Consider the following 72,089-nt stretch of genomic DNA (forward strand, 5'->3'; position numbering starts at 1 on the left):
AGGGCATGCATGGAGACAAGGCGTAGGGGTCATAAGTACTTTATCAGACAAGTGCCCAACTAGCTATGTTATATTACATGGTTAGTAAGAAACATCTTCTAGGGAGAATAGTTCCGTTAGGGGTTCCTTTCCCTGGGAGGCATGCCCTAAAGAGCATGTCCGGGCTGCGAAAAGAGCAGAAGAAGCATCTGGGGGCAGATAAATAAATAAGTAATAAATTTTCTTTCAGGTCACCGACCAAATATTCCCTTAAGAACGCTAGCTTTCGGCTTCACCCAGTCTGAGGTACACATCCGGCTGATCCGGCAGTAACAATCGCAGAGGTGCTCCCTTTACCTCCTAGCCGAACAATCGGGAACGTAGGGGTAAGCACAGGAGCCAGGCAACCCAGCTTGGCCAAAACTTAAGTCATATCGATGCATATAATGGTGAGTAAAAGGTACATGCGGAAGTATGACACATGTGTTGGGCATGAAGCCCATATAGATAAGCTTCTGTTAAAGAAGCCCCCAGGTATAACGAGTGCGAGTAGCACATCAAGTGAGTGCGAACAAAGCGCAGATCAGCCCTCAAGAGGCTTGCACTGAAAGAGGGAGGAAAAAGGAGGGAAAACAAAGACAGCGAAAAAATATGAAAGGTGGACGGAGGAAGGAGACGAACTCTGAGTCCGGTGCTAGGCGTAGAATCTTCGGAGATGGGCTGCGTTCCATGGGTTTGGCTCGAGTCGGTTGTTAGATGCGTTGCATAGACGGTATGCACCGCCTGTAAGGACTTGGTCGATGATGAAGGGACCTTCCCATTTGGGCTTAAGTTTGTCCTTTTTCTTGTCCGGCAGGCGTAGAACTAGTTCGCCAACATTGTAAGTTTTAGCCCATACTTCTCTGCTTTGATATCTTCGAGCCTGTTGCTGATAGAATGCGGAACGGGATTTTGCCACGTCGCGCTCCTCCTCTAAGGCGTCCAAACTATCCTGCCGATCCAACTCGGCTTCTCTTTCTTCGTACATGCGCACGCGAGGTGAGTCATGAAGTTTGTCACAGGGCAAAACTGCCTCAGCGCCGTATACCATAAAAAATGGTGTGAATCCGGTAGTGCGGTTTGGCGTGGTCCGCAGCCCCCAGAGTACGGAGTCGAGCTCCTCTACCCAGTGCGTGTTAGATTCCGTGAGGGACCGCACTAATCTAGGTTTAATGCCGCTCATGATTAGACCATTTGCCGGTTCCACTTGACCGTTAGTTTGAGGGTGATAGACTGAAGCGTAGTCGAGCTTGATGCCTATGTTTTTGCACCAGAGTTGAACCTCGTCGGTCGTGAAATTCGTGCCGTTATCAGTGATAATGCTGTGGGGGACGCCAAAACGGTGTACTACCCCGGATACGAAGTCTATCACAGGTCCGGATTCTGCCGTTTTAACCGGCTTGGCCTCTATCCATTTGGTGAATTTGTCCACCATGACCAATACGTATTTTTTCTTGTGGGTTCCCCCTTTAAGGGGTCCAACCATGTCAAGCCCCCAGACCACGAACGGCCAGGTGATGGGTATAGTTTTGAGGGCGGTGGGTGGCATGTGGCTTTGATTAGCAAAGAGCTGGCAACCGATGCATCATTGGACTAAGTCCTGAGCATCTGCCCGGGCTGTCGGCCAATAAAATCCTGTACGGAAGGCCTTGCCTACAAGGGCCCGGGCTGCGGCGTGGTGCCCGCCGAGTCCGGCATGAATTTCAGCCAGGAGATTTCGCCCTTCCTCTTCGGAGATACACCTTTGAAGGACTCCGGTTGTGATTTTCTTATAAAGTTCTCCCTCATGGACCTTGTAGGCTTTAGATCGCCGAACTATGCAGCGGGCCTCATTTTGGTCTTCGGGGAGTTCCTGCCTGATTAAGTAGGCTAGGAATGGTTCCGTCCACGGGGCAATTACTGCCATTATTTCATGGGCTGAAGGTGTTATTTTCATTGGTTGAGCCATCGATTGTGTCAGAATGTTCCGTGTTGGGTGGTGCAGTTGGTTCCGGGTTGTTATTTCTGGACTCCTCTTCCCATAATACGGATGGCTTAAAGAGCCGCTCCAGGAAGATGTTTGGAGGGACGACGTCGCGTTTTGCGCCGATGCGTGCCAACACGTCTGCTGCCTGGTTATTATCCCGGGCTAAATGGTGGAATTCGAGTCCTTCGAACCGAGCTAACATTTTTATGACGGCGTTACGGTAGGCTGCCATTTTTGGATCCTTGGCGTCAAAGTCTCCATTTACTTGGGATATTGTGAGGTTTGAATCCCCGCGCACCTCTAGGCGTTGAATACCCATGGAGGTTGCCATCCGGAGACCATGTAGAAGGGCCTCGTATTCGGCTGCGTTGTTGGAGTCCATGTACATTATTTGAAGTACGTATTGGACTGTGTCTCTGGTTGGGGACGTCAAGACGATGCCAGCCCCCAAGCCAGCCAACATTTTGGAGCAGTTGAAATGCATGATCCAATTGGATTATGCGCCGTACTCTTTAGGGAGTTCGGCTTCGGTCCATTCGGCGATGAAGTCGGCCAAAACTTGGGACTTTATGGCTTGCCGTGGTTTGTAGGTTATGTCAAATGATAAGAGCTCAATGGCCCATTTTTCAATCCTACCCATCGCGTCGCGATTGTTTATAATATCGTTGAGAGGTACTTCAGAGGCCACCATTATGGAACACTCTTGAAAGTAGTGTCGCAGCTTCCGGGATGCCATGAACACTGCATACGCTATCTTTTGATAATGTGGGTACCGGGACTTGCATGGAGTTAAGACAGTGGATACGTAGTACACTAGTTTTTGAAGAGGGAATTTGTGCCCTTCTGTTTCTCGTTCGACGACGAGTACGGCGCTGACAACTTGATGTGTTGCCGCGATATATAATAACATAGGTTCGCCCAGGTTGGGCGTGGCCAGGACCGGATTTGTCGCCAATATGGCCTTAATTTCTTCGAGTCCGGCCGTGGCAGCATCCGTCCATTCAAAGTGTTCGGTTCGCCGAAGGAGGCGATAGAGGGGCAGTGCCTTTTCTCCCAAACGGGAGATGATGCGGCTTAGAGCCGCCATGCATCCAGTTAGTTTTTGTATTTGTTTGAGGTCTTTTGGGATATCCAATTGTGACAGAGCTCGGATCTTGGCTGGGTTTGCTTCAATTCCTCTACCGGATACAATGAAGCCCAAGAGCTTTCCAGCTGGTACGCCGAAAACACATTTTTCCGGGTTGAGCTTAATGTCGCATGCTCGGAGGTTGTTGAATGTAAGCCTCAAATCGTCTACTAGAGTTTCGACGTGTTTGGTTTTAACGACCACATCGTCTATGTACGCCTCCACTGTTTTGCCTATCTGGGTGGCCAGACATGTCTGAATCATGCGCTGATATGTTGCGCCGGCATTTTTGAGTCCGAAGGGCATTGTGTTGAAGCAGAATGGTCCGTACGGAGTAATGAATGCCGTTGCGGCCTGGTCTTTTTCTGCCATCTTGATTTGATGGTATCCGGAGTATGTGTCGAGGAAGCACAATGAATTGTGCCCTGCGGTAGCATCAATGATTTGGTCGATGCCAGGGAGAGGGAAAGGATCCTTTGGACATGCCTTGTTAAGGTCTTTGAAATCGACACAAAGGCGCCAGGATTTGTCCTTTTTTGGTACCATTACCAGGTTGGCTAGCCAGTCCGGATGTTTTATATCTCTGATGAATCCGGCTTCTAAGAGTTTGGCTAGCTCCTCTCCCATTGCCTGTCTTTTGGGTTCGGAAAATCGCCGAAGAGCCTGTTTGACTGGCTTGAATCCTTTTAGGATATTTAGGATGTGTTCTGCCAGCCTGCGTGGGATTCCTGGCATATCTGAAGGGTGCCAGGCAAAAATGTCCCAATTTTCCCGAAGGAATTCTCGTAGTGCGGCTTCTACATCAGGATTTAATTGTGCCCCAATGGAGGCCGTCTTTGTGGGGTCCGTTGGATGGACCTGGAATTTGACTATTTCGTCTGCTGGTTTAAAAGAGGTGGACTTAGACCTCTTATCGAGTATCACATCGTCCCTATCCACCATGGAGCGCAGCGCAGTGAGTTCCTCTGCCGCTAGGGCTTCGGATAATGCCTCTAGGGCTAGTGCGGCTGTCTTATTTTCAGCGCGGAGTGCTATATCTGGATCACTGACAAGAGTGATTATTCCATTGGGCCCGGGCATTTTGAGCTTCATGTACCCGTAATGGGGTATAGCTTGGAAGATTGTGAATGCCTCTCGCCCTAACAAGGCGTGATATCCGCTGCCGAACGGGGCCACTTGGAACGTGACCTCCTCGGACCTGTAATTGTCCGGCGAGCCGAACACTACATCTAGTGTGATTTTTCCTGTGCAGCGTACTTCCCGACTAGGGATTATTCCTCTGAAGGTTGTGCTGCTTCGCTCAATGCGGCTCCAGTCAATTTCCATTTTTTGGAGGGTTTCCTCGTAGATGAGGTTTAATCTGCTGCCGCATCCATGAGTACCTTGGTAAGACGAAAGTCGTCCACTATCGGACTGAGGACCAATGCGGCTAGTGCTCGGGCTGTTCGGAATTTAGGTTCGTCGCTGGCATTGAAGGTGATAGCCGTGTCGCTCCATGGATTTGTTGTTGCTACTTGGTAGACTTCGGCGAGGCTGTGGATTGTTCATTTCCGCATGTTATTTGATGCGAAAGTCTCGAAGACTGTTAATACCGTACTGGTACTGTTGGGCTGGTTACCCAGGGCTAGAAAGCCTTCACCACTTTTGGCCACCTGCCGTAGTATCCAACATGCTCGAAGGCTATGTGTTGGAGTGGCGCCTTCTGTACTATGGATTTTACAAGGTCCGTTGAGCCATCCCTCCAGTATGGTTCCGTGCCCTTTAGGGGTTTTTTGCTTTTTGGTTTTTAACCCAGGTGCTTGAGTATGACGCACCCTTTTATTTCGAACTAGGGTTGTGTTCAGGGCCGGATTGTCCCAAAACTTGGTTTTGGTTTTCCAGGCGCTCTCCATCACACAATATTTTTGTACTATGGTTGCTAGGTCGGCGAAGCGTGTAACTTCGCGACGACTTTTGGCGTTCATGATTCCCTTGTCTGTGCAATTGTTGCAGAAAATTGAGTTTGCGCTTTCCTCACGGCAGTCCTTTATCCTGTCCATAACCAGGAGGAATCTGGCCCAGTAATGATGTACTGTTTCATCGGGCTCTTGCCATATTTGAGATAGATCACATATGTTTGGGTGGGCGGGCAGAATTAAATTTGGAACCTCGCCCCATCTGAGGCTCAAAGGCCGAGAAGTTTCCGGATTTGGAAGCTTGGATTGCTGGATGTTGTCCAACAAATCTGGTCCGATGCCTGACTTTAGGTTCAGTACTTGATCGACGTCCGTCCCTCTGCAGGAATCCGGCGTGGAGGGATCGGGAATCTGGACATAACTGGTCTTTAACATAGAAGAAGAGTCGTCGCGTTGTTCTTCCACCACAACAACGTGGTGGGTAGCCTGGGGAGAGTTAATTTCTCTCTGATCGGTTTTAAGCCCAATCTGATCGTAGTCTGTGGCGACTCCTAGGGCGGCGATGCGATCCAAGAGCTCATTTACGGAGGAGAGCTCCATCGGGTCTAGCTGCTCGGCGAATTCCGAGTTGACGTGAAGATCGCTTTTGATGACCTGAGAGGTCATTGTCGGAGCAGTGGCCGAACAGGTGGTCATAAGAAAACCGCCTAGCCGGATTGTTTGTCCGGTGGCCAAAGCTCCCTTGACGACGGCTCCGTCTTTAAAGACGGGAAAAGGCATCCCTCCTGATTGCGACGGCACAGAGGAACTCTCAATGAAAGCACCAATGTCGGTGTCAAAACCGGCGGATCTCGGGTAGGGGGTCCCGAACTGTGCGTCTAGGCGGATGGTAACAGGAGACAAGGGACACGATGTTTTTCCCAGGTTCGGGCCCTCTTGATGGAGCTAAAACCCTACGTCCTACTTGATTGATATTGATGATGTGGGTATTACAAGAGTAGATCTACCACGAGATCAAGGAGGCTAAACCCTAGAAGCTAGCCTATGGTATGATTGTTGTTCGTCCTATGGACTAAAGCCATCCGGTTTATATAGACACCGGGGAGGGCTAGGGTTACACAGAGTCGGTTACAATGGTAGGAGATCTACATATCCGTATCGCCAAGCTTGCCTTCCACGCCAAGGAAAGTCCCATCCGGACACGGGACAGAGTCTTCAATCTTGTATCTTCATAGTCTTGGAGTCCGGCCGATGATGATAGTTTGGCTATCCGGACACCCCCTAGTCCAGGACTCCCTCACTTGGCAATATTTTTTGCATATCCAAGGTTTAGAAGGATAGAAGGGTCTCTAGGAATAGATGGGGTGATCAACAGATCAAGGAAAATGATAGCCCCTTTGAAATCACAAAGGGCTTAATCAATCTCCAAAAATTAGTAATTAGGGTTTGAGAAGGTTTAGGATGATGCAACTGAGGTCTTGCCCACTGAAAAAGACATGAGCAAGTTTTTAAAGGTTGGAAATGACAAGAATTCTAAGAGTCATCAGCAAAACTCAAGAGAAAGATTTTAAAAATGAGTGCCAGGAAGGAATAACAACACAAAAATTGATAACGCAATTTTGGGGTTGTTACAGTACCTGAGCTTGAACATGAATAGATCCTATGCAAGTGTCACTCCAAACCATATGGAGGACATCATGCTGGAGATAGAACTGCACATAAGGTATTGCAATCCGGTTTTTATTAGCCTACTATCTTCAAAGATGCTCGTAAGTTTGTCTTGTCTTGTGACGAATGTCAAAGAATTGGTAATATTAGTAGGCGTCAAGAAACGCCTATGAACTATTATCTTGTTATTGAACCATTTGATGTTTGGGGCTTTGAATATATGGGACCTTTTCCTGCCTCTAATGGATACACACGTATTCTAGTTGCTGTTGATTACGTTACTAAGTGGGTAGAAGCTATTCCAACTAGTAGTGCTGATCATAACACCTCTATTAAGATGCTTAAAGAAGTTATTTTTCCGAGGTTTGGAGTCCCTAGATATCTCATGACTGATGGTGGTTCACATTTTATTCATGGTGCTTTTCGTAAAATGCTTGCTAAGTATGATGTTAATCGTAGAATTGCATCTCCTTATCACCCACAGTCTAGCAGTCAAGTAGAATTGAGCAATAGAGAGATCAAATTAATTTTGCAAAAGACTGTAATAGATCTAGAAAGAATTGGTCCAAGAAACTTGATGATGCATTATGGGCCTATAGAACTGCATATAAAAATCCTATGGGTATGTCTCCATATAAGATGGTTTATGGAAAAGCTTGTCACTTACCTCTTGAACTTGAACATAAAGCATATTGGGCTATTAAAGAGCTCAACTATGACTTCAAACTTGCCGGTGAGAAGAGGTTATTTGACATTTGCTCACTTGATGAATGGAGAACCCAAGCCTATGAGAATGCCAAGCTGTTCAAAGAGAAAGTCAAAAGATGGCATGACAAAAGAATACAAAAGCGTGAGTTTAACGTAGGTGATTATGTGTTGCTATTCAACTCTCGTTTAAGATTTTTTGCAGGAAAACTTCTCTCTGAGTGGGAAGGTCCTGACGTTATAGAGGAGGTCTATTGTTCCGGTGCCATAAAAATCAACAACTTCGAAGGCACAAGTCCGAGGGTGGTGAACGGTCAAAGAATCAAACATTATATCTCAGGTAATCCTATCAATGTTGAAACTAATATTATTGAAACCGTAACCCCGGAGGAATACATAAGGGACACTTTCCAGAACATTTCAGACTCCGAAAAGGAATAGGTATGTGGTACGGTAAGTAAACCGAATCCAAAACAATTCTAATCGCAATTTTTCTCCGTTTTGGAATATTTGAGAATTTTGGAAAGCAACAAGTAATCCGGGAAGGACACGAGGCCTCCACGAGGGTGGAGGGCGCGCCCACCCCCACTGGGTGCGCCCCCTATCTCGTGGGCACCTCGTGTGCCTCCCGGACTCCGTTTTCTTGCATAATACTTCTCTTGGTCGGTAAAAATTCATTATATAATCTCCCGAAGGTTTTGACCACCGTATCACGCAAAAATCCTCTGTTTTCGTTTCGAGCTGTTTTTCTGACAGATCGAGGGCATCATGACGTCACCCTCCTTCAACAATCAAGACAAGGATGCTTGGCTATTGAAGATAGAGCTGAAAAGAGAAGAACCCGAGGAGATCAAAAAGGATGAAGGGATCAAGAAGGCCGTGGAGGATCAAGCTCCGGCGGTGGAAGAAGAAAACATCCCTCAACCTTTACCTAACCTCTTTACTCCAACTGAGATTGAAGCTATCAAGATGATTGAGTTAGCTCGCATACAAAACAAGTATCTCACACAGGAAAATATTTTGTTGAAGGATCATATCACCGGACTCAAGGACATTATGCGCAAGTTGGAGGAGCTTTTACGCTCGATGTTCGATTATCCACCATCATCATCACCTCCGCCCCTCTGAAAATCTTGAACACCTCACGGCCCCATTTACAAAAGATGAGATTGATGGGATTGTAATAGAAATGCCTGTGGACCGTGCGCCCGACCCCGATGGGTTCAGTGGGTTATTCTTAAAGCATGCTGGCCCATTATCAAAGAGGATTTCTACATGCTTTGCACTCAATTCCATGCTGGGGAGCTCAATCTTCAAAGCATTAATGATGGCCTCATTACTCTGATACCCAAGTCTGGTTCTCCTACCACAGTTAATGATTGCCGACCGATCACTCTACTCAACTGCTGCCTCAAGATCATCACTAAGCTTCTTTCCAACCGACTGCAAAAAGTGATCCTACGCATCATTCATCGAAACCAATATGGCTTCATCAAAGGGAGGTCTATCCAAGATTGTTTGGCTTGGACATTTCAGTATATTCATCAATTCCAGGCCTCCAAAAGGCCAATCGTGCTACTCAAGCTAGATTTCGCCAAAGCTTTTGACACCATTGAGCACAAAGCTATGATCAAGATTATGAAACACATGGGTTTTAATGATAAATGGCTCTCTTGGATCCGTTTGTTATTCTCCTCCGGACGATTGTCCATTCTTCTTAACGGAGTGCCGGGATGCCAGTTTCACTGCAAGCGGGGCGTTAGGCAGGGTGACCCCCTCTCCCCCCTCATCTTCGTTCTCGCGGCTGACCTTCTGCAATCAGCAATCAATGATGCTTTCCGGAGAGGCCTAATTCATTTGCCTTTCCCCTCAAATGGTATACCCGATTATTCAATACGCTGATTATACGATTTTGCTCATGCCGGCCTGCCCTAGACAAGCGGTTATTATCAAGAATATTCTATCTGATTATGTCGAGTCCATTGGTATGAAAATCAACTTTCATAAATCTACTTTGATCCCCATCAATTTGGACCAGCAGATGACTGTAGACATGGCCTCAATCTTTGGCTGCTTGTTTGGTTCCATGCCCTTCACCTATCTTGGCCTGCCCCTCGGAACCTCCAGGCCCTCACTCAATGACTTCATGCCTTTGGTTAGAAAGGTGGAACGAAATCTTTCTTCCACCCTCTCACTCATGTCATACGCTGGGAAGCTCACGCTGCTCAACACCGCCGTTATGTTGCTTCTTATCTATGCCATGTGTACGCTGAAGTTCTCTCCGAAACTTATTGAGATACTGGACAAGATAAGGAGAAGATGCCTCTGGGTCAAAAAGACTGATCAAGGTGAGAAATCAAACTCACTTGCTGCCTGGGACATGGTCTGTAAGCCGAAGAACAAAGGAGGTCTGGGGGTGATAAACCTCAAAATCCAGAATGAGGCTTTGCTATTAAAGTTTCAACACAAATTCTACAACAAGCTGGATATTCCATGTGTGCACCTCACTTGGGACACTTACTATGATCAGCAAACTCCGCACGCTGTGGAGCCGGTTGGCTCCTGTTGGTGGCGTGACATTCTTAAACTCACACCAATTTTTCGCGGGATCTCCAAGGTTCAAGTTGTCTGTGGCTCCATGACCAGATACTTCAAGTCTCTCATCCTCGGGCGTTCTCATACGCTATCAATGAAGATGTCTCACTGCGAGATTTCTTGGGGATCACGTTGCTGGGAATGGCCTTTCACGTACCGCTCTCCCCACAAGCGTTCGATGAGGTCAGGCAAATCCAGGCCATTGCTGCATCCATCCAACTAACGACCTCGACATCCGATGTCTGGACCTATATTTGGGGCAAATCTACCTACAAATCAACGGACTTCTATCAGTTCTACTTCAGAGAGATCCAGGTTCACCAAGTTTTTGGCTGGCTTTGGAAGTCTAAATGCACCATGAAATGGAAGTTTTTGCCTGGCTGCTGCTCCACGATCGATTAAACACCAGGAATATGCTGAAGAGACGCCATTACAATATTGGAGACGATCACAATTGTTTGCTCTGTGGACATAACATAGAAGAAACGGTCGCGCACATGATCTTTACTTGCACGTTTAGTAGACGCTGCTGGCGAGCTTTGAATATCAACTGGGAACCTTTTGGGGGTAGGTTGCAAGCCATTGAAGACCAAAAAAGAGACCACCCCACACCTATGCTGTTTGAAAAATTTACTGTGGCAGCGTGGAGCCTTTGGAAGGAAAGGAACAATAAGCATTTCAGGGCTGTCGACCCATCCTTTCGATCGTGGCTGGATAGATTCAAAAAGGACTTCGAACTCCTACAACATAGGGTCAAGGAGGCAAATAGGCCTCTGGTGCTGGATTTTGTAAACTCTCGAAACTAGGGCCTTTTATCTTTTTCTTCTTGGTGGGTCACAAAGTGCACCCACACCTCTCCCACCCCCTCCATGATGTAAATATCCACATTGTACAGCTGCTTCGTTTTATTTAATATATTTTCACAGTAGGAGCCTTTCCTACTGTTTCTGGTAAAAAAAACCATCATCATCACCACCTTCATCACCTCCGAGGACATAATCACATGGGTATGGGCACTCCCCTTGGTAACTGCCAAGCTTGGGGGAGGTGCCCCGGTATCATATCACCATCACACTCCTATCTTTACCATTTTATTTAGTTCGATCCCTTTAGTAATATCTTGATCTAGTAGATTGAAGTTTTGCTATGAAGTAGTTTTGAGTTTTGCTTTGTGATATCTTTATGTAATCGAGTCCGTGAGCTATATAATAAAGATTAGTGTTGAGTCAAGGGCTTTGCTATCTTGCTATGATGTTGAGAAAATAGAAAGAACAAAAAGAATAAAAGATTTCATATTGATCTTATGGATAGTAATGACTTCACATATAAAAAGTATGAGGCATAAAAGTTGTTGAGAGTTGACAAACATAGTTTTGGTCATCGTTGCAATTAATAGGAAGTAATAAAGAAAGAGAGGTTCTCACATATAAATATACTATCTTGGACATCTTTTATGATTGAGAGCACTCATTAAGTATGACATGCTAAAGAGTTGATGTTGGACAATGAAGACAATGTAATGGTTTATGTTTTCTCACATCTCAGTTAAAGTATATTGTCATGGATATTCCCAACATGTTGAGCTTGCCTTTCCCCCTCATGCTAGCCAAAAATTCCTAGCACCAAGTAGAGATACTACTTGTGCTTCCAAATATCCTTAAACCCAGTTTTTCCATGAGAGTCCACCATACCTACCTATGGATTGAGGAAGATCCTTCAAGTAAGTTGTCATGTTGCAAGCAATAAAAATTGCTCTCTAAATATGTATGACTTACTAGTTCGGAGAAAATAAGCTTTATACGATCATGTGATATGGAAGTAATAAAAGTAATGGACTACATAATAAAGGTTCATATCACAAGTGGAAATCTAAAGTGACATTCTTTTGCATTAAGATTTTGTGCATCCAACCCTAAAAGCACATGACAACCTCTGCTTCCCTCTGCGAAGGGCCTATCTTTTACTTTATGTCTTTTACTTTATGCAAGAGTCAAGGTGATCTTCACCTTTCCCTTCTTCATTTTATCCTTTGGCAAGCACCTCATGTTAGAAAGATCCTGATATATATATATCCAATTGGATGTAAGTTAGCATGAACTATTATTGTTGACATCACCCAAAGGTGAATACGTTGGGAGGAAACACTATAAGCCCCTATCTTTCTTAGTGTCCGATTAAAAATCCATAACCATAAGTATTGCGTGAGTGTTAGCAATTGTAGAAGACTATATGATAGTTGAGTATGTGGACTTGCTGAAAAGCTCTATTCTTGACTCTTTCTGATGTTATGATAAATTGCAATTGCTTCAATGACTGAGATTATAGTTTGCTAATTCTCAATGAAGTTTCTGAATCATACTTGACATTGTGAATAGATTGTTACTTGCCATAAGTATTGTTATCAGAATGATCATGTTGCCCCCATGTCCGTATTTTATTTTTATCGACACCTTTATCTCTAAACATGTGGACATATTTATCAATTTCGGCTTCCGCTTGAGGACAAGCGAGATCTAAGCTTGGGGGAGTTGATACGTCCATTTTGCATCATGCTTTTATATCGATATTTATTGCATTATGGGATGTTATTACACATCATGTCACAATACTTATGGCTATTCTATCTTATTTTACAAGGTTTATCTTAAAGAGGGAGAATGCCGGCAGCTGGAATTCTGGCTGGAAAAGGAGCAAATATTGGAAACCTATTCTGCACAGCTCCAAAAATCCTGAAACTCCACGGAAGTCACTTTTAGAATTAATAAGAATTATTGAGCCAAGAAAATACCAGAGGGGGGCCACACCCTGGCCAGGAGGGTGGGGGGCGCGAGCCCCCTCCTACTGGGTGCGCCGCTGTCTCCTGGGCCCCCTGGTGGCCCTCCGGTGCCCATCTTCTGCCATATGAAGGCTTTTACCCTGAAAAAATCATAAGCAAGCTTATGGGACGAAACTCCACCGCCACGAGGCAGAATCTTGGCGGAACCAATCTAGGGCTCTGGCGGAGCTGTTCTGCCGGGGAAACTTCCCTCCGAGAGGGGGAAATCATCACCATCGTCATCACCAACGACCCTCTCATCGGGAAGGGGTCAATCTCCATCAACATCTTCACCAGAACCATCTCCTCTCAAAACCCTAGTCCATCTCTTGTATCCAATCTTGTATCAAAATCACAAATTGGTACCTATGGGTTGCTAGTAGTGTTGATTACTCCTTGTAGTTGACACTAATTGGTTGTACTTGGTGGAAGATCATATGTTCAGATCCTTAATGCATATTAATACTCCTCTGATCATGAAGATGAATATGCTTTGTGAGTAGTTACCTTTGTTCCTGAGGACATGGGTAAAGTCTTGCTATTAGTAGTCATGTGAATTTGGTATTGTTCGATATTTTGATGAGATGTATGTTGTCTCTCCTCTAGTGGTGTTATGTGAACGTCGACTACATGACACTTCACCATTATTTGGGCCTAGAGGAAGGCATTGGGAAGTAATAAGTAGATGATGGGTTGCTAGAGTGGCAGAATCTTAAACCCTAGTTTATGCGTTGCTTCGTAAGGGGTTGATTTGGATCCACTAGTTTCATGCTATGGTTAGGTTCACCTTAATACTTCTTTTGTAGTTGTGGATGCTTGCAATAGGGGTTAATCATAAGTGGCATGCTTGTCCAAGAAAGGGCAGTACCCAAGCACTGGTCCACCCACATATCAAATTATCAAAGTACCGAACGCGAATCATATGAGCGTGATGAAAACTAGCTTAACGATAATTCCCATGTGTCCTCGGGAGCGTTTTTCTCATAATAAGAAATTGTCCAGGATTGTCCTTTGCTACAGAAAGTATTAGGCCACCTTGATGCACCTTATTTACTTTCTTTTCTTATTACCCATTACAAATTATCTTATCACAAAACTATCTATTACATACAATTTCAGTGCTTGCAGAGAATACCTTACTGAAAACCGCTTGTCATTTCCTTCTGCTCCTCGTTGGGTTCGACACTCTTACTTATGAAAGGACTAAGATAGATCCCCTATACTTGTGGGTCATCACGGCCCATGGAGACCGAAGACATTGGCCTCAACGCCACGTATCCGGCCTCTCCAGTAAGTATTCGATATTTCTGAAGATATGCCTAGTTCATATATATATGTTCGATCTGTGCCGAACTCATCAACCTACCCTTTGCTACAGGGCTAGATAAAAAAGGCAGAGCAGATCAAGAGTCCGGCTCCACTGCCCGAAAACCAGTCACTCCTCAGCTGGAGGAGATGCAGGTCCCGACGCCTTATAAGCCGCCGGAGAACAAGGCCAAGAAGAAGAGCAAGGGATCCAATGATGGGCCCCGCTGCAAAGGTCCTCCGGGAGCTGTGTCCGGAGAGACCGAGCCCGTCTCCTCCCATGAGGAAGAGGAAGATGAATAAGAGGAGGAGGAGGAGGAGGAAGAGGAGGTGGAGAGCGACTCTCCCCTCAGGACAAGGAGGGGAAAGAGGACAACCTCCGAGAACTTGGAGGGGGCGACGCTGAAGAAGGGGAGGGTGGTCCTCTCAGATAGTTCGGACTCAGAGTCTGAACATAGCCCGGAGAGGGTCCGAAGGGAGAAGCCCCTGTCGGAAATGTAAGTTTGAGAAACTCCCTCATTTAATTATTGCTTTAATCTACCTCTATCATGCCTAATCCTTTTATGCTTTTCAGCCCTCCATGCGAGATCCTGATTCCCTCCAGTTCGGAAGGGAACTCTCTAGCCCTTGGAGAAGCAGAGTGTGACAGGCCCTCTCGCGCCTTCTCCCCCCTGCCACGCAGGACACCGAGGTGTGATCCCAAAGGCCATCTCCTAGTCGGGGAGTGGCAGACGAGGCCGTCTAGAAGGCGCCTGAGGACAACACCTCGGACGCTGTAGAGCGGGGCATGGCGACCCCTATGACCATCGAGCGTGGGGGGCTTCAACACTCCGGGCCTCCGTTGAACACCGTCCCGGAGTCCAGCACGGCTCCAGGTTCGGACCAATGCCCCCCTTTGAAAGAGGGGGGAGGAGCAAGAGGTCCGTCGGTGGCCTCTGTCAATCCGGAGGCCGTTGACACTCTGGAGGAGGCACTGCAATGTGCTTCCATCATGGAGGAACACTGCACCCTAATGGGTGCGGTTATGGAAAAGGTTTAGTCCGTGAAGAGCGGACTGACCGAAGCCTTCAACAACATATTGACAGGCTTCGAGGTAAGCGATGTAATATTCTTCGCAAGTGTTTTGTATATATATACCAAAGACATGTTTTGATCCTCTGTCCGGATTGTCCTAATCCGGACATAGTCTCGGGGCTACTGTCTATATATGTGAGGCGAAGCCCATGTGTAGACAGTAGCCCCGAGACTATGTCCGGATTAGGACAATCCGGACAGAGGATCAAAACATATTGATAACATGTCATATATATTGTTGGACAGGCTCCGATGTTGGCGGCTACTGCCCAGGCTGCAGAGATAGCCGAGCTTAATCGGAAGCTTCAGCCATCCGACGAGGAACTCGGTCGCATCAACAAGCGGTTTAATGAAACCCAAGGTATGTGAAAGTACTCCATACCCGAAAGTGATGTTTTTATGTAGTCGTATAATGAACTCATGATGTATAATGGTTATGCTTATGCTTTATGATTAGTTTATCATCCTATTTTGCTGTTTGTATGTCTGAAAGTGTACCAGTCTTCGGGCTCAGCCCCGACGTAAATATTACAGGGGTGTTCGGGAACGCATGACCGAACTTTATCCAACGTCTTGGTCCGATGTAGGAGGCGTCTTGCGAGGTGAACTAGGCAATCAGACTATGCGGGTTTAGTACTTTCACTTAGACATAAGAGTCCATTGGTGGCGCTAAGTACTAGCCCCTCGTTGCACGAAAGGCAATCCGGAGTGTGGCGCCTTTGCAACGCGGCTGGTCGAAAACCCAGCCCCTCGTATAACACGGCATAAATCGCGATCGATTCGTAGTATAACACTAAGTCACTGGATTGCTAACCCGCTCTCTCCCATCATGACAGTCAGTTTTCGGCTTTCTCTACTAAGGTACTTGACCGGACGAACCGGAAATACAATCGCAGTAGTTCTCCCTTTACTATCTTAGCCGAACTTTCGGAACGTAAGGTGGTAAACACAGGAGCCAGGCAACCCAACTATATACCAAAGACATGATTCGGAGTCAATGCATATAATGCCATATCTGAGACACCGAAGAGTTCCCTATAGGTGTTCAGACATTAAGAATGTTGCGGGGCCGAATACAGCCCCTGGTATGAAGGTCGTGTCGAACCACATATGTCAGTCAAATGTAAGTGGGAAACACAGATGAATAGGTAATAGCAGGACCCAACCATTAGGGTGACAATCATCTGCTTCCTTTATATCTTTATTTATACACCGATGATAGACAGTGGTGTTCATTATTGCGGTCACATTACATGGCCATAGAAAAAAGAAAAGGTTTTACATAATGGAAAGTCTAACATAGGGCTAAAGATCATAATTCGAAAAAGAAACTTCTGTGATGCCCTGCCGCACGTCAGCATCATTTCTCCTTAGTAATAAATCATTTGTGGAAGTGCTAGTATTCGACTAGAGAGGGGGTGAATAGGCGATTTTTATGGAAGTCTTCAAAACATGGGTGCTTTGAAGACAAACAATAGAAATGAACCTATTGATATCCAGCGGAAGGTAGACTACACTAGACAAGCCATAGTCAAGTAAGCAATGTAGTGAAGGCACGAAGACTATCAGCAGCTAGGCAGTATGGATCAGGATGGAAGATAGTACTCCCTCCATTTGTTTTTAGTCTGCATATAAGATTTGGTCAAAGTCAAACTTAGTAAAGTTTGACCAACTTTATAGAAAAAATATCAACATCTACGATACTAAAGCTATATGGTATGAAAATTAATTTCATGATGCATCTAACATTATTGATTTCATATTATGAACCTTGATGTTATTTTCTATAAACTTAGTCAAAGTTAACAAAGTTTGACTTTGACCAAATCTTAGATGCAGACTAAAAAGAAACAGAGGGAGTATGAAGCCAAACAGTAAACAGTCTTCACATAGTGAAGTCAATCAGATCAGGCAAATGGGCAAAGACTTCACGAAGACAAATTGTAAGTAAAGAGAGAGAGGAAGGATAGAACCAGTTGCTCGGAGAGGACAAGGGATTTCTTGGACCAGTTCCAGTTGCTGTGACAATTGTACGTCTGGTTAGGGAGGCTGAGATTCAACTCAGAAGACCGCGTCTTCACCTTATTGCCCTTGAGATAAGAACACTTATTCCTTGCCCAATCACTCTGGTAAGTCTTCAAGGGAGACTTCCAAACCTTCACAGACTTCGTTCACCGGCAATCCACAATGACTCTTGGATGCTCAGAACGCGACGCCTAACCGGCTGGAGGATTCACAATCCTCAAGTGTAATAAGTCTTCAGATCACGCAGACAGAAAGACTTCAGTGATGCCTAACACTCTTTGGCTCTGGGTGTTTTGGGCTTTGTCCTCGCAAGGATTACTCTCTCAAAGGCTTCAGAGGTGGGTTGCTCTCAAATGACAAAAGTCGTGCACTAGATCTGAGCAGCCACCAATCTATGGTGTAGGGGGTGGGATATTTATAGCCAGGAGGCAACCCGACCCAATTTGTCCAAAATGACCCTGGGTCACTAAGGAACTGACATGTGTCCAACGGTCAGATTTCAAACACACGCGGCGGCTTTACTTGGGCTACAAGTAAAGCTGACTCATCCAGCTCTGGATAAGATTTTCTCTCGTTGTCTTCGCTTTAAGGCATAGGATTTGGTTGAGCATCATTTCAGTCACTCTGACTTTGTTCACTTGGACCCCACTTAACAGTACAGTGGTTCCTATGACTCAACAAAGAAGAAAGGAAACTACGAAACAACTATGTCTTCGCACTCCATAGTCTTCATGCGATGTCTTCTCTTGTCATAGTCTTCAATGTGAATATCTTCACAGACCACCATTGTCATCGATGCCTTCACATATTTTTAGGGGTCATCTCTGGTAGGTAAACCAAATGAATATGGGACTACTACCTGTGTTATCCTGCAATTCTCACAAACACATTAGTCCCTCAACCAAGTTTGTCGTCAATACTCCAAAACCAACTAGGGGTGGAACTATATGAACTTACACTTTGAGAGGAGTAATTGATGGTTGGGAAGTGCTAGCCTTAAAAAAATTATATGCGGCAACCATCTCACGAGTAGGGCTCTTGAGGAACCTGCAGTTAGAGGGGAAAAGAGATATAGGCGGTCCAAATAGGGTCGAGCCATATAATGGACCTTTTCGGCAGTGTGCCTCCGATGCCGCCTAAGGTATTTTTAGCGTGTAGTTATGTACGCGTGGTACACAAGCCGCAACCTGGTAGGGCGATTGGCGGAGGCCGAAATGCTAGTCGAGGTCTGGATCCTTTGATTTATCGCTTCTAGGCGCTAACCGGACTCGTTTGGTTACGTTGTGGGCTTTATTAGCCGGTGAACTATTTGGCTTCATAAGGCCGGCATATACTTCGGCTGCAAGGGCCACAGTGTGCTCTTCAGTATGGAGTGAGCGCTCCATATTACCGTTGACTGTAATAACGCCACGAGGTCCAATCATTTTAAGCTTCAAGTAAGTGTAGTGTGGGACTACATTGAAGCGGGAAAAAGTAGTCCATCCGAGCAGTGCATGATAGCCACTGCGGAAAGGGACAATGTCGAAGATTAACTCTTTGCTACAAAAGTTATCTAGGGAACCGAATACTACCTCCAGTGTAATTGAGCCCGACGAGCCTCTACTCCTAGTATCACACCTTTAAAGGTAGTGTTACTAGGCTTGACTCGTGATGGATAGATCAAGTTGAGACTGCTTCCTCCGTCCATAAGGACTCTAGTGAGGTGGTATCCGTCAATGATTGGATCAAGGACCAGGGCGTCCGAACCCCCGTGACGGATACTGGTTGGGTGGTCCCTGCGATCAAAGGTGATCGGACAGGCTGACCATGGGTTGAACTTGGGAGCGACAGGCTCTACGACATAGATGTCCCATAATGCGCATTTGCACTCCCTTTTGGGGATATGAGTGACATATATCATGTTCACTATCTTCACCTTGGGGGGAAACTGCTTCTGACCCCCAGTGTTCGGCTGATGGGGCTCGTCATTGTCTTCGCTTGGAGGCCCTTTTCCCTTGTGTTCGGTATTTATCTTACCGGCCTGTTTGAAAACCCAACAATTCCTATTGGTGTGGTTCGCAGGCTTATCGGGTGTGCCATGAAACTGACAGAGCCTCTCAAGGATTTTATCTAAGCTGGATGGCTCGTCTTTATTGCCTTTAAAAGGTTTCTTCCGCTGACCGAACTTAGGACCGTTGAATCCAGCATTGCCTGCCGTATCATCTACGTCGTCATTGTTATTATTCCGACGTTTGTTTTTATTGCGGTGAGGTTTACCATTGTCGTCCCACACTTCGGAAGTGTCGGGGTCACCCGAGCTATTGCTCCTACGAGCCAACCATCTATTTGCACCCGCACAGAAGCAGGTCATGAGTGCCATTAAGGCTGCCATGGTCTTCGGCTTTTCCCGCCCAAGGTGTCGGGCGAGCCATTCATCTTGGACACCGTGCTTAAAGGCCACTAAGGCTTCAGCGTCCAGACAGTCTACAATCTGGTTCTTTTTAGTTAAGAACCGATTCCAAAGCTTGCAGGCTGATTCGCCTGGCTGCTGAATTATGTGACTCAAGTCATCAGCATCCGGTGGCCGGACATAAGTGCCTTGAAAGTTAGCCTTAAAAGCATCTTCCAAGTCTTCCCAGGTTCCAATGGAGTTTTCTGGGAGGCTGTTTAGCCAGTGTCGTGCTGGTCCTTTCAGTTTTTGAGGAAGATATTTAATGGGGTGGAGATCATCTCCTTGAGCCATGCAAATGTGGAGAAGAAAATCTTCAATCCAGATGGCCGGATCCATCATTCCATCGTACATTTTGATGTTTACGGGTTTGAACCCTTCCAAAATTGGTGTCCTATGACCTCGTCGGTAAATCATAGGGGGTGTGTGCCCCCTCTATATCGCGCAATATCGCGACGGATATCGGCTAACATATGAGTTCGGTTCTGATCCCGAACCTAGTAACAGTCATCATGCTGGGCTTCATAGCTAGTGTCTCAAGTTGGGGCACGCCCCCTTGATCCGTAGATTGATCTAGTTTGACTAGCTTTATTGGCTAGGTCACGTTGTAAGTCATATGTGTATCCCGCAGCTCTTGTCTCCCTGCCTCTTCGGTGAGGGGGTGTGGGTTGGTGCTCGGCTTGATATGCCGCTTTGTCCCGTCCACGTGGTGGTCGGTCTGGTTGATCTGCCTGATTTTATTTCTACGGTATTGGCTCAAGGGCTTCGTCCTCGAATTGAGGCAGCAGCTTGCGCTTAGGGTAACTTTTGACCGGTCGCTCTTGGCCGTATTCCTCAACAGCTAGGATCTTAGTCCACCTTTCATTAAGCGTATCTTGTTCGGCTTTGAGCTGTTGTTGCTTCTTCTTCAGGCTGCGGGCTGTGGCGATGAGCTATCGCTTGAAGCGTTCTTGGTCGAGGGGATCTTCTGGGACAATAAAGTCTTCGTCACTGAGGCTAACCTCCTCTTTGGATTCTGGCATATAGTTATTGTCCTCCACATCTTCATTGTCAGTGTGTTCGGGATTATATTCACCCTCTTCCCGCTCATCATGTTCAGATGTGGGCTCAATAGCATATTCGGGATCTTTGGCACCTTCCGGAGTCTCGTTGTGTCCGGTGCCGGTATTACTATCCTTCGCCTGATGCGATCGTGAGTTGCGCCACTGACATCGGCGCTTTGGTGGTTTATTGACGGGTTTGTCCTCATCTGGGCTCAGGTTATCCTCGTCGTTCTTCGGAGTGTCCACCATGTACACATCGTAGATTGAGGTGGCCGTCCAATGCCCCGTGATGGGTGGGACTTGGCTTGGTTCGGCGTCGGCATCATCGTCCATGCCGTTGATGTCTTCGGACGCATAGTCCAACATGTCAGTTAAGTCCTCGACAGTGGCTATTAAGTGGGTGGTGGGTGGGGCATAAAATTCCCCGCTCTCAGCCCCCAGTCTGCCCTGGGTACAGTTCGGAGGTAAGGCCTCTGTGATGGCGAGAGACTGCATCAATCCCAATGCTTCATCTAAGAGCGGAAGTGGGACCGGAAACTGTGGATCTGCCGGGTTAAGTTCGACATGGGGCGCCTGGTCGGACCCGCTGAGTGCAGACCTCGGCAGTTTGGGATGGTTTCCCAGAGCCAAGTCTAAGATTGCATCTGAGCCTTCGGTCGGGAGTTCCGCAAGGGCAAGAAGTCTGGCGGGGCTCAAGCTCCCTTCTTCGGACGATAAGACCTGCCCCGGATGTAAGTCCAAGGCGGGTTTGGATGTCGACCCCTGGATGGGATCTAACAGGGGATCCGGAGAGTCTTCTTGGTGGGGACACAGAGTGGCGGCCGAGGCCGCGAACCCATCGAATACTAGGTCTCCTCGGATGTCAGCAACATAGTTCAGGTTTCCAAACCTGATCTGGTGGCCGGGGGCATTACTGCCGACCTGCTCGAGGCGGCCGATCGAGTTGGCACGCAGCACGAAGCCACCAAACACAAAGACCTGTCCAGGGAGAAAGATTTTCCTGGACGCAGTGTCATTGTTGACGAAGAGATGAGCCATCGATTCTTCTGTCGACTATACAATGGAGCTCTCAATGAAAGCACCAATGTCGGTGTCAAAACCGGCTGATCTCGGGTAGGGGGGCCCAAGATGTACGTCTAAGGACCAATGGTAACTATGGACAAAGGACACAATGTTTACCCAGGTTTGGTCCCTCTTAATGGAGGTAAAACCCTACTCCTGCTTGATTATATTCGAGGGTATAGGGGTTACAAGAGTTGATCTACCACGAGATCGATTCGTCTAACCCTAGATTAGCTAGCCTAGCAATGTTGTGATCCCGCCTCCGATCTACCCTCCGGTTTATATAGACACTAGAGGGGCTTAGGGTTGTACAAAGTCGGTTTTACAGAAAGGAATAAAATATGCATACACCTATACTTGCCATCCATGCATACGAGAGTCTCCACCGGACATGAGAGGTGATCTTCTGCCTTGCATCTTGACGGCCCATCAGTCTGGCCCACGTCGATAGACCGGTCACCTGAGGACCCCCTAGTCCAGGACTCCCACAATCGTGCTACCTATCGATGTAGATAGAACCACGGTTGTACTTGCCCAAGAACCATCCCCACCGCACATACCCAGACTCACGCAGATTGTATCCCTACCCAGTTGGACAGAGAACCAGCTACACCCCTTCTAGCCCCAACCCCAGCAGATAGTAACCCAGTTCCAGTTGACACAACACCGTCTCCACCACAGAGCACCCAAACACGAGCAGTTAGTAAGGCAACTGCATTGCCCAAAGCACGAGGACCACCACTCTGAACCCCAAGTCAACACTTAAAGCAAAAGAAGAATTGTTCTCAGGTCAGGTTCCGTAGCTATAGTTCATACTCCTTTGCTCTTGCATCACTGTATTTACTCATACCAACTAATTTCAAATTTGAAGGATGCAATTGAAACTCCAATGGCAACTGGTATGTTTTAAACCTGTTTCTTTAACGTTTTTGCTGTTGTAACTTGCTCTATGTTGATTTCAGTTTCAATTGAATAAACAGTTATGTTCTCATGCCATGCACATTACAAGTGTTGTTATTGCTGTGTAGTTTCCCACACTTATATTATGTCTATGCTGCTTTGTCTTAAATAGATATGATTTGAACTGTCTCTATCTTGATTTGGCAACATAAACTATAATGATATAGACCATATAGTGACCATACTACATAGATATATGTTTGTTTCATGTTGTTATCCTATCCACCTTACTACTGAACTGGTTTACCAAAATGAGTTTCATATACAACATGGTAAACCTGTGATGTGCATGTTTGTTTCTCTTTTATAATGCAGATAAAATATTGGAGAAGAGTACCCCGTTATGCAATGGTAAAGTAAGTAATGCAGATAAGGTTCAAGATAGTGAGACATCCCTCTTGGTCTCCAATAAAGCTGATAAAAACTATATTGAAGACACTAAGACAACCCCAAAGTCCTGTCTTGATGTAGTGTTCGAGTTACTGGCCACTACTGCTGGCACCGGCTCTTAGAACTCGTTGTTTGGATCAGTTCGGCTTCTTGAGTCTCAACTTCAAGTTGAAAGACATTGATCAGATCTACGATAGGAAGCTGAAGGACCAAGGAAGTTGCTGCAGAATTCAGATGCATAGTTTCTGGTGCAACAGCAAGCGTTGGAGGATTTAAGCGCGAAACAAGAGAAAGTTAATAAGCTTGCTAAGCATCTTGCGAGCATTATGGGTACCTAGGATATTGTTTCTTGAGCTCTTCTGAAGTGATTTTAGTTCTAGACTTGTTTTACTGTGGAGTTTATTCGCACTAGTCGCCAACTTTGACAACTAGTGTATGTGATATGCTGCTTTGTTCCCTATATTTGCACTGGTGGCGAACTTTGATGCCCAGTGGATGTAATATGTGTAATAGCCGTGATAGCCTAGTGTAAGTTGCTTGCTTATTTATTTCCTTGTTGTCTTGTTTATTTGTTTGCTTGTAGTCAGTGTAGTTCTTTTCCCGTGGTTTGCTATTGGCCGCGATAATCAATTTTTTAAAACTAGGCCACAATAACCATGGGCTACATATTTGCTGTAGTGACCATGGGCCTCCTATGGGACGTAGAAATAATGGGCCTTCTACAGGCCATAGAAACAATGGGCCTTCTATGGGCCGTAGCATCAATGGGCCTTCTACAGGCCGCATGATCGATTGGCCAAACATGGGCCAATAACAGACCGCATTATGGGTCGTAAACGGGCTAGAGTTAGAATCGTTCGTTCATGGGACGACCATAACGGGCCGTCGTTAATCGGCCATATTTGATGACGCTATGAAAATTGCATAATAGATTAACGGGCCACAAACGGGCGGCCTGTAACCACAATCTGAATTTGGCCCACAAGCAAAAAAGGCCAGTAATGGGCCGTAAGTAACCGAATGCTGGAAATGAGCCCAAGAATAAATGGGCCCTGAGAAGGGTGAAAGAAACATGGGCTGGAAACAACCCAATGGAATAATGGGCCGTTAATGGGTATAAAGCGATACACTATTCATTACGGGCCAGTTTCACCATGGGCCGTTAATGGACCAAGAGTTACAGAGGGCCTCATATGGGTCGAAAGACGTCATGGGTCATACATGGTCCAGAAGTTACAATGGGCTGGAATCATATTGGACGGCCCAGATGATGCTACTGGGCCCAATTTGGATAGGCTGTAACGGGTCGTGAGTTAGCGGGCTGTAAATGGGCTATATGCGAACATGCCGTTAACAGGCTTTCCGTGGACCGGCCCGATACCTTTTTACCAAGTCAAACGGGCCGGCCTTTTCACCGGAATGGGCCTCTTTTGGGTCGTGCCACGTGTTGACGTATCATAGGCACCTCCGGTCTAATGAGTGGATGACACCTGTCCCAACGGTGAGCCAACACGTGGTTCCTCTGGGCATTGATAATTTTACACATGGAAATCCCCATTGGTCCGGGTTGTTAATAGGTTATCAGATCCAAAACCAGATCTGATACCTTAATGGTGACCCGTTATGGTGGATGCCACATGTCGGTTACCCTTGACGAAAGCACTTCCATGACATGTGATTTATCGTCATGGAAGTGGACACTTCCGTGATGATAATTTTGGTGATGTCATGGAACACTCAGGTATGTATCTTGATTCTGTCATAAAATCATCATGGATGTTCATGCATGAAAGAGAATGTGACCTGCTTTGACAAACATGTATCATCATGGAAGTGTATTTTTTGTAGTGTAGGGTTGTCTCTTAATTATTGTATGAAATGCAAGCGCCATGTAATTGCTTTACTTTACCGCTATGCGTTACCAATAGTTGTAGAAGCAATAGTTGGCGAGACAACCCTGACGCAACAATGGAGATCAAGGTGTCGAGCCGGTGATGATGGAGATCATGACGATGCTTTGGAGATGGAGATCAAAAGCACAAGATGATGATGGCCATATCATGTCACATATTTTGATTGCATGTGATGTTTAGCGTTTATGCATCTTATTTTGCTTAGAACGACGATGGCATTATAAGATGATCCCTTCACTTGATTTCAAGATAAAAGTGTTCTCCCTGAGTATGCACCGCTGCCAAAGTTCATCGTTTCGAAACACCTCGTGATGATCAGGTGTGATAGACTATACGTTCACATACAACGGGTGTAAGATGGTTTTGCACATGCAGAATACTTGGGTTAAACTTGACGAGCCTAGCATGTACAGACATGGTTTCGAAACACTAGAGACCGAAAGGTCAAATGTGAGTCATATAGTGGATATGATCAACATAGAGATGTTCACCATTGATAACTACCCCATCGCACGTGATGATCAGACATGGGTTAGTTGATTTGGATCATGTGTCACTTAGATAACTTGAGGGATGTTATTTTGCGTGTGAGTTCATTAGTAATTTGATTAACTGAACTTAATTTATCGTGTACTTAGTCTTAATAGTTTTTGCATATCTATGTTGTAGATCAATGGCCCGTGCTACCATTCCCTTGAATTTTAATGCGTTCCTAGAGAAAGCTAAGTTGAAAGATGATGGTAGCAACTACACGGACTGGGTTCGTAACTTGAGGATTATCCTCATTGCTGCACAGAAGAATTATGTCCTGATGCACCGCTAGGTGACAGACCTACTGTAGGAGCTACTGCAGATGTTATGAACGTCTGGTAGGCTCGATCTGATGACTACTCAATAGTTCAGTGTGCCATCATTTATGGCTTAGAACCGGGACTTCAAAGACGTTTTGAACGCCACAGAGCATATGAGATGTTCCAAGAGCTGAAGTTGATATTTCAATAATGCCTAGGTTGAGAGGTATGAAGTCTCCAACTAGTTCTATAGCTGTAAGATGGAGGAGAACAGATCTATCAGTGAACACATACTCAAAATGTCTGGGTATCATTACCACTTGACTTAGCTGGGAATTGTTCTTCCAGTTGAGAGTGTTATTGACAACACTCTCCAGTCATTGCCACCAAGCTACAAAGGCTTCGTAATGAACTATAATATGCAAGGGATGACAAAAACAATTCCTGAGCTCTTCACAATGCTTAAGGCCACAGGGGTAGAAATCATGAAGGAGCATCAAGTGTTGATGGTCAACAAGACCACTAGTTTCAAGAAAAAGGGCAAGGGAAAGAAAGGAAACTTCAAGAAGAATGGCAAGCAAGTTGCTATTCCCGTGAAGAAGCCCAAAGCTAGACCCAAGCCTGAAACTGAGTGCTTCTACTGCAAAGGGAGTGGTCACTGGAAGTGGAACTATCCCAATTACCTTGTGGATAAGAAGGATGGCAAAGTGAACAAAGGTATATTTGATATACATGTTATTGAGGTGTACCTTACTAATGCTCGTAGTAGCGCCTGTGTATTTGATATTGGTTCAGTTGCTCATATTTGTAACTCAAAACAGGAGCTGCAGAATAAACATAGATTGGCTAAGGACGAGGTGACGATGTGCGTTGGGGATAGTTCCAAGGTCGATGTGATCGCCGTCGGCACGCTACCTCTACATCTACCTTCGAGATTGGTTTTAGACCTCAATAATTGTTATTTGGTTCCAGCGTTGAGCATGAACATTATATCTGGATCTTGTTTATTGCGAGACGGTTATTCATTGAAGTCAGAGAATAATGGTTGTTCTATTTATATGAGTAATATCTTTTATGGTCATGCACCTTTGATGAATGGTCTATTCTTGTTGATTCTCGACCGTAGTGATACACATATTCATACTATTGATGCCAAAAGATGCAAAGTTGATAATGATAGTGCAACATACTTGTGGCACTGCCATTTAGGTCATATTGGTGTAAAGCGCATGAAGAAACTCCATGCGGATGGACTTTTGGAATCAGTTGATTATGAATCATATGATATTGCGAACCATGCCTCATGAGCAAGATGACTAAAACTGTGTTCTCCGGAACAATGGAGCAAGCTAATGACTTATTCGAAATAATACATAGCAATGTATGTGGTCCGATGAGTGTTGAGGCACGCGACGGGTATCGTTATTTTCTAACCCTTACAGATGATTTGGGTAGGTATGGTGATATCTACTTAATGAAACACAAATCTGAAACATTTGAAAAGTTCAAAGAATTTTAGAGTGAAGTAGAGAATCCTCGTAACAAGAAAATAAAGTTTCTACGATCTGTTCGTGGAGGTGAATATTTGAGTTACGAGTTTGGCCTTCATTTAAAACAATGTGGAATTGTTTCACAACTCACGCCACCTGGAACACCACAACGTAATGGTGTGTCCGAACGTCATAACCATACTTTATTAGATATGGTGCGATCTATGATGTCTCTTTTCGATTTACCTTTATCATTATGGGGTTATGCATTAGAGACAGACGCACTCACATTAAATAGGGCACCATCTAAATCCGTTGATACGACACCGTATGAACTGTGGTTTGGCAAGAAACCTAAGTTGTCATTTCTTAAAGTTTGGGGATGCGACACTTATGTCAAAAGGCTTCATCCTGATAAGCTCGAACCCAAATTGGAGAAGTGTGTCTTCATAGGATACCCTAAGGAAACTATTGGGTATACCTTCTACCACAGATCTGAAGGCAAGATCTTTGTTTGCCAAGAATGGGTCCTCTATAGAGAAGGAGTTTCTCTCGAAAGAAGTGAGTGGGAAGAAAGCATAACTTGATGAGGTAACTATACCTTCTCTCAAATTGGAAAGTAGCACATTAGAGAAAATCGTCCCCGTGATCCCTACACCAACTAGATAGTAAGCTAATGATGATGATCATGAAACTTAGGATCAAGTTACTACTGAACCTCGTAGGTCAATTAGAACATGTTCCGCACCAGAGTGGTATGGTAATCCTGTCCAGGAAGTCATGTTATTAGACCACGACGAACCTACAAACTATGAAGAACCTATGATGAACCCAGATTCCGATAAATGGCTTGAGGCCATGAAATCTAATATAGATCCATGTATGATAACAAAGTGTGGACTTTGGTGGACTTGCCCAATGATCGGCAAGCCATTGTGAATAAATGGATCTTCAAGAAGAAGACGGGCGCTGATGGTAAGTCACTATCTACAAAGCTCGACTTGTCGCAAAAGGTTTTCGACAAGTTCAATTGGTTGACTACGATGAGACTTTCTCACCCGTAGCGATGCTTAAGTCTGTCCGAATCATGTTAAAATTGCCACATTTTATAATTATGTAATCTGGCAAATGGACGTCAAAATTCCATTCCTTAATGGATTTCTTAAATAAAAGTTGTATATGATGCAACCAGAAGGTTTTATCGATCCTAAAGGTGCTAACAAAGTATGAAAGCTCCAACGATCCATCTATGGACTGGTGCAAGCATCTCAGAGTTGGAATATACGCTTTGATGATGTGATCAAAGCATATGCCTTTATACAGACTTATGGTGAAACTTGTATTTATAAGAAAGTGAGTGGGAGCTCTATAGCATTTCTGATATTATATGTGGATGACATATTGTTGATTGGAAATGATATAGAATTTATGGATAGCATAAAAGGATACTTGAATAAGAATTTTTCAATGAAAGACCCCAGTGAAGTTGCTTATATATTGGGCATCAAGATCTATAGGGATAGATAAAGACGGTTAATAGGACTTTCACAAATAACATACCTTGACAAAGTTCTGAAGAAGTTCAAAATGGACCAGTCTAAGATAGGGTTCGTACCTGTGTTGCAAGGTGTGAAATTGAGTCAGACTCAAAGTCCGACCATGGCCGAAGATAGATAGAAAATGAAAGTCATTCCCTATGCCTCAGCCATAGGTTCTATTATGTATGCCATGCTGTGTACCAGACCTAATGTGTGCCTTGCCATAAGTTTGGCAAGGAGGTACTGATATGTCTCCATCGTATCTACTTTTCCAAACTCTTTTGCCGTTGTTTCGGACTCTAACTTGCATGATTTGAATGAAACTAACCCGGACTGACGCTGTTCTCACCAGAATTTCCATGGTGTTATTTTTGTGCAGAAATAAAAGTTTTCGGATTGAACTGAAAATTCACAAGGAATATTTTTGGAATATATAAAAAATATTGGCAAAAGAATTAACCAGAGGGGGGCCACAGATACATCTCCAATGTATCTATAATTTATGAAGTATTCATGCCATATTTACAAAAAATTTATATCATTTTGGTATGATTTGATTAGAACTAACTTGGACTGACGTTGTTTTCAGCAGAACTACCGTGGTGTCGTTTTTTGTGCAGAAATAAAAGTTCCCAGAATGGGCTAAAAATTTATGGTGATTTTTTATGGACCAAAAGAGACCCCCGAAGCACCGGAGTTGAGCCAGAAGAGTCCCGAGGTGGCGGCAAGGGTGGAGGGCGCACCCACCCCCCTAGGGCGCGCCCCCTGTCATGCCGCTGCCTCGTGGACCCCCTTGACGTGAAACCAATGCCAAAAATTCCTATAAATATAGAAACCCTCGAAAAAAAACCTTGATGGGGAGTTCCGCCACCGCAAGCCTCTGTAGCCATGAAAAACCAATCGGGAGCCCGTTTCGGCACCCTGCCGGAGGAGGAAACCATCACCGGTGGCCATCTTCATCATCCCGGTGCTCTCCATGACGAGGAGGGAGTAGTTCACCCTCGGGGCTGAGGGTATGTACCGGTAGCTATGTGTTTGATCTCTCTCTCTCTCTCTCTCTCGTGTTCTTGATATGGCATAATCTTGATGTACCGCGAGCTTTGTTATTATAGTTGAGTCATATGGTGTTTCTCCTACTCTACCTTCTTGTGATGAATTGAGTTTTACCTTTGAGGTTTCACTATTATCGGATGGAATACTTTTATGGATTTGAGAACACTTGATATATGTCTTGCGTGGGATACCCGTGGTGACAATGGGGTGTTCTATTGATTCACTTGATATATGTTTTGGCACTCAACTCGCGGATTCTTGAGTTGACATTGGGGTAATCTATGCATAGGGGTTGATGCACGTTTTCGTCCTTGTTTCTCCGGTAGAAATCTTGGGGCACCGTTTGAGATTCTTTGTGTTGGATTGGATATTATGAATCTGAAGTTGTTTTGATGCATATCGTATAATTAACCCACAGATACTTGTGGTCACATTGGAGTATCTAGGTGACATTAGGTTGATTGATGTGTATCATATGTTGTTATTTTACTATGAACTCTAAGGCTGTTTGTGACACTTATAGGAATAGCTCAATGAATTGATTGGAAAGAATAACTTTGAGGTGGTTTCATACCCTACAGGAAGTTTCATCTTATGTTCTCCGCGATAGGAACATTGGAGTGACTTTTGTCGCACGTTGAGGGATTGCCATATGATTTAATTATGTTATTATTGTTGAGAGAACTTGCACTAGTGAAAGTATGTACCCTAGGCCTTGTTTTCAAGCATTACAATACCGTTTTTCCTCACTTTTGTCACTTGCTACCTTGCTGTTTTTATATTTTTAGATTACAAAACCTATATCCACCATCCATATTACACTTGTATCACCATCTCTTCGCCGAACTAGTGCACCTATACAATTTACCATTGTATTGGGTGTGTTGGGGACACAAGAGACTCTTTCTTATTTGGTTGCAGGGTTGTTTGAGAGAGACCATCTTCATCCTACACATCCCACGGATTGATGAACCTTAGGCCATCCACTTGAGGGAAATTTGCTACTGTCCTACAAAACTCTACGCTTGGAGGCCCAACACGAGTCTACAAGAAGAAGGTTGCATAGTAGATATCAAGCTCTTTTCTGGCGCCGTTGCCGGGAGGTGAGTGCTTGAAGGTATATATTTAGATCTTGCAATTGAATCTTTAGTTTCTTGTTTTATCACTAGTTTGGTTTATAAAAAGAAAAGTACAAAAAATGGAATTCAGGTCGCCTCATATATATGCTTCTTCTTTTTATGTCTTTCGTGAAAATGATGGAAAGGAAAATTGTGCTCAAGTGCTAGAAGAAGAAGTCAGTAAAATGTTTGGCTCTAAATCGCTAAATGATAAACATGATTGCAATGTTGTTAGTGTGTTTGCTATGAATATTCATGATACTAATGATGATTGCACTAGTCATGATAAAGAAGTTTCTAATAAGCATGTAAATTTTTGTGGAGTAAATTTTTGTGGAGTGTTTGCTATGAATATTCATGATACTAATGATGATTACACAAGATTTGATATACAAATTGTCTACGTTTTCCTAGTTTCAAGAACTTTTGGAGTTACAGAACTATGGAAAATTTCCAGATTACTACAGACTGTTCTGTTTTGGACATATTATGTTTTTCATGTGTTGTTTGCTTATTTTGATGAATCTATGGGTAGTATCGGAGGGTATGAACCATGGAGAAGTTGGAATACAGTAGGTAGTACACCAATATAAATAAATAATGAGTTCACAACAATATCAAAAGTGATGATTTTATGTTCTTATACTAACAGATCTCATGAGATTTTCTGTTGAGTTTTGTGTTGTGAAGTTTTCAAGTTTTGGGTAAAGATTTGATGGACTATGGAATAAGGAGTGGAAAGAGCCTACGCTTGGGGATGGTCAAGGCACCCCAAGGTAATATTCAAGGACAACCAAGAGCCTAACTTGGGGATGCCCCAGATGGCACCCCCTCTTATGTCTTCGTCTATCAATAAATTTACTTGAGGCTATATTTTTATTCACCACATGATATGTGTTTTGCTTGGAGCATGATTTTAATGAGGATTTTCTTGCTGATTGAATAATATTCCAAGATCTGAAGTTCTTAGATGTTAGAGAGTCTTCACATAGTTACATAATTATTCGACTACTCATGATCTTCAATTATATTTTTTGGAGTAGTTTGTCATTTACTCACGTTCTTCACTTATATCCTACGAGTAAATGGTTGAATTAATTGAGTATCATAAATATGAAATTATATATGCTTCATATGCTTATACCATGGGGAGTAATGACTTCACATATAATAAGTAGAGGTGGTAAATTTATTGAAAGTTAGCAAACATATTATTGGTCACTTGAACAATTCATGAAAGAATATTGAAGGAAGAGATATTTCACATATAAATATACTATCTTAGACATCTTCTATGATTGTGAGCCCCATTAATTATTTTCAAACTTGATCAAATTAGATGAAGTTGGACAAGGTGTCAGTTTCATATTTGGCATATCTCGTAGTAGGGGTCCTAAGCTAGGCGTCTTGGAGCGATGGTAACATGGACACAGGGTTTTACCCAGGTTCGGACTCTCTCGAAGAGATAATACCCTACATCCTGCTTTTGATTGTATTCATATGGGTGTAGTACAGGGTACATGTCTCTACCACAAGATTGTTCTAATGAATATGAGATTGTCCATTGACTAGCCTGGCCTCGGTTTATATAACACACCAGAGGCCTAGGGTTTAGGAGAGTCCTTGTTTTGAGCGCCAAGTCTTGTGGGATCCTCCTTGTATTCGGCATGGGCTGCCCGAAGTGGCCCATTAGTGAATCCTCGGCCCAACCCACCGGTCGGGAGATGACGTGGTGAGTACCCCGTAGTCCAGGACACCGTCAGTAGCCCCATGAACCGGTCTTGAAGTTGGGGACGCTCCTCGATTCTTCTGAACTGTTCTTCATCTTCGGTCGTCGGCCTTGAAAACTGGTTCAACAAATCTTCTCATCTTCAATCTTGAGGATCGCTGAAGTGAATCCGAAGAGTTTACACGTCGGGTATCCGAGGAGCCCCTTTATGTTTTCGGCCTTTCTAAATGCCTTGTTATTTTCATGCCACACCTCGGGTTTGAAGTTGCTCCCGTGTGGCGGTGTCCTCTTGCGTCCGAGCTCCAACACCGGACTGCATCCGAGCCCCAACGGCGGACTGTATCCGAGCTCCAATGTTGGACTGTAGCCGAGTTCCAATGACGGACTATATCCGAGGTGTCATAGGCCACCTTGGTTCGAAAAAGTTGAAGGAATTCAGCCAATCTTAATACCGGAAATGCCCTCTATGCAGCCAGCCACTTGATTCCGAGCTTTATGCTAGACTGCATCCGAGGTGATGCACCACCTTGGTCTCAGGCTGATTGTTTGCAGATTTTATTTCTGATTGATGCAATTTATTTACTGACGACATATATAGCCAGTAGCCCTCAAGGTGTGTGTCAACCTAAAATCCGAGATGTACATTAGAGGAGATAGTGATCGGCGGATTGTCCCTTGAGAGAGGATTTTGAGAAGTCACCATAATATATTAGCTTGATGCTAGATGAGTCCCAGATGGTACCTATTGTTGTCCAAAGACGCGTTTGCCCATAGTTCGGTCCAGCCGAACACTAGGCAATTTGAATTTTCTACATTGAATAGGCAATTCAATAGCCCCCGAGACATTGGTCGGGTGGAAACACCAGATTAGGGGATCGATGTGCCCCTTTAATATTAGTAAATGATAAGCTTGAAGCCCAGTAGCCCCCGAGCCTTAATGTGGGCAAGGGTGGCCGAATTAAGGATCGATATCCAGATTAAAATCACAATTTAAGTGTAATAACTCAATGTATCCAAGTACTTCACATCATTAATGCTTGGATCCGCATTGTACAAATCTCTGTTGACCGACCATCGGCTTCAACCTCCTCGACCAGTAGCCGGGGAGTGTTTGTCCCACTTTATAAAGCCTTTATGAGGGAAAAGATTTATGACAAACAAGGCAATCCGGCCATACGGTTTTATAAACAAAGGTGTGCAGAGAGAACATTATATTACTATTTAACGTAAGAAATATCTTCCAGAAAAAATAGTCCCGCTATCGGTTCCTTTCTTTGGGTTGTCATGCCAACCATGATCATGAAACCTCACCTCCGATCAATGTGGGAGAAAAATATTGAAGATTTAGTTTGGGGAAAGTTCCCGAACTATGTGGTCTTTAGCAAACCTAAATGTTCGCTTCTGTCATTGCCGACCAATTATATTCTTAAGATAGCTAGCTTTCGGCTTCACCCAGTGTGAGGTACTAATCCGGATGACCCGGCAGTAACAATCACAGAGGTGATCCCTTTACCCCCTAGCCAAACAATCGAGAACATAGGGTTAAACATAGGAGCTAAGCAACCCTGCTTGGCCAAAATCTTAAGTCAAATTTGATGCATATTTATGGCTTTATAACAACGATTATGGAAGGCAGCGCTTGTATACTGAAAGAAAATGCTGATGACATGTTTATTTTGACTCTTTTGCGGCCGTTTATCATTTGAAAGTGGCCCATCGTCGGCTTCCACCCCCTTGTAGATGCTATGCAGGGTGTTTCCACAATAAAAAAACCCTTAGCCGACGTCTCAGTGCCCGAAGGAGGTTGTGTTAGCGGAAACGAGGCAATCAGATATGCGGGCTTTATAACTTTCACTTAGTCATAGGAGCTTAAAGTTGGGAGGCCAGTTACTAGCCCCATGTTAGTGTTTGGGGACAGTCGAGGTCAAGCCGTAAACACTTCGGCCAATGTTATGAACGACCCATCATTTAACACGGGTTGACCTCCATTGATCTATAGTTTAACACAGTCATCGGATGGCCAACCAGTTTACGCTTATTGTGATAGTCAGTGTTCGAATTTCTCCACTGAGGCACTTGACCAGTTGAACCGGAAGCACGATCACAGTGGTTCTCCCTTTACCCTTAGACGAACAATCAGGAACGTAAGGGTAAGCACGGAAGCCGGGCAACCCAACTATTGACCGAAGACACAATTCCAAACCGATGCATAGAAAGCAGTATCCGAGAATGTTTTGCCGAGGAGTCCATGGAATACCTTGGATTTTTGTGGGTTCGGCTGTAGTCTCACCCCTCGTTAATATTGCCAATGCTTTAAAGACGTATGGCGTTGCACTGCTCAGGAAGTAGTCCCAATGTGGCATCCGAGGTATAGTTCGGCGAGAAAGATGCCGAGCTGTGGGTCGGAAAAGATCTCCCGAGCCGAATTATTATGCAGGGCACCTCGGTCATGAGGATATCCTGGTTCCTGAAAGAAAAATATACAAATAGCTAAAAAGTGCCATAGGCTCGAAAAGCCAAAAAACTTATGCAAAAACTTGATGCCCGAACTAAATCAGGTTTTTTGGTGCCAATCCTAAGATTGGTCTTAAAATTAGTTTGTGCTTCTGTCGTGCTGTAACACGACATATCCGTTCTCAAGACTTCAAGCGGGTCAGCCTACAGCATCAACCTCCTATCCTGAAGGTGGAGTACTTCTCATTAGGCCAGTTTAGCGAACTAAACTTGAGTGACTTTATGGAGAAACCAGGCTATTCGGCTATTGACCACACACTCGAGGTGAGAAAGGAGTGGTGGAAAAGGACTTTGCAACGACTAGGAAGAAAATAATTATTATAGAACGACTCATACAAATTTAAGAGCCCCTAGTTAACTCATGTAAAGGAAGTGTTTTTGACAAACAATTTTTGTTGTCAAACTAAGTTTTTAACACAAATATAATGTTTGGTCGAACCGAACAAGAATTAAAAAAAAAACTAAGCATGGAAGCGACGTAGCTGGTTAATGTGCTCGGTGTCGATGTGTGGCCCGAGCCTATGGCGGGACGAGGTCCCAGGCCCCAAGCCGGTCCCGAGGTGGCAGAGCGAAGAGCTCAGCATCCCGAAGTGGTGACATAGCACAGCCAATGTGGCGAAGTGGAACCCCCAATCCATCTGAGGCGACGGAGCAGGCCGGCAGTATGACACACGAAGTTCCCGGCATGGGTAAATGAAGTGATGACGAAGTCCCCGGTCCAGCCAAGGTGACATGGTACGTCGGTACACTGAGGTGAGAGCACTACCCAACCCGAATCATTTACCTGTGCACAGAAAATAGTGCAATCCGGAGATAATAGTAATAATAATAAATTAAAAATATTTGTAGCATAATAAATAATTTATGCAAAGTGAGCGATAAAAGAAATATGGCCCATGTGCCGAACACTCGATGAGGTAGAGCTTTCACAGGACACCGTCACAACAAAGACAACATAATGAGTTATGTTTCGGTATATTTGTATAGAAGTCATATTGTTATGGATCCTCGAACATGTGGTGATTGCTATTTAGAATCTTTTGCTAGCCAAAATTTCTGTACTAAGCGGGGATACTGCTTGTGCATCCAAAATCCTTGAACCAGGTTTCTTCCATGAGTGTCCAGCATATCTACCTATATGTGGTATTTACCTGCCGTTCCCAGTAAATTTGCATGCCCCAAACTCTAAACCTTCAAATAATAATCTGTTTTGTATGCCCGAATCGCTCATGTAGCGACTAGGGGCTGTCAATATCTTCCATGCTAGGTGGGTTATTCTGACGATGAGTGTTGATTGACTTGTCATTCACGAGAAAGTGGCTGGTAATCGGAATGCCCAGTTCCATGCTCGAAATCAAATCAAAATTTAATCATCAAACAAAACACCCCTAGGATTATTATTGGTATGGACGGTACCCGTTGTTTCGGATCATCCGTGGAGTGTGATTGTTAGTGGAGGGGGAGTAAATGCTTTATCATTCTGTTTGGGAACCGCCTATAATGTGTCTAGCATGGAAGATAGTGAGAACTCTCCATCTTTACATTGACAATGAAAGCACACTTCTCAAAATTATATGCATCTCTATTTTAAAAGCTTCGATCTCTGGCACCTCTACAAATCACTGCTTCCCTCTGCGAAGGGCCTATCTTTTACTTTTATGCAAGAGTCAGTAGTATTCCTTCTCATTCCAACCTACTCCTTAGTTGGCAAGCATCATGTGATCGAGAAAGATCTAAGCATATATGGCCATTCGAATATATTTGATCATGAATTATTATTGTTGACAATTATCTATATGATAAATAAGTTGGGATGCGAAACATTAAGCCCCAATCTTTCTCTGTGTTCAATGGATGCTATTTGTTCTAACAATATGCTTTGAGTGGTAGCAATCATGGAAGACTACATGATAGGTGAGTATGTTGGATTTGCTAAATCAAAGCTCTTACACAAACCCTTCCTGAAAATAGGATGAATTGAAATTGTTTGATGACTGAGAACCTAGTTTGTTAGTTTTCAAGAAAGTTTATGATCTATGCTTTAACATGTAATAGCTTGCTACTTGATCATGAGAAGTTTGATGAGATGAGCTACTGTTTAGAAAAAGTGATTGAAATTATCATTGATCAAACTTGTGCACTTGCTAGCATTCACACTTCATAAATTATTTCTTTTATCATTTACCTACTCGAGGATGAGCAGGAATTAAGCTTGGGAATTGTGATATGTCTCCAACGTATCTATAATTTATGAAGTATTCATGCCATGTTTACAACAATTTTATATGGTTTTGGTATGATTATAACTAACTCGGACTGATGTTGTTTTCAGTAGAACTACCGTGTGTCATTTTTGTGTGCAGAAATAGAAGTTATCAGAATGGGCTGAAAATTTACGGTGATTTTTAATGGACCAAAGAGATCCCCGAAGCACCGGAGTTGGGCCAGAAGAGTCCTGAGGTGGCGGCAAGGGTGGAGGGCGTGCCCCCCTGTCTTGCCACTGCATCGTGGACACCCTTGACGTGAAACCGACACCAAAAATTCCTATAAATATAGAAACCCCCGAAAATAAACCTAGATCGGGAATTCCGTAGCCGCAAACCTCTGTAGCCATGAAAAACCAATCGGGAGCCCGTTCCGGCATCCTGGCGGAGGGGGAAACCATCATCCGTGGCCATCTTCATCATCCCGGCGCTCTCCATGATGAGGAGGGAGTAGTTCACCCTTGGGGCTGAGGGTATGTACCGGTAGCTATGTGTTGAGTTCAGCGAGCTTTGTTACTATAGTTGAATCATATGGTATTTCTCCCCCTCTACCTTCTCATGATGAATTGAGTTTTACCTTTGAGGTTTCACTATTATTGAATTGAATACTTTTATGGATTTGAGAACAGATGATGTATGTCTTGCATGGGATACCCATGGTGATAATGGGGTGTTATATTGATTCACTTGATATATGTTTTGGCCCTCAACTTGTGGATTCCCGAGGTGACACTGGGGTAATCTATGCATAGGGGTTGATGAATGTTTTCGTCCTTGTTTATCCAGTAGAAATCTTGGGGCACTCTTTGAGGTTCTTTGTGTTGGATTGAATATTATGAATCTGAAGTTGTTGTGATGCATATCGTATAGTTGACCCATGGATACCTGTGGTGACATTGGAGTATCTAGGTGACATTAGGGTTGATTGATGTGTATCATATGGTGTTATTTTACTACAAACTCTAGGGCTATTTGTGACACTTATAGGAATAGCTCAATGGATTGATCGGAAAGAATAACTTTGAGGTGGTTTCGTACCATACAAGCAATTTCATCTTATGTTCTCCACGATAGGAACTTTGGAGTGACTTTTGTCGCACGTTGAGGGATTGCCATATGATTTAATTATGTTATCATTGTTGAGAGAACTTGAACTAGTGAAAGTATGAACCCTAGGCCTTGTTTTCAAGCATTGCAATACCATCTTTGATCACTTTTGTCTCTTCCAACCTTGCTGTTTTTATATCTTCATATTACAAAAACCTATATCTACCATCCATATTACACTTGTATCACCATCTCTTCGCCGAACTTGTGCACCCACTACTGGAATCGAGTTATTTGCCATCTGCCAGTTCATTGCCGTCAGCTGGCTGACGGCAAAGAAGGTCTTTGCCATCGGCTTGCATAAAATGGACGGCAAAGAACTGGCTGATGGCAAAGAAGGTCTTTGCCATCAGCCAGTTCTTTGCCGCCAGCTGGCTGACGGCAAAGAGGGAGGTCCGCTCCACCAACGAGCAGCTAAAAAAAGATTCTTTGCCTTCTGTTTGCGGATGGCAAAGGGTGCGGACGGCAAAGGGATTAACCTAACAAACGGTTGCCCCCACCCCGCGCCTCCCTCTCTCTCTCTCTCTCTTTCTATCCACGCGCCTCTCCCCGACGAGACCACCGCCGCCCCCACCACCCACCGCCGCCCCCACCACCCACCGCCCTCTTGCCCCATCGCCCCACCACCCACCACCGCCCCCTCGCCCCTCGCCCCGTCACACCACCACCCGCCGCCGCCGCCCCTCGCCCCTTACCCCGTTGCCCCACCACCCGCCGCCCCTGGCCTCGTCGACACACCTGCCGCCGCCGCCCCCTTGCCCCTCGCACCATCGCCCGCCGCGGCCGCCCCCTCCAGTGGGCCACCGCCCCCAGCCGTCACGGCCCCCCTCCACCGGGCCGCCGCCGCCCCTACCCGTAGCGGCCGCCCCCTCCACGGGCCGCCGCCCCAGCCACCGCGGCCCTCCTCCACCAGGTCGCCGCCGCCCCCAGCCGCCGCGGCCTCCCCCTCCACGAGCCGCCGCAGCCCTGACCCGCCGCGGCCTCCCCCTACACCGGCCACCCCGACCCACCGGTGAGTAATCTTTCCCCCCTTTTTTTAGTTTAGTTTATTTCAGATTTTTTTAGTTAATTTAGTTTCTATTTTAGTTATAGTTTTACTTTAGTTTTGGTTTCATTTTAGTTTATTTTAGATTTGTTTTACTTTTAGTTTAGAAGAAGAAGAAGAGTAGAAGGAGGAGGAGGAGGGAGGAAGAGGGGGAGGGAGAAGAAGAAAGAAAAGAAGAACAAGAACAAGAAAGAGAAGAAGAAGAAGAAGAAGAAGAAGAAGAAGAAGAAGAAGAAGAAGAAGAAGAAGAAGAAGAAGAAGAAGAAGAAGAAGAAGAAGAAGAAGAAGAAGAAGAAGACTATAAGCTTATTATGTAAACTTGGTCATTTTGTGCTAACATAAGTAATTTTGGAGCTAACCTATAGGAAACTTTGCATATTAGAGATAACTTAGCATATTAGAGCCAACTTAGGTAAAATGGAGCCAACCTAGCTAATCCTGCCATCTTTGAGTGAACTAAGCATATTAGAGCTAACTTAGCTAATTCTACAAAACGTAGCTAATTCTGCCATCTTATTCTTCTTCTTCTTCTTCTTCTCTTCCTATAAGTTGGCTCTAATATGCTAAGTTATCTCTAATATGCTTAGTTTCCTATAGGTTATCTCCAAAATTACTTATGTTAGCACAAAATGACCAAGTTTACATAGTAAGCTTATAGTCTTCTTCTTCTTCTTCTCTAAAATGACATAAGTTAGCTCTAATATACTTAGTTTCCTATAGGTTAACTCCAAAATTACTTATGTTAGCACAAAATGACCAAGTTTACATAATAAGCTTATAGTCTTCTTCTTCTTCTTCTTCTTCTTCTTCTTCTTCTTCTTCTTCTTCTTCTTCTTCTTCTTCTTCTTATTCTTCTTCTTCTTCTTCTTCTTCTTCTTCTTCTTCTTCTTCTTCTTCTTCTTCTTCTTCTTCTTCTTCTTCTTCTTCTTCTTCTTCTTCTTCTTCTTCTTCTTCTCCTTCTTCTCTTCTTCTTCTTCTTCTTCTTCTTCTTCTTCTTCTTCTCTTCTTCTTCTTCTTCTTCTTCTTCTTCTTCTTCTTCTTCTTCTTCTTCTTCTTCTTCTTCTTCTTCTTCTTCTTCTTCTTCTTCTTCTTCTTCTTCTTCTTCTTCTTCTTCTTCTTCTTGTTCTTCTTCTTGTTCTTCTTCTTCTAGTATTCTTCTAGTGTTCTTCTAGTCTTCTTCTTCTTCTTCATTTTCTTCTAGGTTAGCTTCATTTTACTTAAGTATGCTCATTTCTTATAGTCTTCTTCTTCTTCTTCATTTTCTTCTTCTTCTTCTAACATCTTGTTTATCATTTTGTAGATTGATTTAATTCACGGAAGCTTGCATGGATGGAGTGCTTCTTTTCCATTTGTGCTTTTATTTTGTATCAATGAACTTTCATGGTTGGAACTTGTTATATATGGATGGATGGATAACGGTGTTGGATGAACAATGTGAAACTTTTGTAATATGTAAGGATGCATGGAACTATATATGTGTTGGTTATGTATGTATATATGATGAAACTTGTGTGTTGGATATGCTTGTTGTGTGTATATATGTATATCTATGTATATCTATGAATTGCTGTCAAAATCAATGAATTTAATTAAAAACAGGGCTGTATAGGCTCTTTGTCGTCCGCTAGCTGACGGCAAAAAACTATGCCATTAGCTAGTTGACGGCAAACATGCCACATGGCAGATACCTGTGATTCCTGGGACTGGCATATTTGAGCACTTTGCCGTCTGCTAGCGGACGACAAAGACCTTAGCCTCTTTGTCGTTTGCTGGCTGACGGCAAAGCACACCATTAACCCTAACGGCTCTCACCCCACCTCACTGCCGTCCACAATCGTTGCCGTCTGCTGGCCACCAACGGTGGACGACACAATCCTTTGCCGTCCGTTTCCAGGAAGCGGACGGCAAAGAAGGCTTTGCTGGCACGTGTTCAGACGGACGGTTTTCCTTCTGCTGGCGGACGACAAAGGAGTTTGCCGTCCATGATGCATGCCTTTGCCGTCCACCGTGGCGGACGGCAAAGAAGTGGATTCTAGTAGTGACCTATACAATTTACCATTGTATTGGGTGTGTTGGGGACAAAGAGACTCTTTGTTTTTTGGTCGCAGGGTTGTTTGAGAGAGACCATCTTCATCCTACGCCTCCATGGATTGATAAACCTTAGGTCATCTACTTGAGGGAAATTTGCTACTGTCCTACAAAACTATGCGCTTGGAGGCCCAACATGAGTCAATAAGAAGAAGGTTGCATAGTAGACATTAGCCCCCAAGAGGCCACAAGCCCTGGGGGTGCGCCCTGTAGGCTTGTAGGCCCCCTGGAGCTCCTCCGACCCTAATTCCAACTCTATATGTTCCTCTTCACCGAGAAAAAAATCAGAGAGAAGGATTCATTGTGTTTTACGATACGGAGCCACCGCCGCCTCCCGTTCTTCATCGGGGGGGGGGCTAATCTGGAGTCTGTTCGAGGCTCCGAAGAGGGGAATCCATCGCCATCATCATCACCAACCTTCCTCCATCACCAATTTCATGATGCTCACCATTGTGCTGAGTAATTCCATCATATGCTTGCTAGACGGTGATGGGTTGGATTAGATTTATCATGTAATCGAGTTAGCACTACAAAAAAAGACACATCCGTGACATTTTGAGCCGAACGAATTTTTTTCCTGTCATGCTTATGACACTTCGATGATGATAATTGTGACAAAACCTGGTATCATAATAGATGTGGTGGGCTCCTACTTCTATGACAAAAAATCATGATAGAAAATGGGCTTTTCGTCCTGGGCAGGTTGAAGACGCAGCTGCATGACATTCTTTGGGCCGTCCATGACGGAAAAAACCGTGATAGAAGCCAGGGTGAGGAAAATATCCGGGAGTTCCCGGTTAAGGTGGGTGGTCGGGGGCCGAGCGATGCATGTTTCTCTCATACACGTACACGTGTGGGTGCGAGGCGTTGGGCTCTAACTGAACCCGAGCGAGGCATTCGCCTACTGAACCCGAGCGATTGCACTGCAGGCTATGTGTTACTAAACCTGAGAGATCGATCGATCTGGATGTTAACTGAACCCGGTCGAGCGATTCCTTCGCTACTCCTATTAACTGATGCCGATCGAACCTGCTGCCTCCTTCCCTTGATGAACAGTGAGCGTTGTGGGGGGATGAACTGTTCCCGGTGGGGGGTTGGATGAAGAGGACCCCGTGGTAGTAGAGGTTGTTGCCGCTGGATGAACAGGACCCCGATCAATCAAGCCGGTTGGGGGTGGATGAACAAGACCCCATTGAGGGCTGGATGAACAGGACGACCCCAAGGAGGGCTGGTTGAATAGTAGCCGTTGGAGGGCTGGATGAATAGTAGCCCGTGGAGGGGTGGTTGAACAGGACCCCATGGAGAAGGCTGGTTGAACAGTAGACGGTGGAGGAGTAGTGGAGGCTGGATGAACAGGAGCCCATGTATGAACAGTCGCAAGTGGAGGCTGGAGGAGGTCGATGGTGGATGAACAGTAGCCCGTGGAGGCTGGAGGAGGTCGACGGTGGAGATGAATAGTAGCCCGTGGAGTCCTGTTTTGTGGTACACCACACCACTCCCGATGAACAGGACCCCCATTTCGACCGTAGCGCTCCAACACAAGTCTGTTTCCTCCCTTTTGCGGTACGCCACACCCCTCCCGATGAACAGGACCCCGTTTTGACCGTAGGCACTCGAACACAAGTCTGTTTCCTCTGTTTTGCAGTACACCACACCCCTCCCGATGAACAGGATCCCATTTCGACCCTAGGATGGAACACAAGGCCATTTCCCCTGTTCTGCGGTACACCAGGCCTCGTTTCAATCGGCTATTCCGTCCAAGCCGGTTGCCTCCTGATGAACACGACAACGCAATTTCTCCATTCTGACCCAGCCGGTTGGCTGCCGATGAACAGGACACCGTCGCTGCCTCTCCATGTACACGAGTCCTGGTCGTACGCATGCACGAGTAGGCGTTCGAGACCCCGCCCGTATGTACGTACGTGGCCGTATTTAGTTTCTTGCACCCTGGCTGTACGTACGTGTACATGCTGTTGGAAATATGCCCTGAGGTAATAATAAAAGGATTATTATAATATTTCCTTGTTCATGATAATTGTCTTTTATTCATGCTATAATTGTATTATCCGGAAATCATAATACACATGTGAATACATAGACCACAATACGTCCCTAGTAAGCCTCTAGTTGACTAGCTCGTTGGTCAACAGATAGTCATGGTTTCCTGACTATGGACATTAGATGTCATTGACAACGGGATCACATCATTAGGAGAATGATGTGATGGACAAGACCCATTCCTAAGCATAGCACAAGATCGTGTAGTTCGTTTTGCTAGAGCTTTTCCAATGTCAAGTATCTCTTCCTTAGACCATGAGATCGTGTAACTCCCGGATACCGTAGGAGTGCTTTGGGTGTACCAAACGTCACAACGTAACTGGGTGACTATAAAGGTGCACTACAGGTATCTCCGAAAGTGTCTGTTGGGTTGACACGGATCGAGACTGGGATTTGTCACTCCGTATTACGGAGAGGTATCACTGGGCCCACTCGGTAGTGCATCATCATAATGAGCTCAAAGTGACCAAGTGTCTGGTCACGGGATCATGCATTACGGTACGAGTAAAGTGACTTGCCGGTAACGAGACTGAACGAGGTATTGGGATACCGACGATCGAGTCTCGGGCAAGTAACATACCGTCTGACAAAGGGAATAGTATACGGGGTTGCTTGAACCCTCGACATCGTGGTTCATCCGATGAGATCATCGAGGAGTATGTGGGAGCCAACATGGGTATCCAGATCCCGCTGTTGGTTATTGACCGGAGAGCCGTCTCGGTCATGTCTGCATGTCTCCCGAACCCGTAGGGTCTACACACTTAAGGTTCGGTGACGCTAGGGTTGTATGAATATGAGTATGCAGCAAACCGAATGTTGTTCGGAGTCCCGGATGAGATCTCGGACGTCACGAGGAGTTCCGGAATGGTCCGGAGGTAAAGAAAACCATATAGGAAGTGCTGTTTCGGCCATCGGGAAAGTTTCGGGGTCACCCGGTATTGTACCGGGACCACCGGAAGGGTCCCGGGGGTCCACCGGGTGGGGCCACCTATCCCGGAGGGCCCCGTGGGCTGAAGTGGGAGGGGAACCAGCCCCTAGTGGGCTGGTGCGCCCCCCCTTGGGCCCCCCTGCGCCTAGGGTTGGAAACCCTAGGTGGGCGGGGGGGAGGGGGGGCGCACCACTTGCCTTGGGGGGCACTCCACCCCCCTGGCCGCCGCCCCCTTGGGAGATTGCATCTCCCAGGGCCGGCGCCCCCCCTGGGGGCCTATATAAAGGAGGGCAAGGGGGAGGGCAGCCGCACCCCAAGTCTTGGCGCCTCCCTCCCCCTGCTACACCTCGTCCTCCTCCCGCAGCAGCTTGGCGAAGCCCTGCCGGAGTTCTGCTGCATCCACCACCATGCCGTCGTGCTGCTGGATCATCATCAACCTCTCCTTCCCCCTTGCTGGATCAAGACGGAGGAGACGTCACGCTGACTGTACGTGTGTTGAACGCGGAGGTGCCGTCCGTTCGGCGCTAGGATCTCCGGTGATAGGATCACGACGAGAACGACTACCTCAACCCCGTTCTTTTGAACGCTTCCGCTCGCGATCTACAAAGTGGTATGTAGATGCATCTCTCCTTTCACTCGTTGCTTAGATGAACTCATAGATGGATCTTGGTGAAACCATAGGAAAAATTTTATTTTCTGCAACGTTCCCCAACAGTGGCATCATTAGCTAGGTCTATGCGTAGTTCTCTATTGCACGAGTAGAACACAAATTTGTTGTGGGCGTAGATCTTGTCAACTTGCTTGCCGCTACTAGTCTTTTCTTGCTTCAGCGGTATTGTGGGATGAAGCGGCCCGGACCGACCTTACACGTACGCTTACGTGAGACAGGTTCCACCGACTGACATGCACTAGTTGCATAAGGTGGCTAGCGGGTGTCTGTCTCTCCTACTTTAGTTGGAGCGGATTAGATGAAAAGGGTCCTTATGAATGGTAAATAGAAGTTGACAAAAATCACATTGTGGTTATTCGTAGGTAAGAAAATGTTCTTGCTAGAACCCAATTGCAGCCACGTAAAAGATGCAACAACAATTAGAGGACGTCTAACTTGTTTTTGCAGCAATTGTCATGTGATGTGATATGGCCAGAAGTTGTGATGAATGATGAATGATATATTGTGATGTATGAGATCATGTTCTTGTAATAGGAATCACGACTTGCATGTCGATGAGTATGACAACCGGCAGGAGCCATAGGAGTTGTCTTTATTTTTGTATGACCTGCGTGTCATTGAAGAACGCCATGTAAATTACTTTACTTTATTGCTAAACGCGTTAGCCATAGAAGTAGAAGTAGTCGTTGGCGTGACAACTTCATGAAGACACAATGATGGAGATCATGATGATGGAGATCATGGTGTCATGCCGGTGACGAAGATGATCATGGAGCCCCGAAGATGGAGATCGAAGGAGCTATATGATATTGGCCATATCATGTCACTACTATATAATTGCATGTGATGTTTATTATGTTTTATGCATCTTGTTTACTTAGAACGGCGGTAGTAAATAAGATGATCCCTTATAATAATTTCAAGAAAGTGTTCCCCCTAACTGTGCACCGTTGCTAAAGTTCGTCGTTTCGAAGCACCACGTGATGATCGGGTGTGATAGATCCTTACGTTCACATACAACGGGTGTAAGACAGATTTACACATGCAGAACACTTAGGGTTAACTTGACGAGCCTAGCATGTACAGACATGGCCTCGGAACACAGAGACCGAAAGGTCGAACATGAGTCGTATGGAAGATACGATCAACATGGAGATGTTCACCGATGATGACTAGTCCGTCTCACGTGATGATCGGACACGGCCTAGTCGACTCGGATCGTGTAACACTTAGATGACTAGAGGGATGTCTAATCTGAGTGGGAGTTCATTAAATAATTTGATTAGATGAACTTAATTATCATGAACTTAGTCTAAAACTTTTGCAAAATATGTCTTGTAGATCAAATGGCCAACGCTCATGTCAACATGAACTTCAACGCGTTCCTAGAGAAAACCAAGCTGAAAGATGATGGCAGCAACTATTCGGACTGGGTCCGGAACCTGAGGATCATCCTCATAGCAGCCAAGAAAGCATTATGTCCTAGATGCACCGCTAGGTGAAGCACCCATCCCAGAGAACCAAGACGTTATGAACACTTGGCAGTCACGTGCTGATGATTACTCCCTCGTTCAGTGCGGCATGCTTTACAGCTTAGAACCGGGGCTCCAAAAGCGTTTTGAGAAACACGGAGCATATGAGATGTTCGAGGAGCTGAAAATGGTTTTCCAAGCTCATGCCCGGGTCGAGAGATATGAAGTCTCCGACAAGTTCTATAGTTGTAAGATGGAGGAAAACAGTTCTGTCAGTGAGCACATACTCAAAATGTCTGGGTTGCACAACCGCCTGTCCCAGCTGGAGATCAACCTCCCGGACGAGGCGGTCATTGACAGAATCCTTCAGTCGCTCCCACCGAGCTACAAGAGCTTTGTGTTGAACTACAATATGCAGGGGATGGTGAAGACCATTCCTGAAGTATTTTCAATGCTGAAGTCAGCAGAGGTTGAAATCAAGAAAGAACATCAAGTGTTGATGGTCAATAAGACCACTAAGTTCAAGAAGGGCAAGGGTAAGAAGAACTTCAAGAAGGACGGCAAAGATGTTGCCGCGCCCGGTAAGCCAGTTGCCGGGAAGAAGTCAAAGAATGGACCCAAGCCTGAGACTGAGTGCTTTTATTGCAAAGGGAAGGGTCACTGGAAGCGGAACTGCCCCAAATACTTAGCGGACAAGAAGGCCGGCAACACTAAAGGTATATTTGATATACATGTAATTGATGTGTACCTTACCAGTACTCGTAGTAACTCCTGGGTATTTGATACCGGTGCCGTTGCTCACATTTGTAACTCACAGCAGGAGCTGCGGAATAAGCGGAGACTGGCGAAGGACGAGGTGACGATGCGCGTCGGGAATGGTTCCAAGGTCGATGTGATCGCCGTCGGCACGCTACCTCTACATTTACCTACGGGATTAGTTTTAAACCTCAATAATTGTTATTTAGTGCCAAGTTTGAGCATGAACATTGTATCTGGATCTCGTTTGATACGAGATGGCTACTCATTTAAATCCGAGAATAATGGTTGTTCTATTTATATGAGAGATATGTTTTATGGTCATGCCCCGATGGTCAATGGTTTATTCTTAATGAATCTCGAACGTAATGTTACACATATTCATAGTGTGAATACCAAAAGATGTAAAGTTGATAACGATAGTCCCACATACTTGTGGCACTGCCGCCTTGGTCACATTGGTGTCAAGCGCATGAAGAAGCTCCATGCTGATGGACTTTTAGAGTCTCTCGATTATGAATCATTTGACACATGCGAACCATGCCTCATGGGCAAAATGACCAAGACTCCGTTCTCCGGAACAATGGAGCGAGCAACCAACTTATTGGAAATCATACATACCGATGTGTGCGGTCCAATGAGCGTTGAGGCTCGCGGAGGATATCGTTATGTTCTCACTCTCACTGATGACTTGAGTAGATATGGGTATGTCTACTTGATGAAACACAAGTCTGAGACCTTTGAAAAGTTCAAGGAATTTCAGAATGAAGTAGAGAATCAACGTGACCGAAAGATAAAATTCTTACGATCGGATCGTGGAGGAGAATATTTAAGTCACGAATTTGGTACACACTTAAGAAAATGTGGAATCGTTTCACAACTCACGCCGCCTGGAACACCTCAGCGTAACGGTGTGTCCGAACGTCGTAATCGCACTCTATTGGATATGGTGCGATCTATGATGTCTCTTACCGATTTACCGCTATCATTTTGGGGATACGCTCTAGAGACAGCTACATTCACTTTAAATAGGGCACCGTCTAAATCCGTTGAGACGACACCGTATGAATTATGGTTTGGGAAGAAACCTAAGCTGTCGTTTCTAAAAGTTTGGGGATGCGATGCTTATGTCAAGAAACTTCAACCTGAAAAGCTCGAACCCAAGTCGGAAAAATGCGTCTTCATAGGATACCCTAAGGAAACCATTGGGTATACCTTCTACTTAAGATCCGAGGGCAAGATCTTTGTTGCCAAGAACGGATCCTTTCTGGAAAAAGAGTTTCTCTCGAAAGGAGTAAGTGGGAGGAAAGTAGAACTCGATGAAGTACTACCTCTTGAACCGGAAAGTAGTGCAGCTCAGGAAAACGTTCCTGTGGTGCCTACACCGACTGGAGAGGAAATTAATGATGATGATCAAGGTACTTCTGATCAAGTTGCTACTGAACTTCGTAGGTCCACAAGGACACGTTCCACACCAGAGTGGTATGGCAACCCTGTCCTGGAAATCATGTTGTTAGACAACGGTGAACCTTCGAACTATGAAGAAGCGATGGCGGGCCCAGATTCCAACAAATGGCTAGAAGCCATGCAATCCGAGATAGAATCCATGTATGAAAACAAAGTATGGACTTTGACAGACTTGCCCGATGATCGGCGAGCGATAGAAAACAAATGGATCTTTAAGAAGAAGACGGACGCGGATGGTAATATTACCATCTATAAAGCTCGACTTGTCGCTAAGGGTTATCGACAAGTTCAAGGGGTTGACTACGATGAGACTTTCTCTCCCGTAGCGAAGCTGAAGTCCGTCCGAATCATGTTAGCAATTGCCGCATACTATGATTATGAGATATGGCAGATGGACGTCAAAACGGCATTCCTTAACGGGCATCTTAAGGAAGAACTGTATATGATGCAGCCGGAGGGTTTTGTCGATCCTAAGAATGCTAACAAAGTATGCAAGCTCCAGCGATCCATTTATGGGCTGGTGCAAGCATCTCGGAGTTGGAACATTCGCTTTGATGAGATGATCAAAGCGTTTGGGTTTATGCAGACTTATGGAGAAGCTTGCGTTTACAAGAAAGTGAGTGGGAGCTCTGTAGCATTTCTAATATTATATGTAGATGACATACTTTTGATGGGAAATGATATAGAATTCTTGGACAGCATTAAGGCCTACTTGAATATTAGGACCTTGGAGAAGCTGCTTACATATTAGGCATCAAAATCTATAGGGATAGATCAAGACGCCTCATAGGTCTTTCACAAAGCACATACCTTGATAAGATTTTGAAGAAGTTCAAAATGGATCAGTCCAAGAAAGGGTTCTTGCCTGTACTGCAAGGTGTGAGATTGAGCTCGGCTCAATGCCCGACCACGGCAAAAGATAAAGAAGAGATGAGTGTCATCCCCTATGCCTCAGCCATAGGATCTATTATGTATGCCATGCTGTGTACCAGACCTGATGTAAACCTTGTCATAAGTTTGGTAGGAAGGTACCAAAGTAATCCCGGCAAGGAACACTAGACAGCGGTCAAGAATATCCTGAAGTACCTGAAAAGGACAAAGGACATGTTTCTCGTTTATGGAGGTGACGAAGAGCTCGTCATAAAGGGTTACGTCGACGCTAGCTTCGACACAGATCTGGATGACTCTAAGTCACAAACCGGATACGTGTATATGTTGAATGGTGGAGCAGTAAGCTGGTGCAGCTGCAAGCAGAGCGTCATGGTGGGATCTACATGTGAAGCGGAGTACATGGCAGCCTCGGAGGCAGCGCATTAAGCTATTTGGGTGAAGGAGTTCATCACCGACCTAGGAGTCATACCCAATGCGTCGGGGCCGATCAAACTCTTCTGTGACAACACTGGAGCTATTGCCCTTGCCAAGGAGGCCAGGTTTCACAACAAGACCAGACACATCAAGCGTCGTTTCAACTCCATCCGTGAAAATGTTCAAGGTGGAGACATAGATATTTGCAAAGTACATACGGATCTGAATGTCACAGATCCGTTGACTAAACCTCTCCCGCGAGCAAAACATGATCAACACCAGAACTCTATGGGTGTTCGATTCATCACAATGTAACTAGATTATTGACTCTAGTGCAAGTGGGAGACTGTTGGAAATATGCCCTAGAGGCAATAATAAAAGGATTATTATTATATTTCCTTGTTCATGATAATTGTCTTTATTCATGCTATAATTGTATTATCCGGAAATCGTAATACACGTGTGAATACATAGACCACAATACGTCCCTAGTAAGCCTCTAGTTGACTAGCTCGTTGGTCAACAGATAGTCATGGTTTCCTGACTATGGACATTAGATGTCGTTGACAACGGGATCACATCATTAGGAGAATGATGTGATGGACAAGACCCATTCCTAAGCATAGCACAAGATCGTGTAGTTCGTTTTGCTAGAGCTTTTCCAATGTCAAGTATCTCTTCCTTAGACCATGAGATCGTGTAACTCCCGGATACCGTAGGAGTGCTTTGGGTGTACCAAACGTCACAACGTAACTGGGTGACTATAAAGGTGCACTACAGGTATCTCCGAAAGTGTCTGTTGGGTTGACACGGATCGAGACTGGGATTTGTCACTCCGTGTTACGGAGAGGTATCACTGGGCCCACTCGGTAGTGCATCATCATAATGAGCTCAAAGTGACCAAGTGTCTGGTCACGGGATCATGCATTACGGTATGAGTAAAGTGACTTGCCGGTAACGAGACTGAACAAGGTATTGGGATACCGATGATCGAGTCTCGGGCAAGTAACATACCGTCTGACAAAGGGAATAGTATACGGGGTTGCTTGAACCCTCGACATCGTGGTTCATCCGATGAGATCATCGAGGAGTATGTGGGAGCCAACATGGGTATCCAGATCCCGCTGTTGGTTATTGACCGGAGAGCTGTCTCGGTCATGTCTGCATGTCTCCCGAACCTGTAGGGTCTACACACTTAAGGTTCGGTGACGCTAGGGCTGTATGAATATGAGTGTGCATCAAACCGTATGTTGTTCGGAGTCCCGGATGAGATCCCGGATGTCACGAGGAGTTCCGGAATGGTTTGGAGGTAAAGAAAACTATATAGGAAGTGTTGTTTCGGCCATCGGGAAAGTTTCGAGGTCACCCGGTATTGTACCGGGACCACCGGAAGGGTCCCGGGGGTCCACCGGGTGGGGCCACCTATCCCGGAGGGCCCCGTGGGCTGAAGTGGGAGGGGAACCAGCCCCTAGTGGGCTGGTGCGCCCCCCCTTGGGCCCCTATGCGCCTAGGGTTGGAAACCCTAGGTGGGGGGGGGCGCACCACTTGCCTTGGGGGGCACTCCACCCCCTTGGCCGCCGCCCCCCCTGGGGGCCTATATAAAGGAGGGCAAGGGGGAGGGCAGCGGCACCCCAAGTCTTGGCGCCTCCCTCCCCCTGCTACACCTCGTCCTCCTCCCGTAGCAGCTTGGCGAAGCCCTGCCGGAGTTCTGCTGCATCCACCGCCACGCCGTCGTGCTGCTGGATCATCATCATCCTCTCCTTCCCCCTTGCTGGATCAAGACGGAGGAGACATCATGCTGACCGTACGTGTGTTGAACGTGGAGGTGCCATCCGTTCGGCGCTAGGATCTCCGGTGATAGGATCACGACAAGAACGACTACCTCAACCCCGTTCTTTTGAACGCTTCCGCTCGCGATCTACAAAGTGGTATGTAGATGCATCTCTCCTTTCACTCGTTACTTAGATGAACTCATAGATGGATCTTGGTGAAACCGTAGGAAAATTTTTATTTTCTGCAACGTTCCCCAACATATGCTACGTGCACGCCTCTACTACGACACGTGTGCACCTCTACTACGACACGTGCCCTTCCTTACCTGGCCACGGTTCATCGCTGAAGCCTGCAGACAGACTGATCACAGCTGTTGGCCTCCCACTGGTGGGTCCCACACAAGGAAATGCCAATGGTAGGAAAATACTGACATGTTTTCATGAAATATAGAGGCCCTTCTGGTGGGTCCCAGCTGAGGAATCATTATTTTGTGCGTAATAAGGAGGCATTTCCTTGTGTGCGGCCGTGGACCCAGCTGTTGGCCTCTCCACGTACAGTCCACTTTCGATGGATGTCGCTCGTTGACCACGTTGACCACGCTGCGCAGAGAGCACCAGGGCGATGGATGACAGTGAGGCCTAGGAAGGGAACGACACAGAGTTAGGGAAGACTCGATAGTGGTTGCCCACGCGGTGGGGAGTACGAGGGTTCACAGGTTCGACTGATGTCGCCGGAAAATAACTGGAGGTGTGGGTGAGTAGAGGGATAGCCAGGCCAGGGATGTGAGTATGGTGGGGCCGTGAGGCCTACCGGCAGCACAGCCGGCCACGGGAGGTGGGAGCAGGCGGTTCCGCCGGCGCTGGTTTGGGCGGCTAGAGCAGGAAGATCAGAGACTAAAGAAGCACGATTGCCGTTAGATTGACATCTAACGGTCTGACGCTCGTAGAGTCGATTGTTGACTAAGTTTTTTTTTGAGAAATCTTGTGTACGCATGAATTTTGTAGGCCCAGAAGTCAGCCTCCAAATCTATGGCAGACAACATAGAGCCCATTTGCTATTTTTTTAATAATTTGCAGCCCATTTGCTAATTCTTAAGGAATTTATTACGTCCCATTTTCTGCCCAGGACCACGGTCAAAAAGTTCAACCTTATTTTGCATATTTCGGTGGAGTCCGAACTGTTGTAATCTCGAAATGATAAACATTTATTTTTTAAGAACTTAGTGATTTGCCAAAAAAAATCATTTTGTTTCTGTAAGCAAATAAGACATGGGACAATTGAGTTGGTTTAAGGGAAAACGAGTGGTAAAAAATCAGCGCTGGGAGGGAAAACAATGACAAAAAATAAGGATGTAAATATGTAAAGGGAACTTTATGTATTTTCAATATAATGACACGTGTATATGAACAAGTAAAACTATAGGTAGAGATTAGAAAATGGAAGTAGGACATGGCGTTTGACAAGGAAAATAGAACCGGGCTGTGTGTTTGATTTAGTAAAAAAACTGCCTGCAGATGTTCTAGGACAAAATATAACTAATGTTGGTGGGCCAGAGGCCAGTAGATACCTGTTGGATTTTTGTGCCCCGTTGTCATCATGGGTTGGGCCTGTTAAAAACAAAACCAAGCCTGGGCAATCTATAGCCCAGTTGAAACTTGCTCGACCTGAAAAAACAATATACCTGCTGGATCCCAGTTATCAGTCCATACTTGCAGAATTCTCTCATTTATTGAGTATGTTGAAGACTTCATCGGTTTCACTGTTTCAGATCTCAGCACTATTTTTCCATCATGATAATAAGTGCATGCACTCGCTTGCGTATGGCCGTGGACCTGCTGGTTCCGTACGGTTAGGCTCTGTATGGACAACTGTCTTGTGGTTCCACAAACAAATTTCATGCAAATCGGATGTTTTCAGTGAAAGCGGGCTAAATTCATTGCATTTTACATATTTATTTTCATTATGGTATATTTTACATATTTCAACTAATAATAACAGCTAGGCCTTTTTTTGTCCATGGGAGACGCTTCATGATCGAGGTCGCGACACTTAACTGTTCTGGAAGGCCCATATCCATTGCTCCTCTCTTCTAACAATTTGCAGTTGGGCTCGGCATGCCACGGCTCAGTTCCGACGTGCTGCGTCCAACTATCAGCCTGTGAAACAGGATGGATCCCCTGCGTACTTCGAACATGTAAAATAATGGAGAACTGGGAATTTGAACGGCAGGTGCTTATGCTACCCATCAAATAAAAATTAGGTGCCTGAAAATTCATTTCGAAACAAATGATTCAACTTTATATCCACGTCGACCCTCGACATGATGGTTGGAAGCAAATGCCAAGTTCATACCGAAAGATCCTTAACAACAATACCAACTTGCAGACGACCACGTAGTACAAGTACCAATACCAAACTAACTTATAATCTTTTTAGTCCTGGCCCTAGTGTTCGTCTGGTAGAAAATCTTGTAGAGGACCAGCTCCCGCTCCTTCTCTTGCTCTAGGTCCCCGAGGTGGTACTGGTGCATCACCCAGGTGGTCCTCTACTGGTCGAAGTTCTTGTTGGTGTGCAGCACCATAACCTTTTTGCTGCCCGTCTGCCAGCCGTTGACCATCACCGACAAGGTATTGCCGGTCTTGTGCTAGATCACGTGCACGCCATACTCCGACTGTATCTTGCGATGCATCCGTGTGCCCGTTTTGAACGCCCTGGAGTTGTGCTGGAAGAAATGCTTGCTTAGGCCACTTCGTGTGATACCTGAAGTATTGTCGAATACAGATTTTAGTGTACATAGTTGGCATTTTCATAATATCTTTGGAATGTTGGAGTCACTTGTTTCACTTTTTATTAACTGTCAAATTGTAATTGCATCACTAGGTCTGCGTCTAAAAAGAAAAATAGAGCTATAAACAAAGCAATATGTTTGTGCAAGTAGATGGTCAATCGGTGTCTCACCTGGAAGTTTCTCAGGATGGGTGTAGCATATGGCGTGCTCGCTATCGATGGTTGGTATGAACAAATTGATGAGAGGATGAGATCTTGCACTGTCAGCACTCACTTTGGCCTCAAGGTGCTCGATCAGCTCCTGATCCATGGGATCAAACTTGATGCCAACCGACAGCACTGGCCAATCCTTCTCGGACTTGCATCGGTTAATTCCAGTTACATGGTACTCAATGTATGATCAATCGACTATTTTAAGTAAATGATTAAAGATTTTGACAGATAAGTGGTACTCCAAATTTGAAGTCCACAATACCCAAACAAACTGGGTCTCGGCTTCATTGCTACATGTAGACTCTAAAGACTTGAAAACCCCCATAAAGATCGAAATCATAATACAAGGCGACGAGACGAATACTCACAGGAGCGGCCCATCCGGCTAGCTTGAAGAGCATCCTTGTTGAGATCAATTTTTCAGCGTCTTACTTTTGACTACTTGCAATGAAGTATAGCAACTCCATTACCTCATCGCTCATCGTGCCAAATGGATCGGAACAAGGCAGCGGTTGGGAGGTAGGGAGACCGGGAGATAATGGGAGAGTGATTTTGTAGAGAATGTGAGAGTGTTGTTTTAGTATGAGAAGGGTGAGCCAAACATGTCGCCATGATTCTTGCGTCACCTCACGGGCATCGTGTTGTCACGTCAATTCGATGTGAGGACATGATGAATAATTTGATCGACGTATAGTAGTACTACTATTGTACTACTTACTAGTCGTATTTAGTGTCACATTTTAACCATAGGTTTAACAATAAAAATGTCAATGCATGTCACCGAAAATTATACCTTTGGAAACTATGTTCAAATACGAACCAAATGATATAATTTTTTGTGACATGCATTAACATTTAGTTAGTCAATTTTATGGTCAAAATTTGACACAAATTACGAAGGGGACCAATAAACCAGGAGAGAGGTAGTAGTACGAGTAGCGCAATATACGATATAGAGGACTAGTACAAACAAATTTAGAAATGGAGTAAGAAGTTGCAAGGCTGTGTGACAGACTTGGTAGGCTACATGAGTAATACAAAATATAATTCCCATTGGACAACACTTTCACCAAAAAGTATGAACTTGAAGCTGCACAACATCTCCATCATCATTAGTAGTACATCCTACGTAGGAGAGTTAGGATGCACTTGATCCCAGAAAGGTATCTATCCTTCAAACTAACTACAGTACATAATATCCAACAAAAGAGGGTCATGCTACAGCAGCAGGATACATGGCTCAGTCTAGATATCAGTGTGAATCAAGTTGTGCATATTTGCTGTTGGCATGAACCACATCGCCGCATGCCAGGTTTGCAAAAGACATTCATCACATGGAAGCTTGATGCCTTTCACACACTAAAGATTGTATGGCAACAAGCTGTGCCGACGAATCTCTCGATATGGTGATTAATGAAACCCATGGTACGATGTGTAAACACAGTTCCCCTTGGCAAATGGAAGTTGCATAACACGGTAATCATCGCCAGTGATATGATCGATGATTGGTCGGATGATCGTATAATTGAGCCCGGGGAACATGGAGTGGTTGCCGAGGCTGTAAACCTGCCCCCAATTGAATATGCCTGGCCCAATGGAGCTGGGATCTTTCTCGAACACGAAGAAGCCATAGCCATCATAGTGACGAACGCCCCAGGCATTGTACTGCATGTGGTTTGATGAAATGGTTTGGTCAATTTGGTATATGCAAATGAGCATCAAATGACCACTGCTAGTTGAACGAGTGATAAACCACCACCCATTGACTTGTATATTTCCAGGTCTGGAATTATGAAGGCCATCGTATTTGCGTCTACTGCAACAAATCAAAGTGGAGACCAGAAGGACAAAAATATACAATCATGTTCAGAGTATTTGTGGAATTAAGATTAATATAACAGTGACACATATCATAGACAGAGAATTGTAATGCCGTGGTCATAATCATACCCCAAGTTAAAAAAATTAAGCCAATAGCCATATGTCATGGTTCAAACATGATGTAAAAATGATAGGAAAACAGCTATGATAGGGCCTACTCATATTCTACCGTAGCAGTTACTACTGTTCTCATATCAACTCTAAACAATAACATGTGTGGCTATAAAAATCTTTGAAATGAGAGTAACATATAGCAATCATGAGGTTGTACTCATACTATCTATTCTAAAATTCTAACAATCAATAGGCAGTTGTATTCATAAGGTAAAGATGAGATGAGATAGAACAATTACACGAAGATAGATTCCACCAGTATAGGCAGACAATCTATGCGTTGACCGTGTAAACAATGCCATCGCGCACTATCGCATCAGACAGAAATGTAGGCTCAACATGATTGATGATGAGCCATAACCATGTATGGCGACCGGATTCCATATAGAATAATCCCATCTCGAACAAGGCAATGAGCTTGTAATCCATGTAGTCTTCTGATGGTGTGGGCACTTCACAGGTTACAACCTTCAGCAAATGGAGGTCACACCAAAAGCTCGACGTGACTCATGCGTAGTGGCAGGAGTGTCCGGCGGGCCGCCAGGCTCGATGGCGGCGGTATCCAACAATGAAAGGGTGATCTCTCGCTGGGTGTAGATAGCCATGAGACGCCACGGACTACTGGACTAGTGGATGAGGATGATCCAGTTGGTGTTCATGCCCGCCCAGTAGTGGTCGCGCATGAAGGAGAGGGTGACAAGGAGTGGTAGCATGTCGAGGGGCAACACAGCAACCTCCGTAGGATCGTCAAGTCGGTGTCTAGGCCACCTGCGAGGATTGGGCATCAGCAAGCAGGGTGTCTTGAAAAGGGCCGGCCGGTTGCAGACGAGTAGACGTTACAAAGACACCGAGCATGAGGCTAGATGCATGGTGCTCAGCAGGTCCATACGATTACATATCTGCTCCAAGAGAACATCAGGGAGGGAATTCCAATCGCGGCTGTGCATGTTAGTCAGTTCTTCCATAGGGTTTTTTAGGGCGCTGGGTGATTGGGGTTTTCGGTGCCTGCGAGCGAGCGAGGAAGTGGGCACATCAAGGCAGTAAGCGGGGGGGGGATATGGTACGTGCAAGGTACCAAGGAAGATGGCACGGGCGGGCAAGTTGTGAGTGGGGGGAAATGGTGTGCGGCCGACGATGGGGAAGAGAGGAGGAAGAAGAAGAGAGGAGGAGGAAGAGGGAAAGACGGGGAAGAAAGTGCATTAAATCTCAATTCTACTAGTACTACTACCATGATGTACCATCCTTCGGAGTGTAAATAGTTAAGCCGATGACATGTGGGTCTACCTCAAGAGGCCCACATGTCAGTTAATGAAAGAGAGAGGTGCGTAGGCATATTTGCGGAAGCGTGCTCCACTGGCAAGCATGATGGCAGTACTGGGTAAGGCTGATTCAACTTATTAATTAAGTGTACCATCTACTGCAGCGTGTATTGTCACTTCACTATGAAGAATAGTTGAATAGTTCTCTTTGACTGATATGGGGAATAATAGATCGCCAAGACTTCCTATCTACAGTATCCCTATGCCTCTACTCTCATCATGTCCTACAAGATGAAACATTGACCAAGGCACCCGGCGCCAATAATGTAGGAGTACTAGTAGTATTTTGCGTCAAATTTTGACCATCTATTTAATTAATAAAATGTTAATGCATTGCACCAAAAATCATATCACTGGATTCGTATTTGCACATAGTTTTTCAATGGTATAGTTTTTTATGACATGCATTGACACTTTGTTAGTTAAAATTTACGGTCAAAATTTTACCCTAAGCACGAAGGGGACCATTAAACAAGAGAGGAGGTTTATACACAGGTCAATAAGAAAATCATCAACGAAAGCAGTAGTAAATGATGAGTTCCCAGATTTTTTTCGAAAGTACTCAAGAATGGGCTCGTTTTCCTCATGAAATTTGTGTTTACGAACATACTAATTGGAATGCATGTGTCAGGAACAAATGACCAGAACTTTTACACTCGTCGGTGAGTTTTCTCTTAATTCATACATGCAACATTTTAATGAAGCTTAAAATATGAACATGTCAATGGGAGGGAGTAAAAGCCTCATGCATGCATGCAACATGCAACACTCACACATACACATGCACACACGCAACACTCACGCATCCATGCAGCACACAGCACACGAAGCAACACCAACGCTCACGCTCAAGTGCTCAACCTACTCCCTCCGTCTATGAAAGACCGTACATATAGAGATTTACACATTGACCAAGAGGAACCGGAACTTCATGGCATAATTAACGCTCAAAAGTAGGAGACTTACATGTGCATGCGACCATTGAGAGAAGAAGATTAAATGACGGTCGTTGCATGCTGAATTAAGGATAGACATGTAGCCTATAGCTAGAGCACAAGTTGGTGCCTTAGTCAATCAATATTGATTAGATTAAAGTCTATGTGCATTGGAAGTGTAGATGTACACTCTTTGTTGGAAAAATTTCTAATGCTACATGTATAGTTTTTCACGGATCGAGGGAGAGTACCCGTCAATGCACTCATACACATCCAGGGTGGTTCGGAAACAAGGGTTGGACTCCTGTCGCGCCTGCGTAATGTTTTGTTTAACTGATTTCTTTGCTTTGCCAACTAGCAGGTGGGACCCAGAAACTAGGTGTCAATTTAACCAGTCAACAAACTGCCACGTCGACTATGTGGCCGGTCAGTAGGGTGCAATACGGTGCTCTACAGTGAGCTAGTGACCGTATAATCAATGCAAAACTATATAGTGACCGTAATGAGCGTATTGTTACATACGTTGACCGCTAGTGTATTTTTCTCGTTTCAAATTAAGCCATATTAACTGGAACGGACGCAGTATGGACTAGTACTGCTTTGATGTGTCCCGTCAACTCACCGAACGAGGAGAATCTTGCTTACTACGCTCTCTCCCTCGCCCACGCACGGTGGCTCACATGACGAGGGGAAGCTTGCTTACTATGTACGCCTACGCCCTCTCCCTCGCCCACACTCGCGCTGGCTCGCAGGACGAGGAGAGGGTTTTGATTATAGCGCCCTCTCCCTCTTCCTCTCCCTCACCCTCGTGGTGAACGTGCAGAAGTTCATTCGGTGTCAGATTGTCAGAAGCATATTATACTATGGTATTATCATTATTGGACCTTCCGAAGAGCCAAGTGCAAGGTTCACACGAGTACGGACTATTGAACCTCCCGAACAGGCAAAGAGCCAAGCGCAAGGTTTTTAGGAGTTGTCGTCCTAGTAGGAGTACTACAACTATAGCGAACGGTGCTACTGTATGATGCCGCCACATCACCTATATCCAAAGTTGTCCACCTTTTTTTCTCAAAGAGCATGTTGGAGCCCGTGCAACAACCACACAAGTTGCACGTACACATAACACATTTACTAGTAATAAATTATAAAGGACAAATGCCAGTATGCCACACAAGTTCATCTCCACTTCATGTGATAAACTTGTGCGTGACTAGTCTCATATATTCACAGCACTACCGTTCTTAATTTACCATACTCCACTTACTTGTTATAGATGGGCTACATGTCCTCCTCCAGGTTCCAGTCCCAGGTGTTCTTCATGGATGGCATGATCCATAGCGGTGGGAAACGGGAATCATTATCGCATGTTTCTAGTCTGGTTCCATACGATGGAGACTCATCCAAGCTGAAGTGGCATAAATCAGGGATAGCGTGTCCCAACATGTCGGTCATCCGGTGCTGCGCACTGAAGACACAACCATGCTTCATGAATGGCCACTACTAGGGAAATACCTATACACAAGAGCTTAGAAGTAGCACTTTTTATAAGAAACCACTGCTACTACTTATCAGTAGCGCTCGCACACGGTAAGCGCTGCTACTATGCACTTACCAGTAGCGCTGTGTTCATAAAACACGCTACTACTACAATTGCCAGACCATTGCCGGTAGGCCAGGCATAGTAGTAGCGCTTGTATGCAGGTAGTGCTACTGCTATTGTATGTAGCAGTAGCGATTTCTACATACAAGCACTACTACTACGGGCACCTTATCCACGCTCCGGCCCGCGCTCGACCTCACTCTCCCCCTCACACACTCTCACCCGCGCGCCTCCCCCGCGCGCCGTCGCTGCTGCCATCCCCCACGCCGGTCTTCTTCCGCTGGCAGCCCTCGCCCGTGTCGGCTCTCTTCCCGGCTGGCCACCCACCCTCGCGCCGGCCGCCTCCCCCGTCGGCCGACCTCCCACGTTGGCCCTTCTCCCCCCCCCCGCCTACCGTCCTCCACCAAGGGGTACTCCTCCTCCCTCCTCTCTCCTCCTCCTCCCTGTAGGTTAATTAACTTAGGTGAATTTAGTTCATTAGGTTAAAGTGAACTAGCTAGGTTAATTTGGTTTACTAACTAGGTTAATTAGATGTTTTTTAGATGTTCGGTTGACTAATTTGGTTAACTAAGTATATGTTAATTAGGTTAGGGCAGTAGTGGTACTGTTAAATAGATGTTTTTTAGTTAGGGGAGTAGGTTAGGTAACTAAGTAGATGTTAATTAGGTTAGGTAACTAAGTAGATGTTAATTTAGGGCATGAGTGTTTAGTTTAGAGAAAAAAATTTAATATAGTTTCTTTTACTATTTTTAGTAAGTGTTTTATAGAATTAGCAAGATTATTAATAGAACTAGTTGAACTAGTTTATTTGTAGTAAGTACTAGTTTATTTCTATTTATAGTAAGAAAATTAATAGAACTAGTTTATTTTTAGTAAGAAAATTAATAGAAGTAGTTTAGTTTTTTTGTTAAAGCAATTATTCCCGCATCGACGTCGACGATGCCTATCCCGCATCCTCATCGTCGACTCGATGGAGGAGGCCTGCTAGATCATAGAGGGAATGTCCGGGACTGGGCTCCGCCGGGCTAGTACTGGGGGTCCTACGTTCCGGGGGGCGCAACTTGGTGAGGAGCCAGCCTGTCGTTGACCCGAACCTTCTTTGGTGTCGGTCACGTGGGCTAGTGTTAGTGCGGAGGCTTGAGGACCCCGCGGAGGTGGTACGTCACCGTGTCAACAAGGAGGATGAGCACGCCCGTCGCTACATGGTTGCGTTGGAGGGCAAGTTCTCCAATACATGGCATGTTCTTCAAGGAACTCACTGGTGCTATGATCCTGTGATGGTTCCTTCTCTTTGGGTGTCCACCACCCGCGCCAATACCCGTCGTTCGCTAGGGTTTTAGCTGTATTAGTGATGTTATATGTATGACACTATTCGAGATGTATTAGTGATAATATTCGACGTTGTACGGATGAAAGAGATGATTTAGGTTTGCTTATTGAATGCATGCTAATTTGAATACTAATTTATTTTATGATTTAGTTTTGCTTATTGAATGCTCAAATTGGAGAACTACTCCTATTTTGAATGCTCAAATTGGAGAGCACTATGCAAGGCGTATGCATTTGATTGGTTGATAGCTTATAGGGTTTCACTAAGTCCTAAGATGAGGATAATAATGTTTTTATTTATATAGTTTTTTGCAGCCAAATCTCCATGTCGGCGTTGGTGTCGTCCCCGTCACGGACTCCCTCCGACCTCTAGGTGAGACCAGCCAAATCTCCATGTCAATATGAGTCCTATAAGATATTTTGAAATGTTTTTGTACATATTTTCAACCATTGAAATTCAATGACCATCAAGTTTGAATGCAAATAGGATATGTGTTTGCCTAAGTGGCCATGTTTGCAGGTAACACCTCCGAGTGGCCTATGTTTTGCCGGAGTGTTGATTAATTTTTGTTCCGGCAAATTTTAAGCGCTCGATATGTCCTTTTTTAGCAAAGGTCATGCCAGATTTTTCCATGAATTTTGGCATGACTTGTGCTAGAATATGTAGGAAATATCAAGTGGCCTGGATTTTCTAGAAAGATAATTAAACGGCATTTCGGGTTAATTTTAAGTCTGTTGAGGCTCCATACATGACAATAAAAAATGAGTGAGGGAGAAAGTCTGCACCATATATGAGAGAGGAAGAATCCTGACTGTTGTCATGGGGGTCGTTTCTCCTTCTTCTCCTTGTGCTAGACCTTTGTCATGCACGAGGGAAGGAGGAGTAACGACCATCACCGACGTTCGAAAAATCAATGAGGGAGTGTGTCCACCATATATGAGAGAAGAAGAATGCAGGTTGTTGTCGTGGGGGTCGCTTCTCCATCGTTCCGGTGTGCTAGACATTTTTGTTTAATATACTCGGGAACGAAGGGAGGAGCGACCATCACCAATGGTCGAATATATACACCATGTGAGTTGAGAGTTTTCAAAAAAAGACTCGATAGACCGATAGTCAACCCGTGTCGAATAATAATAATCTAATTTAGTTTTTGTAGTACATATATTGAATTTTAGAAGTTTAATCTTTGAATTATGAACATAGGAAATGTCGTCGGACGACGAAACTCTCGCGGAGTGCTCCTGGTGCAGTGACAACCAGGGTTTCTGTGACAGGCCTCACTTCGTAGAAGGTTGGCGCTTCAGCATTAAACTCCAAGAGACCTTCGATGTTGAAACGCTACGCTACGACGCAAAGTGTTTTTTCATAATTAAGCTTGACTTCTTCTTCCACATGCAATTTTCATCTTTTACAATTCGACTAGCTTATCCCATGCCCTGCAAGACGCTGTGTCTTGGAGAGGATGGATTTTGAAGATCATGAAAGTATGGAAACAAAGAAAATTTGCCTAACGACCCATCATGGTATGGATTTTGATGTAAATCTATACAATTCTGAGAGCGTATCCCATTTTGGTCTCCCGAATTGGGAAGCACTTTGCAAGATGGATGATTTTCATGAGGGTATGCTTGTCACCATGGATCTTGGTGATCCTGACATCGCCCAAGACAATTTGGACATTTGGGTCCTTGTTGATACGCTTCCAATTCTACCGCTATGTGAGTTTCTCAAACATAGTTATTAAGTAATCTATATTATTTATTTCAAAATAGTTGACAACTTATTTCCATGGATAGCTTATTTTCGTTCTTCAAAGAATGTGCAGAAGATCGTAGACAGAACCTACTACACGATGGCTCAGAATTAACTTATCAGGAGAAAAATCATCTGATCTCATTTATTACTGATCTTGAGAATTACAATATCTATTATCAAACTCCTCCACATTATGGTCAATATGTGTCACTAGTGCATGTGTTGAACTACGGTAACATCCATGGAGATGTCATGGTAAGATTTTTTACTATTACGACATCCGTGCATCTTTTGCGTAAATTCTTCTAAAACTCAACTACATTGCTAACTACAAAGTCATTACTATATTTTCCAACAGAAAATCCCGAAGGATTGTGTGCCTCATCTGATGTTTCGGAAAGGTCGCCTTGATGTTTTGAACTTAGGGCCAGGTCATCCTACGAGTCACTCCTGTCCATACCAGATTTCTAAAAGTGATGAAGACATGACAATCAAAGATTGGAAAAAATGTATGGTCAATCGTAGGGAGCTACTTGGAAGCAACATTGTGCGAAGAGAAAGAATTGGAGACAGGATAATCTCCATTCTCCATAATGGAGAGTCAGGGCCTATCTTGTTTTATGCTATTTTACCTTAGAGAGGGTATTTAGGTCCTAGCTAATACTCATCATCATGTGCTAAGAACAACTAAGTAGTATTGGTTAGATGACTATGATGATGATGAGTATGACTTGTTAGTATGGTATCAAGTAGAAGTTGCATGATCGATGATGATGAGTAGGACTTGTTATTATGATACAAATGATGAGTTATTTTATATATATATATATATATATATATATATATATATATATCAGTAGGTGAAATGAACATGGATTAGACTCAAGTAGAGGTAACATGTGGTGCACATGGAAAGTACTACTAATCCAAACTAGATCAAGTTTGGATTAGTAATACTTTCGACATGCACCACATGTTGCCTCCACTTGAATCCGCTCCATGTTCATTTCTCCCACTGTTATATATAAGAACTAATCATGGTCATAAAATCATATGATGAAAGTACTGTATATAAAACCACAACAAAAATAAGATGTATTTTTAAAAATACAGGAAAAGTTAGCAGCAACGCTTTCACAAAAGAAACACTACTGCTACTACTAGGGTTTTCTCTAGTAGTGGGGCAGACCTTCGGTGTCGTGCACGGAAGGTGTCATCCACTTCACAATGGGGTAGCTGTCCCTAATGAAAAGTGAGTACTCTCCAAGAGTGTTCCTCGGCACCCACGTAGCATTAGGGCGTCGAACTCGGGGCCGTTCATCTGGTACACGCGGCATCTCAGATCTGTACACATGGTGACGTACATAGTCAAAGTCCATGCATAATAATGTTGTGCTCAAATATGGTGGTCATTAATACTGTGCAGCAAATAGTACTACTCCGGTATAGAGGAAGTAAAATAACCGGCATATTATATATAGCCACTCTTGGCTACATGGATGAGATAGTAATACAAGGAAAACAAAAATGGTGGGAGCTAGTGGGTTCAATGAAAGAGAAGGCGAGAAGGTTAAAAAATATAATACCAAATTGTACTACTAGTATAGTAAACATGTCCCATTCAAGCAAAGAAAATACCTAACAAGTACTACTCTACTACTCTAACACACAACGATGAGAAAATGGAATACATGGGTAGATGGTGACGGTCCGATCGTGGTAGATTGTGTGACCATGTTGCACATCAATGGTACCATGGGTAACGACTGCTAAGATAGTTGATCCCAATATGCCAAAGTCAGCTACAAGGTTCCAGGTTAGACCGAATCACGGATGCAAATGCACATCCGGGATCGTCGATCTTATTTTGATCGGGGGATGACTGCTCCCTTCAAAATAATGGAGTTCTATTAGGGATGAAAATGATGGTTTGTGCATTTTGTTTGTAATCTCCCATACTGTAGGATGGCAACCAGATGAAACAAGTCCCCTGGCTTGTCACCGCGAAGATGTGGCCTACATGGTGCACGGCATCTTCGAACGTGTAGGGGTACAAACCTGCCGTGGCCAACATGTGCTAGCCTATGCTGTTACTGCCTCTTGTATTGATGGCAATCCTTATGTCAAACACCGTGATGAGATAGTAATCATCATAGCCACGTCGCTTTGATGGTGGGTCCACAATTGCTATCTTCTTCATTCTCATGTAGGCATCATCATACGTATTCAAGCCCAGCCAGTCCGGAAGGCCGATCCCAATGGTGGAGAAGGGTCTACGGGAACGGCCGCACTGTTGTGGCTGTTGTGCAAAATGATGGTGGTATCCGACCGAAGGTATGCAAGACAATCTTTGTTGGCACCGACCCAGACCTATAATATAAGACGGTGGCAACGGAGAAATTACGGGATGGAAATGGAATAACTAAGTACTACATGGTCAAACTCAATGACTGACCTTCTCATCGGACAAAATCCGACTACATCTCAACGTCGCCAACTCTAGCGGAGTCAACGTGCAACCATGGCCAGGGAGCGGTGGACTATTCGAAGGATTGTCCCATAGAAGAACCTTCTCCTCGAGGACGCATGGAAGACCAACAAGCATGGCCTTTTCCCAAGCCTGTTTAAGCACTGTCTTAAAAAAGTTGGTGCAGGAAGCACCGAGTCTTGCGGCAGTGAGCACATCGGAGCAGCGTGCGATTTCTCCCAAAGGATCGTCGTCCAAGGTCTCCTAGCCCTGACGAGCAGGAGAACCGCCTGCTCAATCCGTCGGAGCAGCAACGAACTGTGTTCCCTTCGGGGGGAGGGGAACTGGCAAGGAGGAGATAAGAGTGTAGTAACCGCAGGGCCTCGTCCCTTCCAACTGTAGCTCCTCGATCGTTCCTTAGCAAAGGGGTGAGGCTATTATTTACTATGTACTCGTACTGTAGCAGTACTAGTACTACTTTCTCAACTAGTAGTGTGATGTACTGTACTTCTAGTATAGTGCACCGGGTTTGAACTCTTGAATCTCAGGGCCAATGAGCTACAGTTGGAAGTGGAGGGTACTACTGTTCTCTAGAACCATCGTTGTACTATCAATGCAGGGAAAGTACACCTGTGTAGTGGGTACTCTCGGCGGTGTGGCGGCTTGCTCACGTGCGCCGCGCTAAGGCCAGCCATCTAGCTCGAGCGAAGGCCAGCGCGGTGGCTTGCTTGCACGTGAGTGACTCTTGGGCCAGCCAGCCAACCCGTGCGGACGCCAGCGCGGCGTCCAGCCCGTCCGTCAGAGTGGCGGCCAACTCGCTCATCACCGACACCACCGACGAACATGCATCAGTATTGTTTGAAGTAATGTTTAGGAAAAATAATGATTGGAGGAGGAAGAACATGACAGAAGGTCAGATGTGGGTCCTTCATGTCAATGGTCAAACGACAAATATTGGATTAAGCTGCCACGTAAGCACGGACGTGTGGGCTAACCCTATCATAAACGTGTTTAAACGAGCCTAATCAGCACTAGGTAGTAGTTTTTTGGCGCGGATTAATAAATTTTGGGTATGTTTTTGCTATTTTTTGTACAATAGTTTCTTTCTAGGGCTTGTTTAAAGTGGTAGTTTTTTGTTAAATACTCTACATACTATAAGTAGGAGTGAGAGTTAAGCTTTGGAAGCCAATAAGCATGGCTAGTTACATAGTGCCTATGTGTACGTAATTCAAACTAAATGTCAACTATGAGTGACTAATATCTTGATGGGAAACTCGAAACTATGGAAATACTAGCATTTTTGCATGCTTGGAAATACTAGCAATGCTCAGGTGTGTTGCAATGGATCATAATTAGAATAATACTTATTCACAAACTTGATAGAAAACACTCTAATTTAGATATACATATATCACTAGAGATATACTATGTTTCAATCAGAATATATTCCTTGGGATGCTTTCATGGGGCGAGGGAGGGATGTGGTTGGTTTTCTGCAAATTGGTAGAGAAGTGGGATGTTATTGAGAAAAGGCAACAACTTACCTCACAGTCGTTAGATGTAGATCTAATGGTCAGAAATGACAGATGGCAGACACACCATCATCACCAACTAAGTCTACTGTAGGAGTACTAGCAAGATGTCCGTGCATTGCACGGAACATCAAGATGCATTTTTTAATAAAAACACTTGTTGTGATTGACCCATGTGGGAGTAATCCCATGTGTAAAAACTAATGACATCTCGAGAAAGAGGAGAGATAAGGAGGAGGAGTGGGGCATGGTGGTGATTGGTGGTCGGACTGATCGGAGGCATGGGGATGGACAATGCTGGCAGCGACCACCATGCCAGTTTGTTCCACAGGCTTCCTTTTTTAATTGCTCAACAATGAGGTTGTGGGAGATAAGGACGAATAAGGGAAGGCCTTGTCTACAAATGTGGAGAGAGGGTGTGGGTATCTTTTTGTTTAATTTCTATCCATCAGATATAGATCGGACGGTCTATAGTGCAAGATGGCAGGAGTACCATCATCACCAACTCGGTTTTTTTATAAGAGAAGAGATATATGTATGGAGATACAAAGATATTATCGATACTTGTTTCCATAAACTTGGATCTACATTCTATCCAACGATGACTTCTCGACTGTGTAAAACAAAAGGTTTTCTCGTCGCCGATAAGGAGGGGGTGACGGCAGCATGCTTTTGGCTTGCTCTAGTCCTAGCAGTCATACTAGGTGGTGTATGCACGTGTAAATTTATTCTTTTTCATGTCCCGTGTTCGTCGTACTACCATGACTATTGTTGAATAGACAATGAGTTATTCACGAGAAAACCTTTGTTGAGCGTGTGTGTGTGAGAGACAGCGTGCGTGTGTGATATGTGTAGAGACTGAGGCAATGATAAGATATTCTTTGCATCTCTGTGTGGAGGATAGAAAGAGACATGTGCATGGGGCTTTGTGTTGTGTAACATGGAGACACATAGACATAATCAGAGAGTGAGTGTGTGAGATACACATGCGGACATGGGGAGAGATGTGTGAGTTAGAGAGATGGAGAATTTTGGTGTGCATCTAAGCCAGAGAGAGGGGGGATATACACATACCTAGGACTGGAGAATATGCAAGGGTGTGTGTCGTGTGTGTGTGTGAGAGAGAGAGTGTGTGTATGTGGAGAAGAGAGACCACTAATGATGTAAACCTAGTATAGGGAAGGGGGAATGGTATGACATGTGTGTCAAAGAGAGACAAAGGCATGTGTAGTAGCGGGATAGCATGGGTGCGGATGGGGAGCAGACTATTTGTAACAGACAACGAGTGTGTGTGGGAGAGGGTGTGAGAGCGAGCAAGAGAGAGAGAGAGAGAGAGAGAGAGAAAGAGAGAGAGAGAGAGGGAGAGAGAGATAGAGAGCTAGCAAGGGAGAGAGATGAATAAAGGGGAGAGAGGGGTCGTTTGTGTGCAGAAGTGGTGTATATATAGGGAGACAATGTTGATGTTGTTCGAAAGTGGCCTATGTATGGAGACGCAAGGGAAGCGAGTCATCATGTGTGTGATAGGCACTTCATGAGAGATCTAGAATAGATGGTGTAGAGAACAATGTGTGAGATTGAAAACGATGATACATTAGGGAGCTATGGAAAGAGTCATGACATATATGTATAGAGGGAAGGAGCTGGGGCGGGTCCACATGTGGGAGAGATAGAAAGAGGGGAGTGGTGCACAAGGAGACAAAGTGTGCTTGTTTGCAGTGCGGGTGGTGTGCGAGAACCACAGGACGCTTGGGGCGACGTTTTGTGCGTATGGGAAAGGTACACTCTATATAGTGTGTGTGCTTGGGAAAGAAAGATGCCGAGAGACATAGAGAGTGAGGGAAGAGATGTGTGCATGCCCGAGAGACAAAGTGATAGAGACTTATATTAGGGTCCGGACTTTAGAAGAGAGGTGGGTGTTAATGTGCTCATGTGTTCGTGTCTGGGGGAGAGAATGACTTGTGTGTGTGGGGGGGGTGGCTCCAGATAAAGAGTGAGGTGTCTATATTTGAGAGACTTTAGCGTAATTGAGAAATATATGGTCAATAGTGTGTGCACTCATGGTTGATCATTTTGTTTCAAAGTTTGGACTATGAGAAACGATACTTTTGAACATGCGTGATACACTTTGAAGTACCAGGATTACAAACCTAAGATTGGTATTTTGGAATTCGACTCCATCATTAGCTTTTTTAATTCATTTAAACGGAGGTACATTTTTTAAGCCGACATTTCGTGATTTCAAATTCATATATCAAACCTAGAGATGTACACATACGGGCATGTTCAAACTTTCTAATCATCCACTTTATTCATACACATACACATTTTTGCTTTTGTCATCATATTTAGGATAAACACATTTGGAATTTCATTTGAATTGGTCCATATGATGGTATTTTCTTGCACTAGCTCAATGATCCATATTTAAATTGAATGGACAATCTAAGTTTTGAGTTGGAGACAATGATTTTCGAAACTTGCACTTTTTTCGTGCAAAACAAATAAATTCTCGGGCATGATATCATAGCCGGGCGTACAAGAGCAGAACACTTAATTTCAGGCGCCAAAATCTTTCAAACTTCACGCTCACATAGAAATATCTCGCGCCCGAAAGTTTAGCCCTGTCATATTCCTGTTTTACCCCTGCCACATGAACGGAAAAGGGCTGCTTTGGTAACTCCATTGTTTCCCCTCTTTGCCCCCAACATTCTTCCCCAGAGCCCCTCCCCTTCCCTCCCTGACCCCCCAACCACACCAAGCTGCTGAATCTAGTTCTCTGCCACAGCGGCGGACCTTACACCCCACCGGATCTACCTTCCGCACCTTGGAACCCCCAACTGCCAACTCACCACTTCACCGGAGCCGCTTCAGCGACTTGCTTGTCCACCGCTCCAGATCTCCTTGACCGCCATCATGGTCCACCGCACCGGATCCGCTTCACCGACGCCCTCGTCCACCACAGTGTAGGCCCTTCACTGACTCCCTCGTCTGCCCCATCGCCGGCCCTTCATACAAGCCCTCGTCCACCGCAATAAATCCTCCTCACTGAAAGCACTGTACACCGCGCCGGATGTGCTTCACCGATGCATTCCTCCACTACACCGGACTCGCTCCACGGACGCCATAATCAACTCCACCGGCCCTGCTTTACTGACGCTGCAGCCTCATCAGGTTATTTTGATTTGTACTCCTTCATTTTTTATCTTCTCTATCATGGAACTGTTCACTTAGCACAGATGAACTTTTTTGTATTTCGACAGGTGCTGCAACCGAAGCATCGAAGCCGCTTCAGCAACGGCGACAACTGGCCCAAACTCAACCGCAACATGAGCACCATCGATGATCCTTAGCTATCAAGTATGACAACGATACCCATACACCACCGAGAATCAGGTACTATTATCCAACGGCCGGCGCCTACATTCACTTTCTTAGCATAAGCACTACACCTTTGAATTTCTTCAGGGCATCATTCCATTTTTCATGAGGCACATTATTCTGCTTGCACCTGTAGGGCCATACTTCTGGCGGTGAACATGTTACATGTGCTAAATTACAAAACCAGTGCACATATAGTTACAATGCTTTAGTTATGTCCTAAGTATTACTGTACTTCCTAGATATCAATGCCTTCGATTTTACTCCTTGCATGCTATATTTATGATAACGGTGTTATTCTGATGCCACCTGTTGGTTCCATCAGATTGCTTCATGTTCCCTATGTTTAACTACACATCAGCAAACTAGCATGTGATTCCGCTACTTTTTGTTTGTTTTACCCTACATTTTTTGATGCTAGCTATTACATAACTCGTCCGAGCCTCTGTTCATTACGGGGCTGTTTGGTTCCCAGCCACAGTTTGCCAAGCCAAAGTTTGGATGCCACAGTTTAGTTTGCATGTGTTTGGTTTTTGCTACACTTTATTGTCCCTATGGCCCACTTATTATAGAGACAATTTTTTGTCAACTTCTGCCAAAGTTTTGTGTCCAATTTCTCAGCCA

The sequence above is a fragment of the Triticum aestivum genome, chromosome 5B, assembly GCF_018294505.1.
Source record: "Triticum aestivum cultivar Chinese Spring chromosome 5B, IWGSC CS RefSeq v2.1, whole genome shotgun sequence".
Taxonomy (NCBI): Eukaryota; Viridiplantae; Streptophyta; class Magnoliopsida; order Poales; family Poaceae; genus Triticum; species Triticum aestivum.